Raw genomic sequence first — 60,948 nt, 5'->3', positions numbered from 1 at the left:
TCTATCAAACTCAGCTGTTTCTCTGGTAAACATATATCAGAAATAATGTGTTGTTTTTTTTTTTCTTGGTTTGTCTTTGATCATTTTGAATGAGACCCCTTTGGTCAGAAAGTCTTTAGGATGCTGGTCAGGTAAGGCTCACCTGATATGTGTGGGAAGACAAAGGACACCTGGTTATCGTTTGCTTGTGAATGTTGCCTCAAGCAGACCAGGTTAGTGGTCATCACATTCTCTCATGCTGCAAGTGATGCTCTAATACTACTGGCATTCATGGGACGTGCTAGGAGACATCCAAGGTTTTCAGGGGAGAACTCAGAAGAGTGTGGCTACCTGCCAGGTATGAAAGAGGGCAACAATGAAATTTAACTGAGCAAGAAGCCAGTGAGGAGGAGCACATTAGGAGAACAGAAGACTGAATGTAAGACTGAGAGTAAGAAGAGACAAAAATAGAATGAGCTGGGACCAATTACAGAAAGGACCTGAAGGCTTGGGAGTGAGGGGAGAGGTGTCATTTTGGGATAAGCTGGAGAGAACAGACAGTTGCCCTCAGGCAAGACCAAAGGAAATCGGGGCACAGAACAGGGTGGCCTAACAAAGAGAAAGGAAGAGACAGGTTGGAAGGGGAATGAGAGATTAGGAAGGAAAAATGCTCAGTATTAAAGAAGAGGGGAAAATAATTGAAAAGCAAACAAAAAAGTATTAGGAGAAAAGGAAATAAGGTAACAGGGAGCAAACGACAAAGAATAACGACTAATAGTCCCCAACAATAGGTATCTACTGAATTAGGCAGAAAGTGTCATTTGGTCTGTTCTGGCACAAGCAGCAGCATTGTGCGGCCCTTCCTGATACCCGTTATTGTACCAGTGACAAGACATGACAAGGGCTGCTTTGTCTGCCCCCCCTGGTGCTGCCCTGCTGGGGCAGAGCTGGCCTTTGAGGAATGACGTGTATGAGGTCAGTGTTAGCAAATCTGCTTTTTATCTTTCTTGGTCACACTTTCATCAACAAGGCCTTATTTATACTGTTTTTTTTTTCTGAATCTATTTTACTATTCCCTAGCCCTGACACAAATCATCAGTGCTAGCCCTGATGAAAGCACTACTGTAAATGGCCTTCTGGTATTTTTACCTCAGACTTGTCAACATCTGACGTGAAAAGAGTAATAAGACTGCTTCGGAGAAGTCTCCCATAATGCTCCTACCATTCCAGTTACCGATTGATAGAGTTAAGACTCTACTGTGAGGCTGGTATCCTAAAGCATTGCTATTGCCCTCCACAACCCAGGGATTAAACCAGGCAGCTCTAAAATTAAAAACTTGAGAAGCAATGTGGGAAAAGAATCTCCCTGGTTTCTGCTGTGATGTCAACAAACAGGTTTTTCTGTTTCTGTTATAATACTAAATTCTGTTATAATAATTCAAAGAATTTTGTGCCAGTACTTGGTGCGAGTAAAACCCTTACTCCGGAGCAAAGTTGAGGCCAGAAATTCTGTCTTTCTATTAAGAATTGGGAACAGTGATTAAAAAAAGGATTCTCTCAGAATATTCTCTGAAGTGCTCCATGTTTCGGCTGGTTTAAAAAGGAGAAGGGACTGGGGTTTAGGAAAAGAGATGAGTTCAATGGCTTTAAATCCAGAGTAGGCAGCTGAAATGCTGATCAGTCTGTCATTTTATTTATAAACATTTCTATGCATCCCTGTCTGCCAGGGAAGGAGAGAGTTTCTTTATAGGCTCTTTCCTAGACAATCCTGTAGGAGCTACGGGAGATGCAGTCTCCTTGTGCACCCAGTTGCAATGAAATAATTGTGTAAAGCAATGATTGCCTACAATCTGTTACAGAAATGTGACGATTAGGTTAATAACAGTATGCAATCCAAAGAAGGAAAAAAAACCTTCAAAAGGTTCAGAGCTCAGAATAAATGATTTTTACCTCTGTTTACTGGATAATATATCCTTCTCCTTACAGCTTCCTGGCATTAGTTCATGACACTGGTGAAAAATGAGGCTTTAGATAGTTAACTTTCTGCATCAGCGTAGCTGCATGCAGGCATTAAGTCATTCATGGCAGACAAAGACAGAATGTGTCTATAATGGCATGTCAATTAATTTTAAAAAGGCAAAAAGAAAAAAAATCTGATTCTTTCCTAGGGAAGAAGTGTGCCGAATGCATTACAATGTATATGCATACATATAGTCAGCATCTGGCACAAGGAGGCCAGGATTTTTAAAACTGCAGAGTGAGCCTTTTCAGGGTCCCTGCAGTCTGAATAGAAACCCACACATCCTTATTATTTGCATATGGCCTCATTATGCTTTGGAATTCACAGAAGTCTATTCCACACTGAGAAACAGATTTTTTTTTTTTTTTTTCTGATGGAAATTATTGTTCTTCAGAGTGGCTAGAAGTTACGAGGCACATACTGTACTAAGCTATATTTTGCTTTCTTCTCTAGAATGGTACACATTTTTTCCCCTCTCTGTTCTTTTAATCCTACAGCTCACATCCTCTTTGTGTTCCTAAAGGAATACGATCAGTTTGATAGTCATTTTTTTGCTGTAAAGTGATCTGTCTCCATAACAGGTAAAAAGCCTCAATTGCTAACTGAGCTTTTCAGACTGGTTTTATAATAAGATTTTGAAGCCTTTTTCTCCTTCAGCCTTAATCTTCTGAAAACATTACACTTAAAAGCTCTAGTTTTCCACAGAAATAAAAGGTAAATATTGATTCATCTTTTTAAAATGTAATTATCTGCCACAAAAAAGCCTTGTAGTATAGCTTTAATGATACGGTTCCTTAATACAGTTTCAGTTAGCAGCAGTAGAGAAAATTTACATGAAGTACGTAAGGGAATAAAATATTTTCATCTCAAAGATGAAATGAAAGGAGGAATCAATCTGGCACTGAGATACAGGAAAGCTGGTCCTGATGACCACTGTTTGTCTGCAAGATGTATTTGAGCTCTACATGAACAATACATGAGGTTGTTTGAAGGAAACTGAGAGTAATTAGGTTTAGAGAGGGAAGTCGAGGCACTTCTCAAAAGAGAAAAGTGCAGGAAGAATAGTTCCTCACACTTTTAAAAAATATATATCAGCCAATGAAATATCTGAACGACAGCACTGGCATACATCAAACGCTTGCATTCATTGAATCACTCCATGGTTAGTCATACAGTACAGGTAGTACTATATGGCATGACGCCATGGAGTGGAAAGCCTTTAGATCTCTGCAGTGATTCCCTGCTAAAAGCCAAATATTTCTTAAATTGTGTGGCTTCTAGGTTTCCAGGGCCATCCCACTCAAAGACAAAGGAAATGTTACTGGTTGGGTAAACCTCGGCCGAAGAGCATTCCTAAAAATATGTATATAGCACCATCTACTGACATCATGAGTCTTTGCAGGGAAATGTTTTTAAAAAATCTGAAAACCTGTGGGTTACAGTAGTGCAGCAGTTTTCCCGTGATTGGTGCAGGATCGGTCCCTCTTTCTACTTATGGCTCTGTAAACTCAGAATAATGATGATCCTTGCCTCAAGAGTTTAGCAGCTAAAAATGAGACAAAATAAAACACGGTAGCCGAAAAGAAAAAAATGAGGAAAAAAGGGAGGGAAAATGAGACAAAAAATGAGTAGCTGAGTGAGTCAGAGCGTGTCCTGAAGCAACAGTGAGATGTTGCTAAAGGGAATAATTTCTGAGGATGTCACGTGAGAGCCCCAAGACTTTCCTTTCTTCTGGCTTCAAACTCCTGCATCGTCCCCTGGGCCATCCATACAGCTTATCAGAGTCAATGCAACTCACCCGTCAAAACAGTTTTCCCTTCCTTTAATCCCGCGTAATTTTTCTGCTGGTGAGACAGGTTGACTGGAGTCAGGGCCTGCTGAAGACTAGAGCTGGTGTAAAGTAGACAGTCAGGTGTGTGGAGAAGGCGGGGAGGAATGTGATGGTACCAAAGGGCTGTCAGATTGCCTCAGTTACAAGGTGTAATTTCGTTCTTGCTGGGCTATATTTAGTTCATTGACCTGGTTTATTATTGTTATGTCGACAGAGAGGAGACTGTGCAAACAGCCAAGGTAGAAACTCCTTAGGTGGGGTGAGCTCAGCTGTCCAAGGAAACTGAACGTGATCCTGCAGCCTCAGAGCAGGCTGATTGACCTGAGTCTTGACAGAAGAGCACTGAGAAGGGGTAGTGCTCTTCTCCCACCTATTATCTGGGATGCCCCCGTGGCACATATGATCAACCTCAGCTGCTGAAGCAGAAACAGCGTGCAGTAAGCATTGCTCTGCCAGCGGGGAGGAGCATGGGGACAAAACCAGGGCAAGACATGGAGCTGGGATAAGTTGATCAGGGCAGGATGAAAGATTAGCATCGTGGATTGTCTTGCTGCTTAGCAGTTTTGGTATCATTTGATGCAGAGCACCTTTAGAGCCACAGTACTACTGTTGTTTTGGAATATGTCCCTCATGAGCCTCCGTGCCATCCAAAACGACTGAACTGCTCCCAGAGCCACACTGGAAAGCCATATAGCCTTATTTTTTGTAGATGCACCTGAGGTGGTCATCCTGCCGGATTCATGCCAGTCAGCTGGACTACTTAGCTGTCCCCTGGAAGAGGGAATTGTCTCTTTGTTACCTGTGAAGCCTTTTCTCAACACTTTTTGACTTGGGTTCTTTGGTCCTACAAAAATGTATTAACAATAAATAATAAACATTAAAAAAAAAGCTCATTCTGTCACTGATTTTAGTTTTTCCAGAAAAATAGATGTTTGCTAGGTGGAGTGGTAGCGTGGTACTGAGTCCAGAGTGTGCAGAGAACAGGATGCTAACGCATGCAGGTGAACCCCCAGAAATCGGGTTCCTGTGTGACTGTCTTTACCCCTTCAGCATGACAAGGTTGGTGTTCAAACAGAGATCACATAGTCTTTCTCAGTATCTTGTAAAATATTTTTAGTTCTCTTGACCTGAGTAGTAAGTCAGTGCTTTGGACGATGTTGCATCTGTCTGTATCAAGAGAGAAACAGACTGCGTACATGAAAATTGTTTAAAGAAGAGCTTTTTTAATTATTTACAAAGTGTATATTCAAAGGCCTCTTTCCGCAGCCATACTAAGAAAAATTTCCTAGGGACCATTTCCATTTCTGAATTCCAAAGCACACTTGTAAGCAGCGCAGAGCTCAGAAAGTTTTCTCTTCGCTTCTTGTGAGGCTGTGTGAGTAGCGTTTCTCAAGGTGTAGTTTCCTGATCAGCTTAGTCCCATCTAAATCCACGGCGCTACTGTAGCAAGCGGTAGTCCTGTCCCACTCGTGCTTGTGTAACGAACTATGGGCTTGGCTGGATTACAGAGCCAACTCAGATGAAGCTCATCATTTGTTGCAGGATTAAACTGCAGCTGGATCAGCGGCCTCATCTGTCAGACTGTACGCCCATGGGAGTGCTGATGTCCACACCTGCCACCATCTCGCCGCAACAGCACACACTCGGGCCGGTTTATGCCGATCACGAAACCCCACCCTGAGGCCATTTCTTGGCTGTTCTAGCTCTGATTCAGACAAAAATGCAGTCTCAGGCATGGACTCCCTACTCTCCACGCTGAGGTTCGGTTTAGTCTGCCAACCAACGCTGATGTTTTCCACTGTCACTAGACAAAGGGGCATTTAATGGCTCCGTTTCTTAGTCTGAATGAAAGGCAGTCATCAATCTTAGTCGCGTAACTGCCCATAAATCAAAGGCATATTGTAAACCACTTAATTTCTAGCCCTGTGTAACTGCATAGCCTGTTTCACACACACACGCTTGCAAAAGTGCATGTGGTGAAAGGCTGGTGCTGCAAAGCCCATCTCGCGCAGAGATGACGGAAAGAAGAGCAGGAGAGCATGAAAGCGGTTACGAGTAAAGGTCAGGGATGGCAGCAGAGCTCTGCCCGTCACGGACGTGCTGAGAGGCTTTGCACGCTTGCTCTCAGTGTGCCAAGCACTCGAGTTCTGCATGCGTGAACAAAGCCACTCTCGCTTCTGCAAACCGCGCACGGGAAAACCGTTCACCGCCGAAGCGGGGGTGCAGGTTGAACACCGGGGTCTCGCAGCTCGCCAGACCCCTCAGGCAGCCCCGGGAGCGCCGCTGCTGCAGCACGGGCCCGCGCACACCCACGGCGCACAGGGGAAAACCGGGGCGGCCGCCACACAGGGGGCCCCTGCCGCAACCTCCCCGCCCGGGGGCGGCTCGGCTCGGCTCCCCGCCTCTCCCCGCGCCGCGGAGAGCCCCCTCCCGCAGCCGCCGGGCCTGGCCACCGCCGGGCCGAGGGCCCGCGGCCGAAGCCCCCGCCCGCCCCGCCAGGCCTCGCGCCCTCCCCTCAACGGCCGCCGAGCGCGCCGGGGCGGGGGAGGGGCGGGCTACGCGCGCGCGGCCCGCGCCCGCCGCTCCCTCGCGAGAGGCGCCGCCACCGCCCCGCGCGCCCCGCCCCGCCCCGCCCCCGCGCGCCGCAGCCCCGCCTCGGCGCTGTGCTCGGGCGGGCCGGCGGGCGCGGAGCGCGGGGAGCAGCCATGATGGTGGGTGTCGGGGCGGCCGCGGTGCCGGGGCGGGGCGGGCGGCTGCGGCCGGGTCGCTAACCTGTGCGCTTTGTCTCCCCCCACCCTCCTGCCGCCGGCCGTGCCCCGCCGCGTCCCCCCGGCCCGCTCCGCCTCCGCCTCCTCTTCGCCCCCAGCAGGAAGGCTCGGACGACGGCCCAGATTTCCTCTCGGAGGAGGACCGAGGGGTGAGTGCCGCGGGGCGGCGTTAGGGACCCCGGCGCCTGGGGGCTGGGCGGGGAGGGCAGGGCCGGCCCCCGCCCCGGGGTCGCTCAGGCCGCCGCCGGGCCCCGGCCCCCTGCGCGGGTAGCGGGAGGGAGGCGGGGTGCCGGGGGGCGGCTGGGCTCCGGGGTCCGGGCCCGGGGCGTTTGCCTGACGGGACCTGCCCGTGTGGAAGTAGCGCAGCCTCCCTCTGAAATCGGCCTCCGGGTGCGTGTGTTTTGCCTTGAATCTGTCATTGTTCCGCCACCCAAGTTCTGGAAGGGCAGTCCCTTCGGGCGTGTGCTGGGGTGGCCGGGGTCCTGCCTGGCGCTGGGGTGACCGGGGGTCCTGCCTGGCGCTGGCGCTTCGCCTTCCCTCCGCGTCCCCGGCTGCCGCGGTGGTCCTGAGCGGGGCGGCCGGCCTTGCGGGGAGCCCCAGGTTCCCTCTTCAGTCGGGAGCCAGGGCCTGGGCGAGAGAGTCCTGCCCTCCCTTCTCCCTTCGGGCACCAGGGCTTCTCCCGTAGGTGACAATGGGACGTTCACATCGCCCTGCATAATACACTCTTTATTGAAAAGAAGTTCTGGTGTTGGGACGGGGTGCCACGATTATGCTTCTTACTGAGAAAACCTTTTTCTCTGCCCTGCTGTTTCTGGCCTTCGTTTCAATTTGAACTGCTGCATCCAGCTTTCTTTAATTTGCCTGCCTGCCTCACTGAAGCAACAAATCAGCTCATCTAGTATAACTTACTCAGACGGATTACCCCTGGCAGTTAGTATCTTGAGAAGGACTGACTCTGAGTATGCGAGGAGAGCAGCTTCTGGGTTGCTGAGGTTGCCTTGGCGATTGCTGGTTATTAAAGTGGCTACATTGAGTGTATTACTAAAAATACGAAATCTGAAAAACACTGTTTTGGTATACCCTTTTATCATGCACGCATACTCAAGTGTCAAGTGTTAAGTACTAAGCGATTTTTAATTGTATGCATGTGGTAGGAATTCAGTGCGTTTTATGTTCCAATTTGTGACCAGAAATGAAAAAATGAATTCTAGTATTGTATTAGGCCAATTCTGGTCACTGTAGAGTTTTTGCCTTTAATTATGCAGTTACTTTAGTAAGAATACTGGATAAAAAAGAGAGAAGGTGGAAATTGTTGTCCTTTGACTGCCTTCAGAACAAGGACTGAAGAACTTGTTAATTATGGAGCTGTATTTTATGAAGGTTGTCCCTAGTATTTAGGAACAGGCATTGAAGTGCACAGTTGTCTTTATCTGAAGGTGCGGGTAGAACATAACAATGCAGATCTGATCCTGCGTGAAACTTGTTTGTTTGGTTGGTTATTAGTTTTCCTTCTTAGGCTACAGGTAGTCAGAGTTCACAAGGTAATTTGAAAGCCTTGAGAAATCTCTTAGCGGGCTTGTTTGTGCTGTTGGACAACTTACATCATCTCAGTTGGCCAAGTGCAGTCCTTTTTTTTTTTTTTTTTTTTTTTTTTTCTTCCCCTGCCTCCCCCATCTTCATCCAGCACTGAGGAATTAAACCAGAACAGCATCCTTCTGCTTTCCCTAATTGTTTTAGGTTTCTTATTTTCAGTCACTCTGGGTTTTTAACTTTTTCGCTGCTGTGTAAATCCTTGGGGTTAAACACAGCTTGTTATCTGCATGATTTTGATTGTGATACAGAAAATCTAATCAAAAGCAATACTGGCAGTCTGTTCATGAATGGATTTGCTGTACTTTAATCTTCAAAACCATAACTTCTTTTTTTCTTAGTAGCAGTAATAAAAATAAACAGCTTTTCATAAAGTGTTTCCCTGGTTCTGATTTGTTGCCTTCCTCTGTTTGCAATTAAAAAATGAGTAGGCCAAGCCTTTATTTGAAAGCATGGGTGGCAACTTCTGGTTAGAGTAATTGAGCTTTTAGTTTTGAAAATCAGTACTTTTTCCTCTCTAGAATTCAGATATTGCTATGACAACTGTACTTTTAACTCTTCAGAATCATGTTGGTCAGCTACAGTTGTGTTAAGTTTAACATGGGGGTGATGGGCTAAAAAGAGGGCTGGAAATTATGCTGATGCCACATGAAACAGTAATTTTTCGAACAATTGTGTTATACCATATGGACCCTTTTCTGGAAAAGGGTAAAACAGAGCACTGAGAATCATCTTTGAGGAAGTAGCAGTGGGTGGTCTGTAGAAGGAACTTATTATAAATGGTCTGCATAAAATGAACTTGTGGGAATTGCTTTTCTAAATCTCGCTTAGGAAGATACTATTGAGTTCACGTGGAGTAACTCAGTTCCTGTTGGGGTTTTTTGTGGTCTCTCTCATGTAAACAATACAAGCTTTGAAAGGTGGCATAGTATTGCTCTACTGGTACTGTCTCATGTGTTTTATATCTATACAAACTTTAGCTGACTTGGCTAATGCTCTTGTCTACTCATTTAGGGGAAATGAGCTATCCCTTAGAAGAGGTCTGCTAGAAACTTAATGCTGTGATGACACTTTGTAATCTTTTGTTGTAAAAGTATTGTTTGTTTCCCTTGCTCTGTGTATTTATCTGCCAGTAAAGAACCCGTTGAAGAAAGGGTCCTTTTTCTCTTAACATTTTTGAAAGAGCTTAGAGTATAGAAGTTACTGTTGTTAAAGGATGACATTACCTAGGAATGTAAGGTTTGGTTGTTTCCCTTATGTCTACCAGCTTCCTTCCGTTATCATTTGAAGTATAATTGATCCTTGAGCAAGAGCTTAGGTGCTAAACCCTCTCTTTGCATTGTGTTCTCTTTTAGTACTGTAATGTTGCTTAGCCCTGGTTTTGGCTTCTGGTATTTTCTAGACCCTTTGCATAAAACAGAGACTTTCTTGGTGTAGCATAGGAGACTGTAAAGCAGCTAAATTAAGTTAGCTTTTGTTTTGCAAGTTGTTCAGCATGGGTGTAGAGCATGTATCTAAGCATAAAATTATTGTGCTATGTTTTATGTATTAGATTGAAGGGAGGGGGGGCAAGATACAAAGGAACTGTATCCCACCTCCATTTCTCCAATTCCAGAATTTAAGGTACTTAACATTTCAATTTTCACCCAAATCAGACTTTTCACCCAAATCAGGCTTTGTAGCATTTTATTTTTTTCATTTTCTACTCCCTTCATGACTAGAAAACCATCCATTGGTGGCACTTTTCTTCTGGAAGTAGATCGGAAGATTTGGAAGTAGATGAAGAGATTGCTTAAGTTTGTTATGTGATGATGATGTTTGTGAATTTAATTCCCAGTAATGCAATGTGAACCATTGTGTCACATGAATACATTTAAAGTCCTTCAACTTTCCTATTGCCTTTGACACCTTTCATAAATGCTTCATTACAGTTGCAAATGAAAATGTTCCCTGTTGGCAGTCAGGCTACACAGCATAATTTAACATATGATTAAACTCTTCAAAACTGTTACTAACTTAACTCAGCATAATCAAACAAATAGTCCTTTACAGTTGTATGTCATGAGTGAAGTTGTCATGTTTAGTGGTTCATAATTTTCTCAGCACAGGTAGGCATTTTGTTCCTAAAGTTGTGAATAGTGCATATGGCCAGGGTGTGCTGCGCTAGAGACTGTGTATGCACCAGTGACAAACTTGAACAGCTGTTATACTGAATCTTAGAATTTTGTATTGTACCACTTATTAAAAAAAGGAGGGAAAAAAGAATTTTAGTAGAAATTTTTGTGACCTGTGAAAGACTACAAAAATACCATTTGGATAATCCAGGTTAGTTGCTGAGATTACTCTGTTTGTTAATGTATTCTGGGGGACCGGAGAAAACCAAGCAGTACCCCAGACAGTGTAACTACTAAAAACTTTTTTACAAGCTGAAAAATGTGGTGTCATGACATAAGGCAGACATTGGTATGTCAGATTATATTTTTCTTTCCTAAACTAGATGTTAAGCACATTGGAAACTCAGTAGGAGCTAGGAGATTCTGCCTCTGAGAAGTGATCTGCAATGGATCGTTGCATGATAATAGGCCTTTGTGTGAGGCAGTGACCCCCTAAACCTTGGGAAAATGAAACAAAAAGTGATGCCTGAATCACATGTGTGAATATGTTACTGTGTGGTGGTTTTAATGATTTCTAACTTTGCTGTAAGGAAAAGCTATTAGTATTTGCGTAGTAGCTATTGAAGTGTTACATTTTGCTAGCGTAGCAGAATATGCTAGACTGTATGATTTTGGTTTACTTTAATACACTAATTCCAAGATACATTAGTCTGGTTGCCACTACATAAGCAGCGGAGTTGTCCGTGCCTTGAGGTTAACAAGAAAACTAGAGTGGGAGCTGACCACTATGATTTAAAATAAGGATTAAGGTAACTGGTGGAAAACAAGATGTGGCAGTTGATGCTTCTCTCCTAGTGCCATTCCAGTGCCTTGCAGCATTACCTTAAAAATCTGCTCATGTGTAACCTTTTTACTGTGCGTTGCTGATACTTGAAGCATTTTTGTACTTGAGTACGGGCTTCAAAATGCAGTCCTGAAAAATTTTCTGGGAAAAAGTCTGTATCTTTGTATGGCAAAGCATTTTTATACGGTAGAATGTGATATTTCTAGAAAAAAAAAACAGCAACAAAGAAAACACAGTGTCTCAGTAAAAAGTAAGCCTCATGAGCATGACATTGGAATATTTTTTGACAATGTGATTGGAGAAGATTTCAGAGTTAGTACCTGTAAAAATATTCTGAATGTCTCTTGATCATGATGATTAAATTGTCATGGGACAAATTGCTCTAGAACAACAAGGGTGAGAGGACTCTAATTGCCAATTCGGGTCTAGATGAGGTTGTAGTTTCATAGAATCATAGAATGCTTTGGGATGGAAGGAGCCTTTAAAGGTCATCTAGTCCAACCCCCCTGCAATTGGCAGGGACATCTACAACTAGATCAGGTTGCTCAGAGCCCCATCCAGCCTGACCTTGAATGTTTCCAAGGATGGGGCATCTACCACCTCTCTGGGCAACCCGTTCCAGTGTTTCACCACCCTCATTGTGAAAAACTTTTTCCTTGTGTTTAGTCTAAATCTACTCTAATTTAAAATGATTACCCCTTGTCCTGTTGCAGCAGGCCTTGCTGAAAAGACTACCCGCATCTTTCTTGTAGGCCCCCTTTAAGTATTGAAAGGCGGCAATAGGGTCTCCCCGCAGCCTTCTCTTCTCCAGGCTGAACAACCCCAGCTCTCTCAGCCTGTCCTCATAGCAGAGGTGCTCCATCCCTCTGATCATTTTTGTGGCCCTCCTCTGGACCCGCTCCAACAGGTCCGTGTCCTTCCTGTGCTGAGGACCCCAGAGCTGGATGCAGAACTCCAGGTGGGGTCTCACCAGAGCAGAGCAGAGGGGCAGAATCACCTCCCTCGCGCTGCTGGCCACGCTTCTTTTGATGCAGCCCAGGATATGGTTGGCTTTCTGGGCTGCGAGAGCACATTGCCGGCTCATGTCCAGCTTTTCATCTGTCAGTACCCCCAAGTCCTTCTCCTCAGGGCTATTCTCAATCCCTTCATCGCCCAGCCTCTATTGATACCAGGGATTGCCCTGACCCAGGTGCAGGACCTTGCACTTGGCCTTGTTGAACCTCATGAGATTCACACAGGCCCACTTCTCAAGCTTGTCCAGGTCCCTCTGGATGGCATCCAGTCCCTCAGGCAAGTTTCACCAAGTACTGTTGAAGCTTTTGGCCCAGTTCCTGTCAAGCATTGTGGTGCTCAGCTAATCTTCCCATTTTTCTATATTTGATCATTGAATCATTTTCTTTTTGATGTGACTTTGGAATTATTTTGTGAGAGAGTTCAGGTTTCACGTCTTGTGGAAAAAAAATATGTGTATTCCTTGCAGTTTCGCCATTTCTCATGCTGTTTTTGAAGGGACTGAAATCCTGGGTTTGGTTTTTGTGTGTTGGTGTTTGTTTTGTTTGTTTTTTTTTTCTTTCACAGAAAAATATTTCCAAGGAGTCTTAGCTCTGTGAAGTTCAGGGTATTATTTTTGTTAAGCTTTTTCAGTCTATGGTAGGAAATGTTAAACAAAAGACTAGTGTAAGACAATGTGAGTAACCCAGGTCTTGAATAGCTCTTGCTTCTTCGAAATATAGGACCACTTTTCTCCTTCAAAGTACCTTTCCAGCTGTTAGTGCCTTTATAACTACCTTTACAAGTACATTTACTTAGAGTGGGTTGTTGATTCGGGAGAGCGGGGTGAATGAAGAGAAAAACCTACGAAACTTGCTGCTGTCTGTAAATGTACTTTGTCTTGATCATCTCAATTACTAGCAAGTTAACAATATGCTGAAATGACAATAGCGCACTAACAAGGAGTATAGTAAAGGAAATTATTTTTATGGTCACATGTGCCATAAGGAGTACTACTGGAATTTCTTTTTCTGCTGGAAATAATCTTTTAATGTCATGTTTTTTTTGTAATCAATCTTCAGTCTTTTAAGGATGTTCAGTATTGCGAGCAAGATTGGAGTTCTTCTCAGGGGAAGAATAAGGGAAATATAATTAACTTTTTTTTTTTTTAATTTAAGCTAAATAGATTTTTTTCTTTGTTTAGCTTAGAGCAATAAATGTAGATCTCCAGACTGATGCTGCTCTGCAAGTGGATATCTCAGATGCACTCAGTGAGAGGGACAAAGTGAAATTCACTGTCCATACAAAGGTAAAAGCCTGGGCCTGTACACTGAATGTTTTCTTAATTATATAGAAAAGAAAGTTTGCTTAAACTGTTTATTGAAACAAGTGTAACACAATCCAAAGGAAATGAGAAAGTAGCATTATCTCATATTTAAGAGACTGTAGCTGCAGCACTTAGGAAAAAGATGGCTAAAAAGTTAAGAAGTTAAAAAACTTCTCAGAAAAAAGTGACGTTCAGTTTTTTGTACTGGTGTGATGTCATGCCATTCCCATGCTTATTAATTGGCCTATTTGCAGGTAGAATCTCTAACATACTTCAACATTCTTCAGTATAGTTTTTTATTATATTAGCTGTGGTTTCAGATTCTAAGAATGTATTTCATAATGGAATTACATTCAAGAATCATTTTTAGTTACTGCTTGTTTATGGCTTTTCTTCTTTTTTTAGATTTGAATGTTTATTGATCGCAGAATCACAGAGTAGTTGAGGTTGAATAAAATTTCTGGAGATCGTTTAGTTCCCATCTCCTTCCTCACTCCCACCATTAAATCAGGGTGAACCAAAGCACATTGCTCAGGACTTGTCCATTTGGGTTTTGAATATCTCCAAGGGTGGAGACTCCACAGCCTCTTTGGGCAACCCATACCAATTCATTGCTGCACTAATTAAGATGGGGGTAATTATTGGTGTATGAATTTTTGTTCGGTCAAATCCTTACTTGGATTATTTTTACAGGGATTTTTTTATTGTTCCTTCAAGGTGTTTTTCATATAGTAATGAAAAACAGTTTGGTGTTTTGTTTTTTTTTTTTGTGTGTGGGTTTTGGTTTTGTGTTAGTTTGTTTTTTTTTTTTCATAATGCTTCCTCCTTTTCCCCTTCTAGAGTTCCTTACCAAATTTCAAACAAAATGAATTTTCTGTTGTCCGGCAACATGAAGAGTTTATTTGGCTTCATGATTCTTTTGTTGAGAATGAGGACTATGCTGGCTATATTGTAAGTATTACAGTTCTTTTGGTTTATTTGCAGTGTTTTCTGTGGATGGTATCGAAAGTACTTGTGACTGCTTTTAAATGCAATGGAAACGGCAGGTATTCATTTCTTCTAAAATCAGATCAGATGCTCTAATACTTCATTTTATGCAATTACACAAAATCAATGGTTGAAGCAAGCTTGGAGGAAAGTTACTGTAGTTGTCATACTTCCTTGCCTTTCACTCTGAAGGAGTGAGTAGTTTAATCTGTATCCAAGTGTATTTTTAATCCACTATGTTAAAAGTGTGGGAGATAGGTGAACTATATAACTTCGTAGTATTGTTTTTGCAAGTCAATGTTTAACTTAGTTACAAGTTTCATGTTGCCTTTGTTTTAGCTGGAATGGCAGAGTGCAGTAACTAATCTCTAGTAATTAGACTTCTCCAGTTTTTATTACGAAGATCAGAATCATTTTACCGTAAATCGGTTGGAGGGGAAAAAACCAACACAAACACCATCTAGAACTACAAAGAACCTTAATACACAACTTAACAACTTATGGTTTGACATTTATTTCAGGCCTTCAGGGATCAGAGGTCCCAAAATAGTCACCTTACGATACTGCCTATTAAAAATGGGTGCTGCTGTTCATACTTTAATTACAAATAGGAATATTTGTCATCTTTGTGTGAAAGTTGGGTATTCATTTTGTGTTTGGGAGGGGTGTCTACTGATTCATAAGGTAAACATGTATTTCTAATTGACTAGTGGGTACATTATGATGAATATAATCTGTGATGTGTCACACCATTCTTGAGCTAGTCTTTTTTTAGTCAGAAAAGCTATTTGAAGTGACTAGACCTTCAGTGCAGTAATAACTAGTTTCAGACAGTTGACTGTGTGGATGCTGGATTTTTCTTTTTTGTGATGCATTAATGTAATGGGCAATTATCAGCGAACTCAAACTTAAACATAGTTTAGCTTTGCTCTGTGTTCCTTTACTGATAGTGGTTCAGGATTAGTTTGACTGCAGTGTTTTCTCTTCCAATGTTAATATGCTATATTGCAAGATTAACCTAGAGACTTGTTTACTGTGTGCTTTGTTATTTCAACAGATGTATCTTTAATGTCAACAGTGCTGCAAGAAAGAACTAGTGCCTGCAAACAATACGGAATGGTTTTTTTGGTTTAAAGTTTTGGGGAGTTATAAATGGATGGTGTGAAAACAATTGTGGAATTCTTTTTTTTCTTTAAACAAGAAACAATCCTTACCAAATAAGCTAAACCAAAACTAATTATAAAATAATGATTTCAAGTATTAATTCATTTTATTGGGAAAGCTAGGTATTATTTGGTTTCTGTTGTAATTAAACTACTGAAGCCATTAGTTAATTCTTCAGTAATCTTCAAGGACACTTGGCCAAAATTAATATAGTAATGCAGCAGGTCTAACTCATGAATGAGAGAATTTATCCATAAATGCTGTAATGAATGATGAAAGAGAGAGCCATATATTAGAAAGCTGCAGGCAATTTATAGTTCCTGTACTGAATGGATGTTGTTTGACTGAGAAGATGAGCAATTAAAAAAAAAAATTGATTCAATTCCAGATTCCACCAGCACCACCCAGGCCTGACTTTGATGCCTCAAGGGAGAAACTGCAGAAACTTGGAGAAGGGGAAGGATCAATGACTAAAGAAGAATTCACCAAGATGAAACAAGAACTGGAGGCGTATGTAGACTTGATTACTTTTTTTTTTCTTTTTTTTAAATCCTTCAACTTTTAATGCTGTTTGCTGTCCCATGTTTCTGATTTCACTGTAATGGTTCTCTGTGAGATATAGGCTTGAGAACCTAGTTGCTACATAACCAGGGTTATCTTAGTGATCATGATCAGAGCCATTAGGAAAATTGTAGAAATAATTTCATGGAAGATCTGAAACAGGAAAAAAAAAATCAGCTTGTTCTTGAGCATTCTTTTATAACGAAAAAACTAGTCAGATCCTTTTCTTCACAGAATGCCTGCAAAGGGAGGAGGTAACCTCTATCTTTTTTACTTCCGGTGTTCCACACTTTATAGGCATAATGAAACTTTAAGGTTTATACATGTAGTGTTTGAACTAGGGATTTTTGCACGTGGTTGGTACTGTAAATGTAGATGCCAACCTTCTGTTCCCCAAGAAATATGGAGATTACTAGCAAATACTTTTTTTTGATACTCCCTTTTTTTTTTTTGTGCAAGGAGAATATACTTCCTTAAAATAGTATTTTCCCTTACTGTGAATTTAATGTGTATTGAAATATCTGCTCTAAGGCTTTTTGTTCCATATTGAGTTACACAGTGAAGTTTCTCCTTGCTTCATCCACTTTCCTTATCATGCATTCACTTCTTTGATCTTTTTCCTGTCATTGGTTTCAGTTTTCAAGTGTATATTTACGCTGCTTCTAGACTGCTTCTATCAAGAGCTCTGAATTGGCAAGAAAAGTACATAGAACTCTTAGAACTGCTGCTTTCTCTCCGAACTCCAGCTGCTGTGAGCAAATGTCTTAAAAAGCTCTGTATTAGTGTTACATACAACATAATTTATAGCAGAGTAGATATACACTTCATCTGCAGAAAACTGGAAATTAGCAAAACACTATAGATTTTAAAGAATCTGTGGTTTTCCAGCGGCCCTGATCATGATTCTCTTGTGGTCTGGTTAGGGGTTGGATAACACAGAAAACTTTGGGTTTCTTCTACTGCCACCTCCATCCTCTGCATCCTCCTTTTTTGTCTTCACTGAATGACAACTACTCTCACTGAGATCAAACATCTCCCAACACTGGCCCTGCTGGTTTGCTGGTATGTAAATCTTAACCTCCTTGCACATAGTGGAAGCAAAAGTGTTCATTATCACTTCACTGTTTGACCTCAGAATGGGGAATACAGCCCCTTCCTCATTTCTAGACAAGTTACATCTTATTGAATTTGCAAAGCAAAATGGATTCTAGCAAACTTGTATTGATAAGAATGCCTTCCTCTTAATTAAATCACAAATGAGTCATTGCTTTAAAGTTGAGTTGGCTGAACTGGGCAACTATGCAATTGTCATGGTTAAACGTGATTTTTTTTTTTGTACCTACCAAATGCAGCACTTAATTTCACTTTTAGAACCACTATGAAGCAAGACATCCATGTAAGCTTCAGCCCAAAAGGCTAGGTGCTTTCACATGTAATAAAAGACTGCTATCTAAAGAGCTACCAAAACATTTAAATAAGTAAGGAGGGTGCAAATAGGCAAGGGGATGGAGATGGGGAGGAAGGAATTTGCACATCAGCTACATAGTGCCTAGTGACTGTAGTCTATCTCAATTTCTTGTTTTTTGGGGAGTTGAGGAAAGGACAATTAAATGAGGTTACACTTTCAGCAAACCAGTTTGTGTTAGCTGGCCTTAAAAATTAGAATGTATTTGTTGAGTCTTCATTAAAAGTCTCTCTGTAATTTGTTAGGGCTTCAAACTTCCCCCTAGTATTAACATTGTATTATTTATTTATGTATAAATCAAATATTGGCATGATAACCTCTACTATATCAGCTTATAATTTTGTATCCTTACTGAGGATCTCCTAAAGCTGCTCACTAGGCTTATCTCAAACTTAATTGCTTCATATGAAATTCTTATGTCTGTCTTGTTTTCTTGTTTTCAGTGAATATTTGGCAATATTCAAGAAGACAGTTGCAATGCATGAAGTATTTTTGTGTCGCGTGGCAGCACATCCTATTTTGAGAAAGGATTTAAATTTCCATGTGTTCTTGGAATATAATCAGGATGTGAGTATTGCAAACTGAGTTGCTGGTGAGAGAAATCAAGATGTACTTTTATGGTAGGATGGAAAATCGATTAAGAAGGCTTACCTCCTGGAGCAAATTGCATCAATTCCTTCATACCAGGCATATTTGTATTGTAAAAGTTGGAAATTCATTTAGTTTGTAGGAGTTAATTTTGCTGCCACCTGGGGAACCAAATGCACTATGTGCTTTAGCCTCAGCATCAAAAATATTAATGGGAATCCAATATGGTTTGGATTAAAAAGATTAGCTTTTGGCGGTGATTTCACGTGACATACTTGTCCACTCTTTGACTGAACTTTTTTGTTTTTGTGAAGCACGATGCAACAAAGACAGAATGCTAATTTTTAGGATTTGGAACCGTGATTTAAATTCGGTTGCTAACAAAACTAGAGAGGATTTCTAGTGAAATGTTCTGATAAGTAAAGCCTTTTTGTTAATAATACAGGTGAAAATTTGGTTAATTTTTTTCCTAGATATTGGACTAGTGTGGCTATCCACATGTTATGTACTGAGTTGCTATCTAATTTTGAGTTAATGGAGAGGACTTTCTGGATCCGTAGTAACTCTTTGGCATTGGAGTTAGTGGTTGCTCATATTCTGTAAACAGCTCTTAGTTGCTTTTTAAAATTGCAGAAATCGGCATTGAATGTTGAAGAAATTACAAAGATTCGCTCAACTGAGTACGTGCTTAGCTTCAAAATATGCTATAGAGGATCCTCTTGTTGCTTGATGCAGAAATGCTTACTGGTTCAGGAACTCAGTTTATCTAAACTGGGCAAATTTAGATGGACAGGAAGAGTGTGAGGAGGCTGAAACCAACATTATCCTCAGTGTAGTGAGGGGTAAATGCTTCTGTGGTATCTGAAAGTCAAAGATCTGCTATTCTATACTTAAAAGAGCAAAACCTGATTATATTAGGTTAACTCAACAGCTATACTGTGCATGATAAATACTGTATTATTGATAACTGAAATGTACACCTTGTACATTTGGTATTATCTGTAGGTGCTACAATGTTGCTGATTTTTTTTTTCCTTCCCCTGGAATAGTATTTTAGGTGATAAAGAACGGTCTAGTAAATGAGGTAGTCTGTCGTTCTGGGTGCATGGTGCCCTGTCCCCAATTAGTGCAGAGTATAGGACTAAGGAGAGAGCAGGAAAACTGGTTTAGGAGTAGCAGCTTGTGGTATGTGGTTCTATTATTTTTTTTTTTTTTTTTAAAGCTTCTATTGCCTCCGGAAAATGAACTAACTTGATAAATGAATTTGTTTTTCAGTTGAGTGTTCGTGGGAAAAATAAGAAAGAGAAACTTGAAGACTTCTTTAAAAATATGGTTAAATCAGCAGATGGTGTCATTGTTTCAGGAGTAAAGGTGATTACTGCTTCACATATCAAGATTTAAAATGTATTAACATTGTTGTCCCCTTTTTTTAATGAAGGAGAATTTTACATAGCTACAAAAAAGGAATTTTTTTAGTGATGTCTAACTTAAGAATTAGAGGCAGAGCATGGGAAGGAACCTGTGGCCCTCGATGCAAGATAGAGATGTCTGATTCCTTCTGTGAAAGAGAACTTCCAGTACTCTTTCCCCTGTTTTATGAAATTAAGCATTTTTCTAATCCACAGATAATTGATAATCTGTTTTCTGTTCTGGCCTGTCATTTTATATAGTGGGAAGGTGCACTAGCTTTGACAACTGCTGCAGCTCAGAAGTTAGTAACACTGTGTGAATTTTCCCAGCCTTGTAACATCCTTCTAATGTTTCAAAGCTAAGAGCAGCAGTAGAGGTGATACTGTTTTTCCCAGTAGATGCAAGAATGTAACTGAGATTAAAAAAAAAAAAAAAAAAAAAAAAAAAAAGGAAAATTCAATTTTGAAAGACTGATTTTATAACAAGCATAAATTCTGTAGAAGATGATTTTGATCTCCTTTCTTTTTAGGGGTAACTTTCCATTTGCAAGCAAATTAGAGGAGCCAAAGTTCCTATCTGTAAAATATTGAGTTTCAAAACTACTGGAAAGTGGATATTACCATGGATTAATTATGACTTGGAGAAAAATATAAAGTCCAAATAACCAGCAGTTTTCATAAGCGCATTGTTCAAAGCCTGTGCTGTAGGCTCATGGTATTGAGCATCTGTGCTATTTTAGAGGATTTTTAAAAATAAATATAAACTAAATATCTCGAATTGTAATGCAGAAAATATTAAAACTTACCTACATTTACCAACTTGAAAGAAATCTGTCATCAAGATCAGCGTTCCTGAGCTAGGAGTTCATATCATCTCTGCTATGACTGCAGCATTAGTGCAACTGGATGTCTTTCTTCCTCCCTCCCCTTTTTCTAGGTAGATGTCCTTTTATTAAGTATTTGACATTTATTCTATTTTCCTGTCATCAAAGTGATAGTTAGTAGTGAAATTATTTATTTCCTTCACTTCAGGTTTAGTTATCTAGACCTTTAAGATGCTTGTTACAAATTCTTAATTCTTAATAAATTCTTAATAAAACTTCAGATCATGATAAGTGAAGAAGAAATCAGTTTACATAAATGGTGGTTTAGACAATAAAAATAGATTGCATTTAATGTCACAGCAACAGCAATATATGCAAATTTACTCTGCAGTTGCTCTGTACAGAGTGAATGAAATCCTGTTTAAATTGTTTTTTGTAGGATGTGGATGACTTCTTTGAACATGAAAGAACATTCCTTGTAGAATATCACAACCGAGTCAAAGATGCCTCTGCCAAATCTGATAAAATGACAAGATCACATAAAAGTGAGTTCTTTTTCCAGGGTGGAAAATAGTACTAGTTAAATTGTACAGAAGTAGTTCGTGAGGAGCAGTAATTTTTAGTTTTCTTTTTGCATGCGAAAAGTTGACTAATTTCTCCAAATGTAGTCTTCAGATAGTCTAAAGAAGTTTAATCTAACTTTCAAAGTTTAGCCTTTGCTATAATAGACTAGATGGAGTAAGAACAGCCTGATGCGACACTGAAGATATCTTGATTCTTCATGCTGTCCCTTTGAAGAGAAACACACTTCACGTAATAATATTTTTTCTGAAGTCTGAGCCTTAGTCTTTAAAGTGTAAGGGTGGGTAATAATAGCAGTATATGTGATTTTACTCCTGATGAAGTTGCTCTTGATTGGGTGAGCTTGCATTCATCAGAGTGCAATTTCTTGGCACACTAGGCATTGCATTACCTTGCTGAGCAGCAAACTCCTATTTGGGCCATTAGCTCTAGCCTGGGAAGTCAGGTTTCCATTTTTCAGCCTTTTAGAATGGAGACTGGAATGTGTACATGCAGTAGTTTGGTCTGCAGGACCCCTTTTCTTACTGAGGTGAGATTTTCCACTTAGCTATTGATTTTTCTTCCTAAGCTGAGTGCTAGCTGATGTGATTTCTGGAAGCTCTAGGTAGTCTTCTCAAGTGCAGTGCATTAATTTGAGAAAATAGAAAATCTTTGGTTTAGGACTACTGTGTTTGGTTTAGGATTACTCTGTTTTGAGAAGCTCAGAAAAAAGTTGACCTTCATTACCCTTGATTTTAAATTTTTGTGCCTCGATAAAATTGAACTACTAGATTCTGTTTACTTTCTGGAAGTTTGTGTCTGATACACAGATTCTGTCTTTGCTATCTACAGTAATATAGTTCACACAAAACCAGGCCACAAGCCTTTTATGAATCTCCATTGATAAGGACTCTAAAGTGGATATTGAATGAGACATTAAATTAAGAATTTACTTAGCTCTTCAGATGCTTCTCTTGCTCTTGTGTGAAGACAGTATTTTGTAGCTTTAGTATCTATGTTAGGAGATGGGGAGAGTCAGTTATGGCTTAATGAAGTACTAAGAGACCCTGTGTCTTCATTCAGTTCCCACCCAAAGTGGTTTCTGGTGTTTTGTTTGCTTTCTTAAAATGAAAACTGGACTTCATTCATGGTAGTTAGGTGCCAAACTTTAGGTAGTGAGAGAGCCTTTCACGTTGGTTGTATTGTTAGAAATGAGGTTGTAGAGGATCTGGTGGGAAAAGATTTCTCAAACTCGTGACAAAGCTTCACTGGCTTTCAGACTCAAATCACCTACGATGTTTACTGACAACTTCCATCAAACTGCAAATTGGGACAAATGACACCTTTTGAAATTCTGGCTAGACGGGTAGAGCAATCACCCAGGAAGCCTGTTTTGGAAATGGGCAATCTGTAGTTTATGGATAACTTATGATTGACAGCGAGCTGCAGGGCTTGCAAAAGATAGTGACTTCCTATTTCCAGCAGAAAATCTATTTTTACATTTAAATGGGAGGAATAGAAGGGGAGGTTAATGGCTTCCTAATACCGTTCTTCACTGTAACCAACTGCACTGATTCCCTTGGGATGTATAAAGTAATGAATTGAGTGGAAGGTGACCCACTCAATCTGTTAAAACAAGGTTGTGTTATTTAAAAAAAAAAAATCTGCTTAAAGGCATATAAACTTCAAAAACAACAAGCAAATATATTTTCCTGTTCATTGCTTGGATCTGCTAGTGTTTTCATCATCCATTGAGTTTATACTAAAAGCTCTTTAAAAAAGCCATCTGTGCAAAGATTTGACTTTTTTTTTTACTATATAGCAATACCTCGTCAGTCAAATTATGCAGCCTTCTTTACAAACCCTGCTTCTAATTTCATTGTTTAAAATGTTTTAACACTAATGCTACTTCAACCAGTGACCACTTGTTGATGAGGTAGGGGTTTCCTGAAAATTACGCGTGCGCTAGAAAAGGTGTTGTGCGTATAGCCCTGTATTTTGGTAGTTTGGAGTTTGTATTCAATTTACTGCTCTCAAACACAGAGACTTACTCTTTGTTAGACTGTGATTTTTTTTTTTTTCCAAATAGCTTTAGACTTTAGATTCAGATTTAAATTCAGACTTTAGCCATTGAGTTTGTACATCTTCCACCAAAGTAAAACCTAACAAAGTTGCACAATAAATTTACCGAGCAGGTGCTAATTGTATTAAATATTCCTAGATAAATTACAGACTTCACGATTTGGTGAGAGCACCGTGTTTATTGTGCAAAATTATCCTTCATAATAAGTGACATTATTGAAATCTTATTTCTGCTTTTGTGTTAAAGCATGTTCCTTTTAGAAAAACACCTACTTTGAGAAAGAAAGAGAGGAACTTCAAAATTTTCAGAAAGAAGAGGAATGAAATAATAAAACAAGTGCTTGTTTGTTTTTTCTAGATGTGGCGGATGACTATAATAGAATTGGTTCTTCATTATATGCATTAGGAACGCAGGACTCCACAGATATATGCAAGTAAGATGTTGTTAATAACTTACAGGGGAATTCGCTAAGTAGCAGTCTTAATGGTGACCCGCTGAGACCGGTAGCTCTCTTGTTATGAGAAAAACACAATTTATTATAGTTATATTGCATTAAGAGATTTTCTTCTCTAGTATTTCATTTCTGTAACAAGCTGCTTTAATATTTTTGCTTTAGTATTTGTCCATAAAGAAATGCTGTTTTCTGCAGTTTGTAGAAAATTACACAGATGAGATGGAAAAGTCCTCACAGAATAAGAAAACAACCCAACTCTTTCACATTTTTTTTTTTTTAAGTGTTTTAAGTCCTTTGACATGTGCAGCAAGAACAGGTCTCTGTCTGAGTATACTGATTTTTGTGGGTGTTCCCTGGACCAACATCTTGAAAAATAGTTTTGCTGTTCTGGCAATTTTGCTGCCTTTAGGAAAACAAAGGAATCTATGGAGATCCCTAAAACTTTGAAAATAGAAGAGAGTCTCTATGTACAGATGTCTGTCCTTTAATCTTTCAGTGATTTGCTTGAATATGAAGTTTGGTGTATCTGAAAGTAAAACTTAGCTAGCTTAACGATGTTGATGCTTGTAAACGTGTACACTTATTAGTTAGTGTGATGACAGGTAGGAGATGAGCATGAAAGTTAACTTACATTTATTAATTTACCTGAATTACAATGATATACTTCCAAATGTGGTGATAGCTTACTATCCATTACTTTGGTTACAGTATTGAGATTTGATGTAGTCTGTTAGGGTCTGTCAGGACTCGTGCCTGCCTTCTGTCAAAACAGTGTGATTTGACTGTAATTCAGTCTGCTGTTATACTGAACCCTTGTATTGTCTCCTGTGATGAAGATGTGCCACATGGTTGCTCAGCCTCCCTGAATTCAAAGTAAGGCATGCGTTATGTTTACTGTGTGAAGAAAAGTACCTTCAAATTTGAGTGAAAGACGCTTGATAATAGCGTAGGACCATTAACCAGGGTGTTGGTGTTTGGGGTTTAATTCACAGAAGCATAAAGAATCCCTGAGGAGCTGTGCAATTATTCTTTAGTAAAAGACATCCATCCATTATGCTTTGTTTGTCTCTTACCTTTTCATAAGTTGTACAATTCCCAGATATTTGAAGTGCTACAATTTGAAACTATTATGTTCTCTGAGTTCTGTGAATTACAATTCTAAGCAGTGCCTTTACAGTCTTTGTTGCTAGACATGGATTATATTTAGAGTTCTAGAGAGTAATTAGACTGTTCAAATTAATATTGTAATATAAGCTATTTCCTTTGCAGGTTTTTTCTGAAGGTATCAGAGTTATTTGACAAAACAAGGGTATGTACTATGAAACCTTTTTGCATATATTTTTTGTGTACATCCTGGAAGTGTCAGGACATCTTGTGTCAACTAGACATTAATATGTGGATGTTTTATGGATGCTTCTGTATGAAGCATTTAAGCAATGTGTGGTAGGGAATGAAAAAGCATAAGATTTCAGTCATTTGTTTTATTAAATGATTGATCCTTAGGAGTCTTCAGTCTACTAAACATTTTTAGGCAGTCTTCCTGTCTTCTGTGTAATACCCTAGTAAAGCTGCTGTTCCCCTAAAATGCTTAGAGGTCTTCCATACTTGTTACTGGGTATCGCACAACTTGTTATGGAAAAAAGAAATGAAGAAATGTAATCCTTAATCCAAAAAATGGTGGTTATGCTGCTTTTTTCTGGAGCCAAGGTCTGTTTCTGCAATTAAAAATCAGAAATACTTGCTGATGCTCCTAACCAGATTTGCAAGTATCTTGTCTCTTTTGCCTTATTTGTTTGGCTTGGTAGAGTGGAAGATGCATGCCGTGTATCAGGAAAACTTTGAAATGAAAAATGTGTGCATTTCCTAAACACGGACAGTTATATATGCATAAATACATACTTTAAAGAAAATCAAGTTAACGGAATTACTTGCTTTGACCGAAAATGTTGCCTTTTAGAATTCTTTTTTTTAAATTAAGATTTAAAAAATGCACTTGCAGACTCTGTTTCTAAATTCACAGAAATATTTATTTCAAATACAAGCAAATAAGTTTATTGGACTTTTGGACCATTTAATACATGCAGTTACACAGCTAGTCTGCAAAGGTGCCTTAAAAATTTCTTTTCCTTTGATCTCAACAACAACACAAAACTCCTTGTGCAACTCTTTATACTAGGTAAGTTCTTGTTTCTCTGCTGTTTTCCTAGTGTATAGAATCATAGAATCGTTTAGGTTGGAAAAGACCTTTAAGATCATCAAGTCCAACCATTAATGTAGCGCTGCCAAGTCCACCACTAAACCATGTCCTTAAGTATATGATACATACAATTGAAATTGGGAAGAAAGCATTGTTTAAAATAGAAAGCTAGTTGGCAATTACTGCTCTCACAATGGGTTATTGCTTACATTTTAGTGCAAAATCCTAATACTGCTTCTCATGATGCATCTTTTAGTATTCTGTCACAAATGCATGATCTTAGTTTTTGAAAAAGACGATCTGTCATGTACTGTTGTATATTTTATGTTGTGTTTACATCATACAAGTGAGTACCCAAAGCCTGGATGTTTTTAAATTGATGCTTTTACTTACTGTTTTTCCAGAAAATAGAGGCCCGGGTATCTGCTGATGAAGATCTTAAACTTTCTGATCTTCTGAAATACTACCTAAGGGAATCTCAAGCTGCTAAGGTGAATTTTACGGGGTTTTGTTCAGTGTAATGGGGGGGGGGGGGGGGCGGGAAGAGAGAAGGGATCATCTTGAGAAATACACAGTAGATAGGTTAAAATGCTGCCACCTCTACCATGCAATTTCTTCCTCAACTGTAAAAACTGGATCTCTGTTGTATATAAGGAGTAACAATGCGGTTTCTGACTGAGACTGACTATTTGGAACTGTGTGATCCACTTACACCGTACGATTTCGCCTCGATAATTAAAAACAGTGGAAGAGCTGTTGGTGAATTGTTCATGTGTTTGCAGTGTGTTTGCTGCTTGTAGACTGCAAGCAGTTCTACGTTTAATATTCAAAATGGATACTCCAGATGATCTGCAAGTGCTGATACAAAAACACATAGGCCAGATTTGATATTCTGTACCTACAGAAGATTTCATGCTTAGTGTTGTTTGATGTAAGATATTTAAGTAACGTGACAGAATGCGGAAGCATTTGACAGAAAATGTCTGTAGTTAGAAGATCACAGCAATAACTGTTGCACAAAAAAATGCTACTGCTGTTGCTTGTGCCCTGTGTGTTATTTCAAATACATAATCTAAATATAGTTTATTTCTAATCTAAGAAGCTGTGAAATTTCCTGTGATTGCCCCTTCTTAGGCTTTTTGGAGTATCATCTAAGCCATCTGTTACTAGCCTCTGTCAGACAAGATGCAGACCAAACAATATTAAATTGTGTCTGATCCAGTATGGACATTCCTGTGACTTGCAGGATGAAGTAAAGTGAATGCAAATAATTTAGTAAAAACTGAAATACAGCAAGAAAGTCTAAAATCAATCTGAATTTTTTTTAATTACTTGGTATATACTAAAATTTTTGGGTAGATTCTTGTACACTCTATACATTCTTTATGGTTTTTTTAATAGGATCTCCTATATAGAAGATCTAGGTCACTAGTGGATTATGAAAATGCTAATAAGGCATTGGATAAAGCAAGAGCAAAAAATAAAGATGTGCTGCAAGCTGAAACTACTCAGCAAATATGCTGTCAGAAATTTGAGAAAATATCTGAATCGGCAAAACAAGGTATTTCGGTGGTCCTTGTTCCTGTGTTACTACTTGAAAATTAACAGATTTTAGGATATTATTAATGAGAACAGATTTTTGTTGTTTCCTAAGCTGAACTATTATCTTTTAATCAGTATTTACTTGTTTTAGAAAGTTCAAATTATATTTTCCTGTGGCTCCTCATAGCTCCATTAGGCAGAGCAAACTCTTAAGTACAAATTATTTGTTAACCACTTTTTTAATACAAACAGGATAGGATACAAAATGATGATTGCTGGCAGTAAAGGCAAACCTTGTCTTTTAAACTATTGTTGACATTCCCCTTTTGGTTTTATGCATTCTACTGTGAAGGCAGCAGTCTGTCGCAGAGATGATACTACATTAGAAAAGGGAGAGATCAGGAGATGGGATTTCACTGGAGTTGCAGCCTTACAGTAGCTCTAGAGAAAAGGAACCTTATTTACATGTTCCCTTTTTCCTGGAATCTTACTTTTTTTTTTTTTTTTTTAAGCGAAGATTGTTGTGAGTTAGTAGTCATCTGACTCATTATTTGGGGCAGATTTGTTCAAGGTTTAAACACCATGCTCTTTTGTTTTTATCATTTAAGAGTTGTTTGACCCTGTAAATCAGGCTAATGATTCCTATAAATGAGACAGTGGGGAATGAGCGATCCTATTAGCCACAATGGTATATCCGTACAGCATACTTGCATCCTTCGCTCTTCGTGCTAGTTTTAGCTTAGTATCTTTCCCAGATAATTCTAGATATCAGCCTTGAAAGAACAGTGCACATGGAGTAAGAGAATGAAATGTTTAAAAGCATCCACATTGCAGTCTTTTTTCGAAAGAGCTTTGTGTCCACAAAAGGTTAGCTAGAGATAAGGAACTGCAATGATGGTTTGCTTTCATCCAACAGTGTAACAGTATCTCTGAGGCTGGAATGTGCTGAGATTAAACTTGAGTTTTTTCCTGGTGCCTTCTCTTACCCTTTAACAGACTTCCTTCAGGATGGAAGAGGTAACAGTTGAAGGCACTAGCAATAATACTGTTAATGAATCAATTTTTATTTTGTATAGAACTGATAGACTTTAAGACAAGAAGGGTTGCAGCATTCAGAAAAAACCTGGTGGAACTAGCAGAACTGGAATTAAAGCATGCTAAGGTAATGGTGATCCTTTTTGGCCTATATTTCAACTGATTTTAAATATTATATTCTCGAATAACCGAAATGGCTACATTTGTTGTGTGATACGTACTTCATTCAGGAAGGGGAATTTGAAGGTAAGCATCATCCAGAAAGGTGAACTTTCTTGAATAATGGGGGGGGGGGGGAGAGGGGAAGTATAGGTGAAATATCTCCAAGGGACTGGTGTGCTTGAGGTGTCTTCAAGGAGATTTTTTCTAAAGGCAGTTTTGGCTTCAGTTTTATGTTTCTCTAGCTGTTTGATATTTATAACTGCAGAGTTTGAATACCTGCCTATTTTTAAAACATCATCTCACCATTTTACTGTGAGATAGGAAGTGGTTTCTCCTGTTATCCAGATGTTGGGGACTTGATGTATAGGATAGGCAGGCTATTAAGCATTTGATCACGCAGGCCTGTCTGAAGTCAGATCAGTGTTACTCTGAGTGTGCTTTTTAAACCTTTTTGCCTTTAAACTATAAAGTGCTAACAAAAGAGGAATATTGCAGATAGCCTTTTCAATAAAATAAATTTTTGCAGGAGAAAAGCTTCAAGGGGCCTGTACCGTCTTTAAATTTCACAATGTATTTGATTCTTTTAATTCATATGAAATTAATGTTTTTGGTTAAATCAGGTTAGCTGCTCTGATTTCGTAGACAAGTACAACAGTCTCTTACTTTAACAGTTCTATAGCAGGAGGCAGCTTTCTTTTAAAAGTCAACTCTTTAGCATTTCTCATTCTCATTACAAATCTGAAAGTGCATTGACTACCAAGCTTTAAATTAACTCAGATTATATCTGCTGAAAGAACTAGTTAAGAGGTGTATAGTGTTGCTGAGTTAACTTGTTGCTGCTTTACACTCTTTTCAGTAGCGTTGAGGGTGTCATTCTTCATTCTGCCAAACCCACTGCTTGTAAAACTAATACACTGTATAAAGGGTTGTTTTGGGGACTTTTTTTTTTTTAAATCTGTGTAGGTTGAAGTTCAGCTGGTAAAGCAATTGGTAAGGTCTGGAATACTTGACTCCTTTTTCAGTTAAACAGTGCTTACTTTAATGTGCTATATCAGAAATTCAGCTCTATTTCCCCTAAAGTCTTAAAACTTCTCATAATACTTGCCGCTATTCATCCTTCCTACTTCTCTGTGTGTAACAGCTGTCTATATCCAGCCCTGAGTCTCCCGGAAATCCCCATGTTTGGTCATGTATGTACTGGTTACGGATTTTAGTGAAATTAATAGTCCTAACAGTCACACTTGCAACAGTTTTTATTGATTTGCCCTATCGTGCTTTAATAAGGGAATGAATCCACAGTGCTTCTGTCCTGCTTCAGTCATTGACTCTTCATCTCTTGTGACTGACCCTTGCTGAAGTCCCTGTATGCCTTGGAGTTGGAATGCTCAGAAAATGTCTCTATCTTCTAAAGTGTCCTTAAAGAATCATTTGTATTAACTCTCTGTGCAAGTCAAAATCTTGTAGTAATATTTTCTTGAATTTTGACAGCTAGTAACTGCAGAAGGAAAGGGGAAAATGCTTAATTTCTGTAGCTTTCAACTTACTTGATATGTGCTTCTTGGTGTCCTCAGTTTACCTGGAAGAGCTTGAATTTTTTTAGCTGTACTTCATTTGTCACCACAGCTTGTGTTTAAGACTTAGTTCTTCAGATAGTCTGTCTCAGTCTGTGACTTACCTTGTCTTAGTAAATTTACTAACAAGGAGTATATAAGGCTGTAATAGAAGCTTTGAACTGTAGTCCTATTTTTGAAGGTGAACTTTTGTTTTTCGCTGACCCTTTTCACCAACTTCATCATGGAGTACCCCAAGATTCACTAGACAGTTTTGAATATTTAAAACTTTACAATATAAAAGGTTATTTTGACTAAGGTTGACAGTTCTTGAAATGTTAACAAATGTTGTGACTTGTTGAATGAAAGGATATTTTGTTTCTCACTAGATTTGAAAGTTCTGTTTTTCCAAAGCCTGTGTTTTGTATTTATTTAAAACAAGCTACTACAGATGGATCAGTTTGGTTGCTGTGCTTTTATTTCTACTGATTTGGAGTTGGATTATTACAGAATTTACAATATATCATATTTTTCAATTTTATATAATGGGAAGTTTTCTTATTAATGTTATAGCCTGCATATTTGAGGATAGTCTTACGGATAGGTTTTTATTAGTCTATACAGAGTATTGAGGGATGAAATGGTTTGGTGGAGGCTTTCTGAGGTAGTTCCATAAAAGGAAGAAAGAAGATATGAAAAGACTTGGGGTTTTTTGAGAGAGCATTGTGCCCTGATGTGCGAAGAGCAACGTTAGGGGAATATGAAGGTTTCTCCTTGTCCCAGAGAGGACATTTTTACAATTGTTGCAATGCAAATCATGAACAATGCTCCCATTTCAGGGAGGCTAAGTAGCCCTCGTTTTGGCTGGGGTAAGCTTGGGGTGTTTGTAGACACCTAATTCCTCTTGCCATAGAGCTAAAAGAGGGCTGGTAGAAGCAAAAAGAAAGCTCCTTTTTCATGTAGGCAGTAAATTAATGAAGTCAGATCAAAAGCCCCCTGCTTTAAGGTTCTGGACAGAATACTTTGCCTGATGCTGCAGCAGTCCCTGTCTTCGTGCTTTTGCAGCTACTGGAGGCAGGTGAAGTTTTAGCAGCCCCAAACTGGAAATGGCTTGGCTTGTCAATGGCATGGGGAGCACAGCACTCCCAGACTTTGCAACATGACCTGTTACTCGGGTCTAAGTGCTCTTTCCAGCAAAAAAGCTAACTGGGGAGTGGCAGCTGGGGGCAACAAATAACACTGCTGCAGGCTTTTCCTACAAGTCTTCTACTGTGTTGGGGGTTTTTTTGTTTGTTTGTTTTTTCTGGAACGAGTACCTCCAGACTACACCTCATACAGATGCATCTGTCTCTGAATCAGTCTAGCCACATGTCTTCTGGACTTGGAGCTGCCTGGCACAGAAAGCATGGCGGTGAAATCTGATGCAGCAGTGGGTGCTGGAACTCACCTGAGAGGCTGTCTTTGGGAGGAATTCAGCCACAATGAAGGCTGCTGCGTGACTTACTGTTAAAAGTTATTTGCTCTGTGTGGAAAGAAAAACACAAAACTCAAAACACAGAGATCATCGCACTGAAGAAGTCAGAATGACCAAAGTATCAAGAGAAGGTTCTGAGAGACGGCTTGCGTTTCCTGAGCTGTATCAGGCTGTGTGGCTCTAGAAGACTGGAGGGTGATAGGGAAATCAAACTTTTAGTAAATCAAGAACACTATATACAAATACCAAGTGCACCCTCTCTGCCCAGTTGTGTTCATACTACTTCCTTATAAAATACTTGGTTTAATCTGCTAATATCCTCTTATCCTTTCCTGGTTGCAGCTCCAGACTTTTGAAAAAGCTGAAAATCAGACTGTGGGTTGAGATTGCTTTAAGTTGATGCGAGTGCAGACTACTGGCAGAAAGGATGATGATGATGCGTGACTGTTTCTTTCCCTTATGTTGGCACTATTATGTTTGCAGCTGCGTAGTAAGATGGAGCTAAAAGATTGCTCTGGATTTTTCTAAGCTTTACTTTCAGTCTTGTTTTCACACCATCCCTTGTGTCAAAACACACAGTTTTGGCTGGGAGGGTCTGAGAATAAGAGAGCACTGCCTTCTTATCAACAGCATGGACCCTAGATTTACTTAAAATAGCTGCCAAACTGCAGCTTTAGATTCTGCTTGGTCTCTGACCTATACTAAACAGATTGATGTTTCTTTTTCTATGGCCATTCTGTCTGACTATCCCTCTAGGTAGTGTTTAGCTTCTGTTTTGCAAGCTCTGGGTTTCTTCATGACTTCATGCAGCTGTAGCTAATGTAAGACCTGATTAAGTGTTTGGGCATTTAGTGCAAAAGCTGCATTTAAACCTGTTCAGTATTTTAAGCAGTTGGATTTTGAGGTGTTCCTGTGTTGGACTTCATGTTGAAGAAGGGAGGTTTAATAGCTGGTGAAACTGCTACGGTTATATACTTAAAGCATTTATAGCCTGCTTTTAGAATCTTTTGCCAGATGAATTGTAAATGAGTAAGATAGCCACTTCCTTCAAATAAAAAAAATAAAAAAAATCTAAACATCTCTTTCCACAAATACTAATATATGTGCTCTTGCTTCTATGGGTTTGTGTGGGAAAAGAATTTGTTGCATTACTAGCAACAGATGTCTGTTTGGAACTGAGAGAAGATGGGAGCAAAATCCAATGCTAAGGGATTTGGTTAAATGCTTTGTCAGTAATTCTTTCTTTCCTGAAAAGGATGTTTCTGTCACAGTGGTTCTGCAAATAACTGTAATATCTAGAGCTTAGGAGTCTGAGTTGGCAAGAAACACTTTTCTGAATCTGAATTTATAGGACTTTCTCGAGCTATGCTGATACAAGTCAAGTATGTCAGATGTTGCAGCCAGAAAGAGTAATGGCTCACAGCCTCTATTGTCCTTGATTTATTATAATTTTAATAAGGTTGTTCTTGTGAACTTTGTAAATTTGATCTAATGAAAATGAATGATTTGCCTGTTTGGAAAATTTCAGTAGACTGGCTGGCTGAGTCTGGAAATGACTGATGCATAAAGGACGTCTTGGTATTGTCTTTTCTTCAGAGTGCTACAGAGTGGCCTGTGAATTGCAAATAGACTTTGTGCTGCTGATGGGCTGTAAAGAGATGGCCAAAAGATCACTATCACTTTTTTGTTATAGGTAACCTGCGTGCAGTCCACAATTTATACTTCAGACTGAAGTATTCCATTTTAAGATGGAAGACTTCAGACTGAAGTATTCCTTTTCATTACGGCCAATAATCAGCTGTTCGGTACAGAGACCTTAGATTTATGAATCCTGTACACTACAAAGATGGGCCACCAAGTCCCCATGCATCTCATGTATATTGAACTTGTTCATATCGCAGAACTACAAGCCTGTTAAATAGCTTGTGACTGTCCTCTGCCAGTATAGGCATAAAAGGACAAAAAGCTGTTGAAGCCGTAACTGAAGTCAGCGTCTTCTGGAGAACACTGAAAAGAATTCAGTAGACACAACTGGGAATCCTCTACTTTGAAGCCTTGCATTTAGTTAATTGCTTAATCTGGATTATAAGAACCTTAATGGGGGATGGAATTACGATTTCTTACTTTTTTGGGCTGAGGACAAGTGTCCTTCTGCCTGTCTGCCACAGCTCACTTGAAATGCTTTCAACTGAAAAAGTAAGACTTACAAATTCTTTAGTACTTGTGTGAACTGTTTATCAAGGATGTGCAAATCACAGCTACTGATACTGTTTCATTACGTGCTTTTGTTTGTTTGAAGTTTTCTTTACAGGTTTCTTTTTGGATCCAAAAAATTTTTAGAAGGAAGCAGTTTCTCCCATGTTTGTAACTAGGTATTCAGACTGTTTTGTTCTGGCATTTTATCTGAACCTGATAGGACTTACTCTTAACACTGTCAACAACCTAACATTGTTTCTTACACAGAGATTGCAGATTTGGGAACAAATCTAGTACAGCTATTTAATAGTGAATAGCCAGTAGTTTAAAGTGATCTAAGCATAAATGAACACACAAAACAATGTGAATACTGTGAATACCAGGTTGGGTTATTTTTTTCTGGAAAGTAAATCCTGGCTTAGTTGTCAATCACATTTGCTTAATTCACAAGGGTATCTTTTTAAGTGTCAGTTCCGTAAATTCGTTCAGAAATCTGAAATTCAGCCTGTGTGTTTTTATGGTAGAGAGGATGCTTTAAATAGGATTAAAAACTGACCTACAGGTGTTTGAAAAGAAGGGCAGAACTTGGGTTCAAAGATAAAGCTTAGTTAATGTTCTGATAATCACTTCTGTGGCTCTGGCTCTAATGGCTAAACTCAACTTTGATGGCTAAGTCACCTGGCTAAGCAGGTAAATCAGTCTGTCTTTCAAACAAGGCCTGTCCTTGAACGGAGCTAGGAGCTTAGGTGGCTGCTATAGCATGGAGATAACTGAGTGCTGTGAATTGGTTAACACTTCTTGATGAATTCAGTATAATATATGAATACTTCTGCTTTGGGAATAACGTTCCCGTGACAGAGTAATGGCAATACTATATAAAGAATGAAAACTTTAACTTCATTGCTAAGAGAGTGCTCTGCAGTGAATAGTTTTTGTGGCCAGACCAGATCTTTAGTAAGAAACTTGTGAAGAAACATGGAAACGGTACTAAATGCCTGTTTTTGAATCTCAAGTTGGCTCCGTTTAGTTCCATGACACAATGTGCCTACATTCAAAAAGCTCATTAAGATAAAAGTTACAGAAATATTTCTACATAAGCTTAATACCTGTCTGTTCTCCTTTAGTCGTGTCATGGCTGTTTAGAAAACGTCTTTTTGCCACAAGTGTAAAAGGAAGTATGGAAATGTCATATTTTTCTTTGTTTTTACAGGGTAACTTACAGCTGCTGCAGAGCTGCCTGGCGGTGTTAAATGGTGACACATAAGCTACGCTCCGTCCTCCCACTGACAAGGGCTGCCCTCCTCTGGATTTTGTTTTCTTGACTTTAAATAGGCATTTACAGTTCCCTGGAGAAAACATTTGACAAAGTGCGCATAAGCAAGCTCCTTCTTTCAAAAGAATTAAAACAAACACCTGACAGTAGCTCCAGATGATATGAAGCAACAGCATACTTGTTATACATACATATTCATGTTTATTTAATCATTATACGCTTTCATTGTTCAGAAACCAAATGCTCTGTTTTTGTGAAAATAGCCAATATAATTATGTTCATGTTATGAATACTATGATACGGCTGCCAATCTTATTTACCTTTGTAAGTAATTTCTGAAGTCCACCATTTGAAGCACACTGTTCAAACAGCCTAAATATTACCATTAGATATTTGACTATTGTTACTGTAATGGCATTGTAGACACTGTCTTAGTTTTTTTTTTTTTTCCATGTACTGATATCAAGAAAGTTAATCTTTTTTTCAATTGTGAACATTTCTTAGAAATTTTGGAGAACTTTGTGTAACCTTTATAACTATGATTTAAGAAGAAAAGCAAATGCATTAGTATGTTTGCCTTAACTTGTAGACTAATCCAATTATTGTAAAATAAACCATGAAATCGATGATTTTTCTAAAATTATGCAGACATTGTATCATCTGTAAGCTTAATATTTTCTAGTAAATCAGATTAATTTAATTACAGAATGAACAGAGAAAAAGCTGAAGTCATTGAGTAAGTATTGGATTGGTCTGACACTAAATACTTGCCCAGTAATTTTTCACTTGCATTCTCAGGTTTATCCGTTTGCCTCTCCGTTTGTCTGTGACTTTCCTGTCTAGTGTACTTTAACTTGCTCCTAGCTTGGTGGCTGACTCTGCAATTTCTTTGGCAGAAATGTTTTTGAGAGAACTTCTTGGGTTTCTTTCCAGAAAGGGGAAATAAAGTAGCAGAAGGGAGCTCAGAAAGTGCATAAAATAGCAATGAAAGGTAGTACTGCCCCACTTTGGTATAGATGAGAAGCTTTGCTTCAGAATATAAAAAAATAAGGTATACCAAATAAAGGAACGCCTGAAAAGGATCCCATTCTGCTAACTGGACTTAAAACCTAGAGCTATGAATCCAGTTTTATTTGTTGTATTGTTTTGTCTCTCTTACTTGAACCGTGAAACTTTTCCAAGAGGTGCTGTTCTGTTGTGTGATTTCAGGATGTCATAAAATTAGGCTTTACTCGATGACTCGCTCTGCACGGTGGGATTGCTGCTTTATATGGGTGTGTAGACCTTCAGTGGAGCAGCGGGATGTTTGGAGGTGCAGATCAGTGTAAGTCAATGTCTCTGTGATCAGACTCCCCGTACTGCTGCACAGAGGTGTGCGGTTTGGTTTGGTTTTTTTCTCAAACAGGGTGAACTGCCCAGTGTGGTACAGTTACCCTGCCGCCTCGCGCGTCGGAGCGGCTCAAAGGCAGAGAGGTTTCTTGGCTGAACGTGCTGTTTGCGTTGTGTGTTGAGTTGCGTACCCATAGCCTCAGACTTTGGTTACCAGTGCACACTGGCTATTAGCAACTCATCTAGTACATGTAATATTTTCCAGCAATGGCTACTACAATAATACTGTGCTGTTCATCTTCCAGATATAACAGGTATAATTCCTAAGGAACTAATCTATAAATAGACTACAAGGGACGAAGATTACAATGTACATACAGTTAACAAAATTGTAAATATTTTAAGTAGGCTGTGGGAACAGTTTTTAGATTAGTCCTCGTTGTTCGGTGTTACTAGCTCATTAAATTTTTTTTCAAGCCTCTCGGTATTGGGTGTGTCTCTTAAAGCTCCGACCCCTGCCTGTGTACCTGCGAGGAGAAACACGTATCCCTTGCAGCTCCGAGGGAAAAAGGCGGAGCCCCGCCGCCCCGGGGGGCCCGCACCGGCGGGGGCCGCGGGTCTGCTGGGCTGGGCCGGGCCGCGCCGCGCCGCCGCCCTCCGGCTGCCCGGGGCCGCGCCGCGGGCGGAGCCGGGACGAGGCGGCGGGGAGGGGCTGGGGCGCCGGAAGGCGGCGGGGTGCCCGGAAGAGGCCGGGCCCGGGGAGGCCGCGGCGGCGGGCGGGCAGGCGGGCGCCGCCATGAGCTGCTTGCGGGAGGAGGACGACCCGTACGTGGTGGAGGAGCCCAGCGACGAGGAGCGAGCGCTCAGCAGGTGCTGGAGAGCCCCGCCGCGCGCGGGCCCAGGGCGGCCTGTCGCTGCCCTGCCTGAGGCGGGCGGGCCGGGGCTGCTTCGTCCCGGCGGCAGCGGGCCGCCGCTCCCCGCCGTCGCTTGGCGTCTCCGGGCCGGAGTCCGGGGGGGCGCGGCGGGACGGCAGGCCCGGGTGCTGGGCTCCGCAGAGCGGCGGGCAGGGCCGCGGGGTGCCGCCCGGGGGCGGCGGGAGGACCGCGTCGCTGCAGCCGCGGCAGCTTCTTCCGTGCGACCGGGGGATTTCCGTTGGTGACCTGCAGATGCCAGCGTGTAAACGGGTCCCTGCCCCGCAGGGAGGGTCCCCGAGCCGAGCTGCGGAGGCGTCGCGGCAGGCCGCAGCCGGTCAGCTGCAGCTCCTTTGCGTTAAACCCAGAGCTTTAACACCAGCAAGCTAATAAAACATTTTAATAAATGCACCTCCCATAAAGGCATGGATAGGTGCTTCCCAGTGCACCCACACAATTCAGATGTTCCTTCCCCAAGTGACTCGGTCAATGTTTTAAGCTGCTTATCGTAAATAGGTGCGTAACACTTAAATACTTGTAGCTCAGAAGATGAGGTGGATGTGCTCCTGCACGGCACTCCGGACCAGAAGCGGAAGCTGATACGGGAGTGCCTGACGGGGGAGAGCGAGTCCTCCAGCGACGATGAGTTCCAGAAGGAGATGGAAGCGGAACTGAACACCACCATGAGGACGATGGAGGGCAAATGGAAATCACCAGAAATGGGTAAATCACACTTAACATCTGCTTGCGTATGAAATGGTGAGTTAAGTAGCGTCCACTTGAGGTGTGAAGTTAATGTGTTAGTCTTGTGGCTAGAGGTGTGTGGTGATAGTCACGTGCCGTTTGAAGCCTACAGAAAATCTTAAAATGGCTGATCGCTTCTGCAGAAGTCACCAGGTGCCACTTCAGTCAACGTCCCTGTTTCATCTTTTCTAAGACTTTGATTTTGGTGTTTCTGAACTTCTGATTTCCCGCTTTAATATGATTTCTCTTTGTTGGTTCAGTCCCCTTTTTTCCAATATCTCTGTAACTTCTGCTTTAAGTTGCTCTTTCACATGTATTTGGAAGTCTCTTGAGCAGGTTGTGGTCTCTTGTACTTTGTCTGCTGGGTCTGGATGCTGTCAATATTTGGAGCCCTTTCTTGAAGCAAGGAGTAGCATACGGTAGATTGAGATCCCAAATCAGTTGGGGGGAGAAGTCAGGAAAAAATATTAATCTCTTCTTTCCTTACTTGCTTATAATTACATGTTATATTGAATAATAAAACTGTACTAAAGATACACGTGTTCTGGTGTTTGGGTACTATGGGTGCAAGAGCCGGATCGCTTTGGCATTTGAAGAGCATGTGTTCTTCTTACCTATTACAAAACACCTAGGGAAGTGTTCTTAATTTCCTGGAGAATCAGTGTAACATTCACTTTAATGTAGGGACTTGACTCTGCACTCAGCAGGTTTAATAGCTTTATCTGTGTTAGTGGGCAAATCTGATCTGTAGGTTTTAGTTGTGCAATTGAGAAGACGTAGCAATAGTTATACCACCACATCCGTCCGGCACGGAATAGGTTTTTTGGCATGGACTGTCTGCGACAGATGTGCTTGGCAATTCACCTAGGTCTTTTTCGAACTTCTGTGGCCCTGAAATTTTGGCGGATTTTTTTAGTAAATTTTATTGTAATCAAAGTTTGTGAAACAATGTGCCACACCTGTATTTCATTCGCATGACTGAAGATTTATGGAGTGTCAGAGGTAGTGTGGATTATATAGGGCAGAGGCAGGCACACTTGATGTGGTGTCCTCTGTGCCTCAAGGGAGCGTACCTTGGGAGAAACTTTCCTTTGTACTGTACCTGAGGTTCATCTCGGAGGGAGTGAGCAGCTTTGCTCTGAGACAGCACCTGTAAATTAAATAACACAAGCGATGTGGATGATCCAGGATGTGGGAATAAACTGAGAGAGCTAGATAAAGCAGAGTGCTTCTGGGTAGAGTAACTTGAAAATGAAGGTTTGTTCTGGGCTGTATACTTGCTGTCCTTTTGGTGGGGTGTTCTTACCGCTTTCTCTAATTGCACACATAGGTACTTCCTCAAGTACTGGGCAGACTGGACCTGCCACCACTTCAAAATACTATGATGACGTTTACTTTGATTCTGATTCAGAGGATGAAGATAAAATAGGTAAACGGCTGAGGAGAGAGGAGGACATCTTTGCAGTAGCACTCTCTCTCTCAGATCCTGTAGAATCCTCTCGGGGGGGTCAAGGGGCTGTTCCTGAAGGCAGCCTTTTGGGGGGAATTACCAGCCTATATCATCTCAATGTAGTTCCTGCAGCTTTGTGATGTATCCCAATGTATGTAAGGTGCGTTAATGCTTTGGGGTGGTGCGTTTGGAGCAGAGATGAGCTAGACCTTTATGTTTTAATTTAGATTAATTGCGAGTATGGAAAAGAAAAACCAAAAAACTGATATTTTGATTATTCAAGCAGACAGTCATCATATGTCTGATGGATGTAACGTGCTTGCACAAATCTTTTCAGTTACACAGGACGTCTGGAAAAACAGAAAACATCAGCAACGTCGGATTCTTTCCAATGATGAACTGCTATATGACCCAGAAGAAGACAGTCGAGACCAAGAGTGGGTAGACTCACAGAGGAGGGGGTAAGAGACCATAAATATTTGAATTGTAGGATGCTTAACATAAAACGAAAAAATTAAAGGAAAATGGTGAATAGAGAGAAAAAGCCTATGCTGTCAAGTCTATGTAATGAAATTTTTTTTTTTTTAGAATTTACAACGTAGAAATTTAGAAGCCTGTAAAATTTTTACATGTATGTAATGGAAGTTGAGTCTTCAAAATGACACAATTCTAAAACTTGCAATTTTTGCAAATCAAAACTTCCTAGTTCGGTAAGCCAGTTTTTTCTGTAGATCTCATCTAAACAGCCATATTGTGGATGAAAAGGTTGTAAGATTTGCTGATTTCAGTTTTTAATGCCCTACGATACTTTGATTGCTAAATTAATATCTGTTCCTGCTAAATATTGTATTTATGGTTTTGGAAAACTTTGAATTTAGCAAGCCACAAAATGTTCAGATTATACAGCACAAAGCTGCTTTACTGCGAGTGTTTTGACAGGTGAAGTAGAAAAATGGTTGCTGCAGCAGAAGTAAAATTCTCCATATAAATCTGTTGAAAAGGATAACATTAATGTATGTTGCCGGCAGAGACTGCACTTGAGACAACTGCCTCGTCAGAGGAGAGGGTTACTAGGCACAAATTCTTATGCTAGATATATTTGTTTCACCAAATAAGAACCCTCTGTACAAAGTAAATGAAGATACTGGTATGTGTTTTTTCCTCCAGTGTATTTATTTATGTGGTTCGAGTCAGTGAAAAAGGTGTCCAGAAGGAGCCAAATATTTATTGGTGTATTTTAATATAAAAAAGGTTTGGAGGTTGAATTGATATATCTGACAACAAGGGCACGTAATTTCACTTTTTGTCTCTTCCTCCTCCTTTCTTGAATTGGTAGGTACCGTAATCAGAGAAGAGCGCCACCGCAGCAGCAAAGAAAACCTTCAGCTGTTCCAAATAGTGATGCTGTTTTGAATTGCCCTGCTTGCATGACAACGTTATGCCTGGACTGTCAGAGGTAACTGGTGAACAATAAGGGGTCTTTGTGTAATGTCTTTTTTTCTTTTTGGTCAGTTGTATTTTTAGTGTATTCAATTTGATCAGTTGATTTGATCAAGTCTGTCTTGCGAGGTGGAGCTAATAAAAGAGAAGGCAGGTATATGTGAATCAGATTTAGGGGTGAATGCTAGTTTGTAAGAATGATGATGAGCTTAACCTGCAACACGGAGATGAGGAAGAACAAGGTAGAACTTTAGCATAGCAGAAAGGTAAACCATAAAAAAAAAATAGGTTTCATGAAGACTAAACAAGAAGTTCAGAGTGAGTTGTGGGTGGTGGTTTTCTTGTTTGTTTTGTTGTTTTTTTTAAATATGTTGGCTTGATGTTTAGAGGCATAGAATTATTCTGGGTTAACTATTATTTTTGTATGAAAGTGCCTTGTTTAGGGGAGGATTAAGCAAAATCAAGATAGTGTATTCTTACTTGGTTTGAGCCTTAGCAGTTGTGATTTTGAATACAGTTATATTAAAAAGCATCTGGAAAGCATTTGGGTGAGAATCCGTAGTGTGTTTTGCTGCTCTCCAGTATCTGACTGCACTGCAAGCCTACTTAGTACTGCTAACCTGTGCTGAGAGGACTCTTGAACTGGGAGTAAAGGAGAAAGAAATCTTGTGAAATGAGGAATAAACTACCTCTGGTTTATTGAGTACTTGCAGCGATTGAGGATGAAATTCCACAGCAGCCTAAAATCATCTAAGTACTGGGTGCTCTTTCTTACTCTCTTCCCTTTGCTGGCTATGGTATTCCGTGACCCTGTTCTATAGTTAAGTATCTCCGTTTGCTAAGCTGACTGCAAACTCTCTGTTTTTATTGTCAGACTGGTCTTTTGTGGTTTTAATAAAGTGAAATAGCTCAGCACAGAATTATACAAGCAGTAAAGCCAGCAGAAGTCGAGATAGGACTTCCGTGGCCACCTGTTAGGTTGGTTTAGGCTGCTGTAAAACTGCAGCCTGAGGGACACTGTGTTGAATTGAACTGAACCGCAGCCCGGAATTTTGCTTCATACTCCAGCTATACAGCTGTTGTACTGATGACAGCTGAAAATACAAACAAGTTGTTATACTGATGACAGCTGAAAAGACAAGCTTTTTCAAGTGTGATGTGTCAATGTTCGCTATTTATAAATAAGAAATTTCAGGCTTGTAAGACATTTTAGGATATAAATGCCAGTATTTGAGTCATTTGCACTCACAGCTTCATTAGCTTTTGCCTATCATCAGCTATATGTAGCAATGCATAATTCTGTACTACCAATACCATTGTAGTCCAGGGTGTTTATTTCAGCAAGAACCAGTGTGTTTTTAAGAACACCTTAAAAACAAGACAGCTGGCTACAATTCTATTTTTTTTATGATTTTTGTAGTTGTGACTTTTGTTCTGTTTTTAAAACTTCCTATTTATTTGGCTTCCAGCCCTTTGGCATGGTACTTCCTATCTTTAATCCCATTTCCAGTGATGATAACCAATTTCTTGGAAGCAGAGTTTTACCAATGGTATGACTTGCATTTTCTCCCCTTCTCCACAGACACGAATCTTACAAAACACAATATAGAGCAATGTTTGTGATGAATTGCGTTGTTAACAAAGAGGAAATTCTGAAATACAGAAAGAAGCCAAAGAAAAGAACTAAGAAAATGAAACACAGCAAAGAAAGTGCCTCTGTACAATCAAATCAAGAAGAGGAGGAAGTGTATCATCCAGTGTTATGTGCTGAGTGCTCAACTGAAGTGGCAGTAATGGATAAAGATGAAGTTTTTCACTTCTTCAATGTTCTAGCCAGCCACTGCTAATGTGCAAAAGCAGGGGAAGAAAATCCTGCACTGCTTAAGACTGTGTGAAGTATCAGAAATGCAGGCATGTTAGCCTTTTTTAAATATGGTCTTTTAAATGTATGTTTTCATCAGAGAACTTCATAATGGTTGGATTTTTGCAAAGTTTACAAAAGGAATACAGTTAACTGTGTGCATTTAAGAGCAATATTATTTCATGCTGTCAGGTGGTCGCATCGTTGAGGATTTAAAATTTTGTAAATACAATGTAAGATCTGTGTATTATGATCATTCCCTGTATATATACTATCCATTATCTCAATATGTATTAGAACTGCTGCTTAGAATAAATACTGTATAGTAACTGGGTCTCCATCGCTGCATTGGTCATTTCTATGGCACGTGGTAAACAACTCTCAGTCGTGATGTTGGGCCTCTTTAGGCTGGTATTCTTGGTAGATTCGCATACAGGTAGATTTAATAAAGAAGGAATTGTCATTATATTTGGATTTTTGGCGCATTAAGATCTCGGAAATGGAAATTTTTATTTATACGGAGTGGAAGATAAGCTTATATTGAGTTTGCTGGCATGGATCATTCTGGCATGGATCATTTAAATCAACATTAATGTTTAGTAATACAGTGAAGAGTTTGTAATGTAAATATGTATATGAAGAAAATACTGGACTTTTTTTTCTGTTATCCTTTTTCCTTACGATTATACATTCTAAGAAGAAATTTATGGTCAGATCTATGACCATAGCACTAGTTTGCATGCTTTTTCTGTTTGTTTAGTATGTTTACAGCTTCTTTATGGAAGCATAAAGAGCTTCTGCTACTTGATATTTAGACTTCTTGCTTAGTCTATGAAACCACTGCCATGTTAACAATGGATCCCTTCCTCCAGGCTTCTTCCCAAGAGGTGAGCTCTTGTTTTTTATTAGTAAGTAACGTCTCCTCTGTATAGCCTGATATTTTTTAACATTTCACTTTGAACAAGGGTCTGTCTGAAAAAAAAATCATCTATGCTTTTTCTTTTAATAGTACTAGGAATAATTTGTTATATGTGTTTTGAGGAATTGTCAGAAATATTTAAACTTAGGAGGTAGGAACCTGAAGCACATACTTCAGTGCCTTAGATTATAATAAAATCTTGTGACTCTTTGGTTCCTTTTGTAGTCCCTGGTGCTGTATTCTACTAATCTACACACACTCGTTCTACACAGTGTTCCATGAGATTAGGAAGAAAAAAATACATTGGTTCTCCTGTCAGGATTCCATGAGGAGAACACTGACTTCCTGTTTTCAAGTCAGCAGAAACTTAACCTCCGCTTGATAAAGTAGCGAACTGTTGAGGCAACTGCTGAGCGCTTGGTTGGCTAGCGTGGGGTTCCTTCCTCTGCGCGCGCAGCCTACGATCAAAAGTGAGGCACGCGTGTTTTGAGGCTTGGGATCTGCCCGAGGTAAAGTCTCAATCTCGTCTTTGCTACCTACGGTCAGAGGGATTAGCGCAGTGTCTGACTTGGGTATTGATAGCTATGGGATCACCTCAAGTGGGATCAATTGTGACTGTGTGCCATAAGCCAGGAGGTGTACGTGGAAAATTTTGAACGTACAAAGAATTGTTTCTTCTTAGTAGAAGTGTGTGGGAGCAGACGTGATAGAGGACATAGCCTGTGCTGTAGGGCATGCTGGCCTCGATGCAGCTGTCTTCATGTCGTCTTCAGGTGAAGTGCGAAGGCTCTGTGTAGCGCTGGGTTAAGGGTCTTTGCGCTGAGCTACTGGAAACATGAGCACGCGGGAATGTCGTTCGAGGCCTCGAGTGTCGATGCGGGTGGTGGCAGGAGGAACAACAGGTGATGGTAGTCCCTAAGCAGGGGTAGAATGGAGCTGGTGAAGGAGGGGAAACTCTATACAGAGGAATATTGTTAATTTTCTTAAGGGGCTAACTAGCAAAAAAAGTCTCATATGTGCACTATACTAAGAAGGTGTAAGGGGCCTGGGCACCACCTGGTGTGTTAGGGCAGATGTAGCAGGAGATTTTGAAGCTGGCACGCCTCAACGTTACCTCTCCTCTCATCTCGGGTACTTTTCTTGCTGCTGCTCCTTGCTTGCCCTATCACTTGAATTGTGGAGCTGCTTCTTAGGAAGCGTTGGAGCGGGCAGGACTGGGACTCGTTTGCCCCGTATTGATAACGTTCTTGCAGCTGTGAATGGGGGTAATGCTTTTGTTGTCCGGAATACTCCACTCGTCCTTGAACTTTGTACGTGTTTATATAGAAAGGAAGCCTTCGTGATTACCACCACTTTTTCAAGCAGCAACACCGACACAAGACTCCTCCACCAGCAATTGCAACAAGCAACAGTGGTCTTGGATAGGGACAACAGCTGCTGTAGCCAGTTGCATGGGGGTATTAATCACGTGAATGCTCTCGTTTCTTCTTGTGCTGAAATAAATCTGCATAGATAAGCTGTCTCTACATGTCTTCTGGTTGAATTAAATCCCGTTTCAGATGCTGTCACACAAACTAGTACAGTATTCAGTTTTCTCTGCCACCTGGTGTTCTTTTTCACAGTTATCTCCTGGTACTGTAGTTGTATTTTGCAGCTGTGTAAACAACTCATGTGCATCCTCCCGTGACTGGTTTTCATTGTACTAATAGCACAGGTGAAGGTAGGGGCGGGGTGGCTGCGAGAACAGCATCACACCGCTCGGTGACGTAATTGCAGACGGATTTACTAAGCAGGGTGAGGATGGTGGGTCCATACCAGTTTCTAATCTATGGTGAGCACACTTGGTGCGTGAGGTCCCGGCCGCTGGCCTGGCTTAGTCCTGGTGCCTCGTTACCACCTACGTCCCCTTCCAGCACACTTTCAGCTAGTGCCCTCTAAACTAGATTGCCAGTATAAACCACCAATGGCCTTTCTAACCGTGCGGTCCCAGGGCGATCTCTGGGAATTTCCCCTTATCTCAGGCCAGTCAGCACTCCTCTGGTTTCTGGCCCCAAGTGCCTTAGGGAAGTGCAAAGTTAGCAACAGTTACAGTAAACAGTTGATCTGTTGCCTCTTTATTTTTCCAGTTCACGTGGGATTAATCTAGTCAGCGCTGGCCAGTGTTAGGGTCTGCTTTCTCTGAGCCACGTTTCTGGGTGGGCTTCACCCTCTGGCAGCTGAAGAGACTGCAGACCCCTGCAGAGCATCGTTACCACGCTGCCCCTGGGCCCGGCCCGGCACAGTCTTCGCGTCTGCCCCGATTCCCAGACCGTCACTTCAGATTAAACAGGATGAGAGGGAACAGGCTGCAGCACCATCTCCTAGGTGCGACTCAGACCGGCGGTCTACGCCAAGTTCACGGTCAGCCGTGCAATTTAATCAGACCGGACAGAAGCGGGCACACGCTGCTGGGCTTTAGCGTTCGGCAGGGTAGGGCCGCCGCCATGCCCCAGCGCCCGGCGCTGGACGGCTGCCCGCCGCGGCTCCGCAGCGAGCCACCGCCCGGGCCGGGCCCCCGGGCCTCGCCGCCTCCATTTCGGCGGGCGGTGGCCGCCCGGGCTGCGGGGCGGGGGCGGGGCCGGGGCGGGCGGGCGGGCGGGCCCCGGGCTGCCCCCGCCCCCGGGCTGCCCCCGCCTCCGCCGGGCCTGGGCCGGGCGCAGGGCCGCTGGCGGGCGGGGAGAGCGCGGGGCGCGCCATGGCGCTGGGCTCGGCCTGGAAGCAGATGTCGTGGCTGTACTACCAGTACCTGCTGGTCACCGCGCTCTACATGCTGGAGCCCTGGGAGCGCACCGTCTTCAGTATCCTTCTGCCGGCCGGGCCCGGCCCTGCCCGCGGGGCCTGGCGGGGCGGGCCTCTGCGTGCGCGGCGTCGGGGGCCGGGGGGCTGCCCTCCGGTGCCCCGTCGCGCTCGGCGGCGGCTCCGAGGCCGCCGGGCGGGTGTGGCGGCTCCGCCGGCCCTGCCGCCGCCTCCCCGGCGGGTGCGGTGCCGGGCGAGCGACCCGGTGCCGGGGAAGCGCCTGGGCCGCGGCCGCGCTGAGGGCGGCTGGCCGCCGGCGGGGCTGCCTGGGGGTGAGGGGCAGCGGGAGGAGAGCCGGGCCCGGCCGGGGAGGGGAGGGGAGCGGCGCCGGGCCGGGCCGGGCCGCGGCGGGGGGCAGCCGGCCTGAGGCGCCGGGCGCGGCCGGTGCCCGCGGCGGGCGGGGGAGCGGCGGCCTCCGCCCGGGAGCGGGGCTCGTCCCCCCCTCGCAGGCAGGGGCTGAAGCCCCCCGCCGTCGGGACTGACGTGCCGCCCCGGTCGGGGAACGGTCCTCACGCTGGCGCTCCGCATCCTGTCGCTGGGCGTCTGGCCATCCAGTCCGTTTCTCCTCGGGCATAAGTTTATGTCTCGAAGTTATTTCTCCTTTAATTTTTCCCCTGTCGACTTACGGTAGTTCTTTCTCCTGTCTTTCGCACTGAAATCTCAAGGTTTGTGTTAAGGACAGGTGTCTTTCATGAGTTCTTTTGTATTTTTGCCTAGTGGAAAGCAAACGTGCAGGCTGCAAAACCTCGCAAGCTTACGCTTGCACGGTGCTTTGTCGCATGATTTTTATTAGATGAGTATTTAATCCTCGAGCTGGTAAGTTTGCTTGGCTCTTTTGGAGTGGAAGAACTTCATAGATGCTAATGTGAAGGCATCTGTATAAAGACTATTTATAGCTTCGCTTCTTTGCCCAGCCCTTTCATACAGACAGTGTATTCTCTCAAGTGTTGTTATGGCATCACAAGTATCTTTCTTTTAAGTGTGGCTGTTTTGATCTTGACTTGAAATGATGTCTCATATGAATGACCCCGAGCCATCTCCAATTAATGTTGAGAGGCAAAGAGAGAAATTACCAAAACATTAACAAAGAGAAGGGTGGAAGTAGTCAGAAGCTGCTTTTACTAAGATATTGGTCAGTTTTGTAAAGGAACTTGCTTTTGTTATATAGAAGTGGTTGCCCAGGTTACAGCTCTACAATGAGACTTCTTTTCCTGTGTAAAGTCAGTCGAAGTGGAGATAACTTACTATTTCTCTTTCCTAGTACTTATAGACATACTGTGCGCAGTTGTTCAGGTAGGGGTTCTTACCCTTGCTAACATACTTTCCTGTTTTTATGCCATGTCTGTATCACTGAGGAAACTTAATCTTTGCTTTTATTGCAATTATATTAGTCATGAATATTTTTTTTTTGTTACCCATGCAGCTTTTTAACTTGTGTAAAATATTTAAGTAAATCAAAGTGTGCGTGTATGTTGACTTTTATAAAATACTTATATTGCAGTGAAGTAATTGCCACTGAACTTATAAATGTTGTAAGTGGCACGACTATCGCTTGCAGTCTTGGGTTAGCAAAACTGTTTTTTGTCCTCAAACTGGACGCTTTTGCTATAGGTGGGCAAGGTCTGCCGGGCGCTGTACGGATGCGGCGCAGAGACGGCGGCCTTGGGAGTTAATGGTGCGTGGCTCTGCTGCGTGTCTCGCTGCTGCTTGTGCTCCAGAATCAGAAGTGAGCGCTGATACGGAAATGTGGATTTATGAGTTGACCTTCATTTTAGTATCTCATGCTGTATAAACTTCTGGGACTAAAAATATACCAAGAAGCTAGTATGCTCTAATAAGCGCAGCTAAGACGTCTGCTCTGCCACAGGGAAGTCGGTCACAGAGTGTTTATTACATGTGTGCTGTGGTGACTTGATTTCTCGAAGACACAGCATGCACAGCTCCTCTGGTTTCACCTGTGGAAACCGAGTCCAGTGTTATCATGCTTGTTAATCTCCAGTGCTTTTTATAGTGTTTCTGTCTAGGTTTACTGAATCTCTGCAGGCAGTGGGATGAAATCAACAGGTTATTATTAATTTAGAGTACTTCTTTTGAATTTCTGAAATGTTAAACTTCGAATGGCATAATCTTTCAGTAAGCTGATGCCATAATTTCCGTAGATAGCGCTTTGTGAACCCTAGAGCTCGACAAAGGTCCAGTTGTACGTATACATTATAAGCTGTCATCTCACTTCTCTATGTAAGTTTTACAAGAGGTCCCTGCTAGAAGTTCAACTAATAAAGTGGTCTTCTTAAGATTGTTCAGCAGATAGCTTCACATGATGTTTGTTTGGCAGTGTGATCTGCCATAGTGAAGTACCAATGAGTATCTGTTTGTTTAAATGCACAAGCTGACTCCAAGCCGTGCTGATGCTCTGAGGCTTTGGGAGTGAAGTAGTTGGAAAGGTGCATGTCACAATGTTATTCATACTTTTCATTCCTCCTGCAGTTTCTATTTCTGAAGTACTGTCAAACAGCACATAAATTGAGCGGCTTGCCCGTGAGGAAGGGTCTGAGCATGACATGCAGATGGGGGAATCAACCAAGTGATGTGGTGACTTAAAGCATAGAGGACACTGGCGGCTAGAAATGGATTTGAGGTTTCCTGACTTTATTATGCTAATGGTACAACTTTTGCACCAGATGTATTTTGTGCATCATAAATTAAATCTATTAGATCATACTATTCCAAGAAGTTGAGGTCAGCATCTAATGCTGTCTGCTTAAAAATTAGTAGTTCATCCACAAATAAGAACTCTTATTCAGTACAGCTACTCATATTATTGTGTTTTTATTTTGGTTTGGTGTTTTTTTTTGTGATGGTTGACTTTTTATTGCTTGGCTGAATGGGGCTGGCTTCTGCAAGACTTGCTTAACACCTAGGAAGATGCATGTAAAAACTTGTATATTCTGAGTGCCCATTTTCTGTTCCTCCATCACCCTTCCCACACTTAGGCCTGTCCTCTTGTGTCCATGACAAGGCGGTGGATAACTTGCAAGGCACCCTTCCATAATCCAGCTAATCGCTCCTACCAGTGTTCTGGTTTTCGGCGTTCAGTCAGTTCTTCCTGCAGCTGTAATTGTTGAATGCAGTTGACCCCGACTGATTTAAAAATGTAATGTTATAAGTTAGTTACCAGGAAAGTTTTAATGCTATAGTTATGTGATGTCTAATGCACTTTCTATTTCAAATGCCTTTTTCCTCAACTGTAATTCAGATTCCATGCTAGTTTCCATTGTTGGGATGGCACTGTACACGGGCTATGTGTTCATGCCTCAGCACATCATGGCAATATTGCACTACTTTGAAATTGTGCAGTGATGAAGAATGTATTTTCAAGAAGTAATCGGGCTCTGAAATCTGGTCTACAAAGAAGAATGAACCTCTTAGTTTTAACAAGACTTCTACCGATGTCAGAAAGACACAATTACGTCTCTGAAGATTAGGAAATGAGATATGTAAAGCAGGGACGTGAGATGTCCCCTATGTTGTGTTCATTCCTTTTAATTTTACAAGATATGCCCTTGTATAGTAGTTTTGTCTACTTTAACATTGTGATTGTACTTTGATATCAGTATTTTCTTAACTTTGTGACAGTTTCAATATTGCACTGTGAAAGCTTTTCTTAATTGTAATTTTGAGTAAATCTTAATTGCCTTCTATTTTTAATCGGAAAGTCATCTTATTAAATGGGGCTTAAAGCTTTTGCTATTGTATGGTATGTATTTGCCTGGATATTTCTATTAATGCGTTTTGTAAGAAAATACATCTAGATTCATATTAGAGACATGGATATATTCGTCTAATGCTATTTACAAAAGTTAGTTTGTATGACTGAACTCAGGTGTACTGTTTGCTGTCCAGACTTTATTCAACAGTATGTTTGTGCATATCACCCAGATTTGGAATTAGCAATTATCTCAAGTTCCTGTATTCCACCTGATGGAGGAGGGCGGGGGAGATGAGGCACTGGGACAGACTGAAGACTGCATTCGTTATGTTTGGAGTAGTGCTGTGGTTCTGGGATTTATCTAGTGGGGGGGAAAGGACTTTTCTTTACTGACATAGGCCCACATAAGGCTTTTGGGATAGCACTTTAAATCAACCCTGTTTTTCTAGCTACCAATTCAATTGTACTTTTACAATTATATATTATGTTCCAATCGTTATGGTTTCTGCTAATTTTCACTCAACAGTGTGACTATGTCTAGGTTTTAAAGGGGTTTTCTATTGCTGCTAGTGTTCCAAACATGTTCTCGCTACAAACGACCAAAACATAGGGGTTTAAATGGACTTGAGTTACAACTACAGCAATAAGTAGCTGAATACTTGGCTGAAGTCCTGTCTTTTTTTTTTAATAGGGATTTTTTTCAGTTTTGTATTCTGAAATGTAAGATGGTGACAACTTAACTTTCCTAAGTGGAGGATTTTTTTTTTGTTGTTTAAAAAATAAAAGTTTAAAAGCAGAGCTTTGATGCAAAACTTTCTTTGGGAGTTAATGTGTTTCTGAATGCTGCTTGTTTTTTTCAGAGCTTTCCAAAAAGTGAAAAATTATACTTGACCGAAGAATTGTGATTTTTAATGGCCCAGTAATAATAGGTACTGTTATATCTTTTATGCAACTTCTATTGAAATCAGATTGTACAACTAAATTGTTGTCTTCCGCGTTTATTTGATTTTTCTCAAGTGCACACTCATGAGAAAAGAGGGTTTTTTTCCCCTATATTTAAGAACTTCATCCATATCTGATTAAAAACTCTGTTAGTCGTCTTGTAGCTATAAACAGTGGGCGTTAAACTTCTTAGGTGAACCCTAGCTTTACTGATGTTGGTAGGAGTCTCACACTAAATTAGTGCCTTTGCTTAGTAAAAACTGGCTATCTAAATGTGGGTAGGTTTTGGGGGGGTGTCTTTGGGGTTTTTTTTTTAATATATCCAGAGTTGTACATGAGTATTTTAAATACATACACAGATAACGATAAGTTAACATACTCTTTTTGAAGTAATGTAGCATAAATTCCTGCTGTCCGTGGATTAAATTGGTACTGTGATGTTTCTTTGTGAACTACTATTGTGATTGATACACATCTACTGCTGAGAAAGGGTTTTAGTTGTATGAGGGGGGAAAAAAGCCCTTCTGTGTGGTGGCATTAGGAATATTAAACATGATTTTTAATTGTGAAAGGTTTTATAAAAGGGCTTTGATATACTGACTTTTATTAGCTGTCTGCTTTTTGTTGAGAGAAAAAAAGAGTAACCATAATCTCTCATTACTAGTAGTACGTTGGAGTGGGCTTGATCGATATCATACGTGAATTCAATTTGCTAATTTGAGTACAGTCTTTTTCAGCATTTCTTTTTTTAATTATAAATCAAGAATCTTATAGCCTTGGACTGTTCTTTTAGATTCCAAATACTTTGTTAAAGATGGAATAGTTTCATTAATAAAATTCTATATGTTACTAGAGTTTGAATTTCTAGAAGAAAGTTTCTGCAACGTGTCCTTTTCATAAAGTTGGTCTAGTAAAGAGATGGTTCAAGGGGTGATAATTATGAAGCAGAGTAAGTTTTCTTTTTTAAAGTATGGGTATTGGTAAGGATTTACTTAATCATTAAATTGGAATAATAAATGAATCATAAGGCTATCAAGCTGTTTTCCCACTGCAGCCTGCTTTATTGTCGTGTTAGTTGGAGGATCGTATCCTTCTGACGATATAACTAAGCTTTTTCTGTGTACACTGGAGGTGTAAAGCAACTTAAATACCATTTGGAGACAGCTGGTCAATTATGCTTCTGTTTAAAAAGGTTGATAATAATTGAGCCATCAATGCTTTAGTTAAAGTTGGAAAAAATAATTGTGAGAAATGAGAAAAAAAGATCTGGGAGCCCTGCAAGTGGCTTTATGTTAGTCTTCTAATAATAATAGCTCTTGGGGTTTAGACTGAGTAATCAGAAATAAGTGTTTAAAATGCATTAACTGTGTGATAGCACAGCTGATAACACCAGCTCCATCAGCCAGCCCCCGTTGCCTGAGGCTGGCAAAAGGTGTGGCCGGGGCATCCCGCCCGGGTGGGGTGACTTGCTGGGCTGGTCGCCCTGGCAGGAGCCCGCGTAGCCTGCGGCTGTGGCGGCTTCCAGAGCCGGCTCCGCAGAGGCACCTTGGCTGACACAAGGGCTGGGTGCTGTGGAAGTAATAATTAAACCCCTTTGCAGTAGGAGCTGCCATAACCGAAAGGGGAAACGGAGCCATAGAATCACAGAATGGTTTGGGTTGGGAGGGACCTTAAAGATCATCTGGTTCCAACCCCCCTGCCATGGGCAGGGACACCTCCCGCTAGGCCAAGTTGCTCAAAGCCCCATCCAGCCTGGCCTTGAAACGCTGCCAGGGACGGGGCATCCGCAGCTTCTCTGGGCAACCTGCTCCAGGGCCTCACCACCCTCACAGTATTGCAGAAAGTCAGTCTGGAGCCAGAAGCAGATCCAGGACGTGTCTGTATGTCCTGGATCAGTTGTATTTATGTATATATATACACACACACACATTATTTATTTTATATATATATATATATATAAAACCCACCTGTTTATTTCTTGTCAGAAATTACTATGTAGCAATTAGTTTGGAGACAGAGGCTGTGGGTTGCTTGTTTGTTGTTGGTTTTTTTTTCCGGTTTCTTAACTGCCCTGTGAGGAAAACACCAGAGGATCCTAAATTGAGACTTTCTTGGCAAAATTTAGCACGGAAACCATTTGTTTGTGGATTTGTGTAAATATTAGGAATAGGTGTGAAAGGAGCATAGCACTGTGGAGTTCGGTCTTGTGTGATAGATGTGCATTGTATTACTGCCAGTTGGTGCAACTGGTAGGATGTGAAGCGTTGCCCTGTTTCATTCAGGTGCAGTAATGAAGTGTGCATTAGAAATACTGAAGAAGGCATACCTGCTGTTAGCTAACAACAAATAAAGTTATATTGAGGTAAAGAGACACAACTTGAAAAGATCTGATACCATGGGATTAGCGGGCTGTGCATAAAGCTGTGGAGCCAGCAGCCATCCTCTGAAATACCGGAGCAGCATACCAGAGTTGGGGCCCCAGTAACAGTTTTCAGTGCCAGAAGTTCCTTTCACCTGCTGATTTGCCCACGTTTTCTACAACTGCTGTTGTAGAAAAACAGTTTCTTCCCCTCTTGCTGACATGTTATCCTGACAGCAGTGTGGGTTTTCTTGCTTTTTAAAGACAAAAGCATGAAGCTTTCTGTGTGGTTTGCATTGTTTCTCTGTTTGATCTGCTTGGTCAGTCTTAAACAGTAGTCACCGCTGAGCACAACAGTTGCTGTTTCTGCCTTTGTTCGTGTAATGACGGTTTAAGGAGAAAATCTGGCATTGTAGTCCAGAGCTGGATCGAGCTGGATCAAACTTCCTTTCTCTGTAGTGGGGAGAGATGAAATTCTAGATCAGAAATACCCCAGCGTGGGATTTCAGCAGAAACCCCTCTGCTTTTCTTAACCTTCACGTTCATCATGAGATCCTCAAACTATCTAAAGTGTCATAGCATGATTGAAGACTAAGAAATTATGACCATTCGCTCTCCCTGAGAGTTTGGCTGCATTAAGAGCTGAATAGGCCTTGATGTAAACCTGATTCAAATGCTAATCCAATTTGTAAAGTATCATTAAAGTTGAGCTTTTTTTTTTTTACAGTAATTTTGCAATGGCAGCAGGTGTCTATGTCAAATGTTACAAGTACTTACGGTTAAATAAAATGGGGAATTACGTTATGCAGTACCTTATCACTAAATGTTTAACACAATGTACAAAAGCTGTGAGGTGGCTTTGGCTGGAAGTCAGGCTGTGCCGAGGTCGTGTTGCTGGTGGACCTCTTTACAGCGCTCTGTGGATTCAGTGAGCCATCCAGCATGTACGCTTAACAGAAGTTAGCTTATTTGTGGGTGGAATTCTTGTTTTATTAAAAAAAAAAAATCCCCCAAACCAAACTAAGGCACTGGCTAGCACTTTATTTTGTAGGTGAGTACTGCTTATTTTAATAGTAAATAAGAAGATGATATACATGTGCAATTTATAAGCTGCATCTCTTTATGCATCAGGTATTTAGACCTTATAATATGGGTGTACAGAAGTATTCTTTATTTTGGAAGGAGCCCTGTCAAATACGAGAGAGTCTTGGTTTACACTTAGAACAGTTCCCTATGTTTTGCTGTTGCTAAGATGAGCTGTGCCAGAAGCGTATAACTTCTTGGCATTTTGGAGTCTGTTAAAGAGATTCCACTTTGCTGCGTGAAGAAGACACCCTGTTAATGGCATTATTCATTCTGGAGCAATTTTTAAATGAGTTACAGTGATTCTAATCTCAAATTGGTTCATTATGAGAAACCACAGGGAAGGTGTGTACAGTGGAATCGATATCGGAGAAGAGAGGCTGGAAATGAAAATTTCTTTTGTCTTTGGACAAGCGACAGGATGAACTGAGGGATGAAAATTCTTTTACAAAACGTCTGGTTTCTGTGAAACTTTAACTCTGGCAAAATGGGTTTTTCTAATGTTTCGAAAAATGTAGGAGTTGTTTCCCTGAACAGAAAGTGTAACCTTATTTTCAAACTGAAGCTGATGCTTGTGCTAACCCCCAAAACTTACTGGACAAAAGAAAGTAAATATTTCATGTAAACATAAAGGTTACCAAGATAGGAGCCTTACATTACAGAAGAGTTGGTTTAGGGGGTGATAATACCACCCTGGTAATACCACTATGTATTTAGACTCTGTGGTTGGAATGTGTGGACCCATGGTTTCACCTGGGTTGGAGATCCTTCATGCCATAAAGGCACCTGCTAGCACTGGTAGGATGTCACAGTGATTTATTTATTTATTTAAAGGTTTGGAGGGATGGTGTTTGGGATTAGAGACTGAATAATCATCCTAAAGGCTTTACTGTTATATCTTGTGTTACGTAAACGGATGTTTTGATGAAATAAACTGATGGAAAACCCTTCAGCCTTGACACATGTCTTAAGCTAGACAGATAATCGCGGAGCAGTAATCGCTAAATTGGATATAGGACGTGCCAGTTGCAGACAGATAATCATGGAGCACTAATTGCTAAATTGGATATAGGATGTGCCAGTTGCAGCTACAAAGCAAACGTCAGAATCTCGCAAAAGATGTGTCTGTGCAGCGAGCAGCCATCCTCTGTGTTGGTGATCATGGTGGTGATTTTCTGTCACAGCCTGTGACTGGTGAAACACACTTTTATAGGTTAACAGAAGACTTTTTTTTTTTTTTTGTCTTTTGTTGCTCTTTCTTAACCTTGAAGGGTGTGTGCTGTGTACAATATCAATCTTGTCGCAGCAATAAGTTTCATTAGGCTGGATTATGTTGAGGGTGTTTTAATGGTGAAAAGTTGACTGATTTCGTAGGTGGCTCTTCCAGTCTTCATTGCTTCAGTTTTGGAAATGAAGCATATGATTATTAAATAGCTCACTGCTCTCCTCCCACAAAAAAATGAATCATAGTATTTCTGTTATTTGCTCCTGTTAAAGAAGTTATCCAGATAATGTTTGATGAAGAAGCCCAAGATTCAATTTATAGTTGTAGCTGGTTGCTTTCTCATTAAAAATGATGGTTCTTGGATGTGAATCTTCATAAGCCTGAATGTTTCTGTACAAGATCCCTGCTCAAAGGTCTATCTGATAGTTGGAACTAACAGATGATCAATACTTCACTGATATTCATACAGTTACAACGTGTCTGACACATCTGTTTTTTATTCATGCTCCTATCTGCAGGTGGAATTGTCTTGGCATATCTTGCATTTTGTGATCCCTGCAATTTGAGACGGACAGCATATCTCAGGCCCATATTCCATGATGACAAGAAGATGTACTATACAGCACCCAAAAGAATTTTTGGGGAAAAAAATTGTCTTGGCAATGATTGATCTTATTTGTCTCTTCTGTGAAGTTTGTTTGCTTGTTTTGAGTCTACCTAGGGAGAAAAACTAAGTATTTATGATCACATAAGAATTTAAACCAAAAATCCTCTGGCCAAGGCTTGTGTTCCTCTCCTGCTTCTGTCATGATGAGCTGTTGTCCTCTCTTCCATTTGGATTGCTTTTTCTTCAAGCTGTTCTTGCTTTGCATACTTCAAAAAGCAAGAAATTGATGCCTCAGAATGTTTTTCAGTGTTGCTATTTAAGACACACCGGTAAGGTTATGAAATTCTGGAAGACATCTTTGCATAATATTCTTGCTGGCATAATAGGATTGTGCTATCAGATCATCTGAGGAATTATCCAAAGGCACGCTTGGTCTGAATTTGAGTATCTAGTTACAGGTGCCAGACTCGTGACAGCTTGTTCCTTTGCTGAATTATGTTACCGGCTCAAAACTAACATTTTGGAGAGAAAGCCTCCTGTATTGCATCCCGGGAAGTTTATATGCTTGGATAATACTTGCTGAATTTTAATCAGAATTAGCAGATAGTTCCCAAATTCAGGATTGAATTAGTCGGTGATTCTATGAAACTATTTCTCGGTCATTAGCCTTGTTTCAAAAAAACATCTTCAGAACCCCTCCTGTGTGGTTGTAGAGTATTCCAGTAGGTTAGACAAAACAGTAGGGCTCAGATCAAAGTGACCGAGGATAAAATGCGCAGTCTGTCTGTCTTAGACCACAGAAACAGGGACCATATTTAGATGGTCTGCTGAACTCCTGGTATCTAATCGAATGGAAAGGTGGGCTCCACTGGAAAGTGATCAAGGGGCTGTCTATACCCAGAGAACAGGAGGCAGGTTCTGTGGAAGCAAGGCTTTCTGGGTCAGGACGCAGCTGCGAGGTATGCCTGCACAATGTGGTGGTGCCTGATGCTGAAATCCAAAAGTACCCTGCAGAAGGGCTTGTGCAACTTCTCTGCATTTCCTTGGAAAGAGAGTTCTGTTAAGCCTTGCTAATGTTGAAAAGATTGGAAGTGTTTATGAGGAATACTGAACAAGCTGAAGCACACAGAAATGCAAGCTCTGGTCTCTGCGCTGAATAGCGTGAGGTGCACAGCATTTAGACACCTGCATGACATCTTGGTTTTCAGTACTGTTTCTGCTAAACGTGATGTGCACATGTGTGCACAAAAGTTCTGTCTTGTGCCTTTTGAAAATGATAAGGGTTGTTCAGATGAGTGGGAGGCATAGTTCAAGCCTTTCATTTCTTCTTTGACTAGTGACTGTAATCTGGGCAGCAGATGCTACACAGATTGGTGGTCTCCGAGATGACTGATGATGGTAATATTTATTCCTTTTAAAGCCAACTTATATGCATCCTATGAGATACCAGTGTCATGGATGTCTTTACCTGCTGCAAGAAGCAGTCCCCTTGGGAAAACCTCTTTTGCCTGATATTTCAGCAATGTCTGAGCTGTTCATACAGCTACTGATAAACCCTTTGCATTGTGCATTAGAGTGGTTTCTACCACTATATACTTTCTCAGATAGTTTCAGGCCTGTATTAGGACAGTAGACACAGGAGGGAACATGGAGAGGAGAAACAAAAATTGATGCGTGTCCATTTTGTTTCACCTGGTGAGTTACCACCTGCTTTTTGATAGTTGGAGACTGGAGTTACCAAGGGTAAAGCCCTGCATTACAATAACAAAGGAAAACAAAACACTGAGAGTGATACTGATGATGCTGTGGTGAGGGTCTGCTCTGACCCTCCTGCCTAACAGGGTGAATTTTTTTTGCAAAAGGCTTACTTATATAAGCAAGCAGCTTGTTAGTGAACTAGAAAGCCAAAAAAGAGGACACAAGAAATGAGGTAAGGACATGCTACAAAGGAGATGTGTAAAAGCATTGCTTACACAACCAGATTGCCATATATGATTAAATGACTTGTTATGTGGATGAGGGCACTGGTGGATGTTCTCATACCTTGACTTTAGAATGGCTTTTGACACAATCTCCCACAGCATTTTCATCTGGACCAGAGGAGGTATGAGTGAAGTGAACGGACTGTTTGGTGGTTTGAACTGGCTGGATCACTGGTCTCAAATCAGTGCTCATTTGTAAGGTGGTTAAAAGTGGAGTACTCTGAAGGGTGATACTGGGGCCAATGTTCAGTATCTTCGTAGATGACCCCGATAATTAGGCCATATTACTCGATGAGCCAGGGAGTTAATATGCTGAAAGACAGAGCCTTGGTTCAGGATTTGGCTGACAGAAACCTCATGCAGTTTGACAAGGAGAAGTGCCAAGTTCTGCACCTGATGCAGAATAACCCCATGCAGCTTTGCTGAGAACACCTGGGAGTTACAGCGGCAAGTGCTGAACATGAGCCAACAGTGAGTTCACAACATAAATAAGTCCGCTTGTATGCTAGGCTACAGCAGGAGAATGGCCACCAGATAGATCAAGGGAAGTGATTATCCTCTTCATGCTGTTGAGGCTGCAGCTGTGATACTGTGTCTCGTTTTGGGCTTTTCGGTTCCAGAAGGATGGTGAGAAACTAGAGAGGGTTCAGGAGAGGCTACAAAGATGGTTCGGAGTTAGCAGCAGGTTTCCTAGAGAGGTTGTGAAACCTCTGTCCCTGAGGGTTTTTAAGATTTGGCTGGACAAAGCCATGACTAACCTAACTGGAACTAGTGCTGGCAATAGTCCTGCTTTCAGTGGGAGGCTGGGCTAGGTGATCTCCAGAAGTCCCGTTGAACCAACTTTTCTATAGTATTTTTTTAAAGACTAAGGAAAAAGTCAGGTGAAGGAGAAATACCAAAAAATTCACATGGATCATAATAGCAACTGAAGGAGTAGGCATTAGGAGAATTATACAGAACCCAAAGTGTTAGAAACTCACAGGATGACAGAGTGAAGGTGCTGAGATGACAGTGGTGACGTGGTCCCAAGATGATCTTTACAGCAACATTGCATTTCCCTCAATGATATTATTAGTCAATAAAAAATTATAGTTAATGAGACTGAAAACAACAGAATGGAAAGCACTATCTTCTGAGCCTGAAATGAGGAAAAATAACCAGGAGAGGCCTGTGCTGCAATATTTGGGAAGCCTATTTCCTATAAAACTGAGCAGCTTGTGAGCTGAGCAGAATTATTTCCCTTCTCATGAGCTGTTTTCAGAATAGGTGTCTCGTGGACTTGCGCCGTACTCTGTTGTTGTTGGTACAACATTAAAGTGACTTTTTTTTGTATTGGAATGCATGTCCGGAGTTGTCTTCTGGGCTCAAAGGTTGATTCGTCTATATCCACATCCGGGGACTTTTGTACTTGAGACTTAACATGTCATAGTCATGAATGACTCTGCTGTTAAGAAATCAAAATCTCTCATCTCCATTTTCGGTAAAGTGTTGGTTCTGGAAGAGAACAGAAAGAAGAATCTAATTTCCACTAATTCAGTTTGAGGCTGTTCCCTGTGGAACTTGAAAATAGCTTATTTATGGGAGCTGATTGTTCTCGTGAAAGGCCTGAAACTGTAAGCCAGAGAAAACAAGCCTGTTTTTGCAGTCAGTATTTATGGAGTAATTTTTTCTTTCCTTTTGTTTATTATAGAATTGCTGTTGATGTTCTTTTGTGAATTCCTGAATGATGTGTGGTTAAGAAAAATTGTTAAAAAGGAATGCTTTGTTGTCTCCCAGTCCTGGATCGTCATCAACAAGAAAAAAAGCACTTTGTAAAGAACTTTTTTTTTTTGGTAGGTGTGAGAACACTTAAAAAGTGCCACTTAAGAGCCTTCAGTCAGAGCCTAGACCTTTATTTTCTGTCCTTTTCCAGTAGTTGAAGAGGGTGGGAGGGACCTTCTGCTCTTGCCAGAGGTGATTTTTACCTTCTTTGGACTATAAGGGCTCTGAGATCTCAGCAAAAATGAGGATCCATGTAACTTGTATTTCTCTTATCACTATGGCCAGTTTAAAGGGTAAAGGATGCGGTTACCCTTGCTAGCTGAAGTTAGCACCAGCTTTACTTATGTAGCTATAATGCAGTCATATGGTTGCTCACATGGGGGAACCCAGCTTCCAGTCCCTGTTTTCACATCCAAATGAATTTAGTATTAAGAAGACTTCAGTTTTCCTTATTTGCACATGTCCAGACTAGGTATCCCTTGATCCACACTGTGTTTGGCCCCACGTGCATTAGCTTCCAGCTTTTCTTTACAGGCGATTGAAAATTTCACTCTAGGAATGAGACAGGTTTCCCACTGACAACTGAACTGATGTGTCAGGGTAACTGCACCTGATCCCTGCAACCCCCCCTGGCTCCCTGGCAACAACTCTAAATGCAGTGACTTCTGTTTTGAGTGACAGCACTCAAGGAATTAGAGCTCACCTCTACGATGTGGGTGAACTTGTGAAAATAGTCCCTGCTCTCTATTTAATTAGCCTGGCTGTCATACCAGCTTGATGTACTGGTATAACAAGCTAGAATG

At 41.1% G+C, this 60,948-nt stretch overlaps 3 protein-coding genes across 4 annotated transcripts; all 3 read left to right on the top strand.

Annotated features, from left to right (window-relative positions):
- The first annotated feature begins 6,505 nt into the window (after positions 1–6,505).
- Positions 6,506–36,802, top strand: SNX6 (sorting nexin 6). 2 transcript variants are annotated; one of them, XM_087747159.1, is made up of 14 exons: positions 6,506–6,541; positions 6,700–6,747; positions 13,341–13,445; positions 14,304–14,414; positions 16,003–16,124; positions 18,084–18,207; positions 19,504–19,599; positions 20,901–21,006; positions 23,463–23,538; positions 24,829–24,868; positions 26,161–26,247; positions 27,158–27,317; positions 28,375–28,460; positions 34,926–36,802. In XM_087747159.1, the coding sequence occupies exons 1-14, from the start codon at positions 6,536–6,538 to the stop codon at positions 34,977–34,979; spliced, it is 1,221 nt and encodes a 406-aa protein (XP_087603285.1). In that variant the 5' UTR covers positions 6,506–6,535; the 3' UTR covers positions 34,980–36,802. The 2 variants fall into 2 exon arrangements, with proteins under 2 accessions (XP_087603285.1, XP_087603284.1); XM_087747158.1 differs by having other exon boundaries at positions 6,697–6,747.
- Positions 36,803–37,052: 250 nt separating this feature from the next.
- Positions 37,053–43,052, top strand: EAPP (E2F associated phosphoprotein). Its single transcript, XM_087747157.1, has 6 exons — positions 37,053–37,187; positions 37,770–37,951; positions 39,303–39,401; positions 39,760–39,883; positions 40,759–40,878; positions 42,445–43,052. Exons 1-6 carry the CDS (start codon positions 37,114–37,116, stop codon positions 42,707–42,709), a joined length of 864 nt encoding a protein of 287 aa, XP_087603283.1. The 5' UTR covers positions 37,053–37,113; the 3' UTR covers positions 42,710–43,052.
- Positions 43,053–46,297: 3,245 nt separating this feature from the next.
- On the top strand, positions 46,298–51,982 carry SPTSSA (serine palmitoyltransferase small subunit A). The gene is made up of 2 exons (XM_087747156.1): positions 46,298–46,479; positions 49,734–51,982. The coding sequence occupies exons 1-2, from the start codon at positions 46,377–46,379 to the stop codon at positions 49,835–49,837; spliced, it is 207 nt and encodes a 68-aa protein (XP_087603282.1). The 5' UTR covers positions 46,298–46,376; the 3' UTR covers positions 49,838–51,982.
- The last annotated feature ends 8,966 nt before the right edge of the window (positions 51,983–60,948 follow it).

Source organism: Nipponia nippon, unplaced genomic scaffold, assembly GCF_047370975.1.
Source record: "Nipponia nippon isolate SJK-2023a ecotype South Korea unplaced genomic scaffold, ASM4737097v1 scaffold_11, whole genome shotgun sequence".
Taxonomy (NCBI): domain Eukaryota; kingdom Metazoa; phylum Chordata; class Aves; order Pelecaniformes; family Threskiornithidae; genus Nipponia; species Nipponia nippon.
This window is presented reverse-complemented; position numbering and strand designations above follow the sequence as displayed.

What these genes read in the sequence shown, in the direction of transcription:
- SNX6 (XM_087747158.1), top strand. An exon ending in AATGACAAGATCACATAAAA is followed by an intron (nt 21,007 to 23,462) that starts GTGAGTTCTTTT and finishes TGTTTTTTCTAG; the next exon opens with ATGTGGCGGATGACTATAAT. An exon ending in GACTCCACAGATATATGCAA is followed by an intron (nt 23,539 to 24,828) that starts GTAAGATGTTGT and finishes TTTCCTTTGCAG; the next exon opens with GTTTTTTCTGAAGGTATCAG.
- EAPP (XM_087747157.1), top strand. Translation starts at nt 37,114, where the DNA reads ATGAGCTGCTTGCGGGAGGAGGACGACCCGTACGTGGTGGAGGAGCCC. An exon ending in AGAGGATGAAGATAAAATAG is followed by an intron (nt 39,402 to 39,759) that starts GTAAACGGCTGA and finishes AAATCTTTTCAG; the next exon opens with TTACACAGGACGTCTGGAAA. An exon ending in TTATGCCTGGACTGTCAGAG is followed by an intron (nt 40,879 to 42,444) that starts GTAACTGGTGAA and finishes CCTTCTCCACAG; the next exon opens with ACACGAATCTTACAAAACAC.
- SPTSSA (XM_087747156.1), top strand. Translation starts at nt 46,377, where the DNA reads ATGGCGCTGGGCTCGGCCTGGAAGCAGATGTCGTGGCTGTACTACCAG. An exon ending in CTGGGAGCGCACCGTCTTCA is followed by an intron (nt 46,480 to 49,733) that starts GTATCCTTCTGC and finishes ACTGTAATTCAG; the next exon opens with ATTCCATGCTAGTTTCCATT.